Source organism: Oncorhynchus kisutch, unplaced genomic scaffold (genome assembly GCF_002021735.2).
Source record: "Oncorhynchus kisutch isolate 150728-3 unplaced genomic scaffold, Okis_V2 scaffold1047, whole genome shotgun sequence".
Classification (NCBI taxonomy): Eukaryota; Metazoa; Chordata; class Actinopteri; order Salmoniformes; family Salmonidae; genus Oncorhynchus; species Oncorhynchus kisutch.
Genome location: NW_022262992.1, coordinates 20001 through 75000, shown reverse-complemented (window position 1 = coordinate 75000; position 55000 = coordinate 20001). Strand labels below are relative to the sequence as shown.

The following is a 55000-nucleotide window of genomic DNA, read 5'->3' as shown; positions in this document are numbered from 1 at the left end:
TCTCTCTCTTCTCTCTCATTCTCTCTCTCTCCCTCCTCCTTCTCTCTTCATCTCTCCCTCTCTCTCCCTCTCTCTCCTCTCTCTCTTTCTCCTCTCCCTCTCTCCTCTCCTCTCCTCTCTCGTCTCTCTCTCCTTCTCTCTCTCTCCCTCCCTCCTCCTCATTCTCTCTCCTCTCTCTCCCTCTCTTGCTTTCTCTCTCCTCTCTCCCTCTCTCCTCTCGTCGCTTTCTCTCTCTCCTCTCCTCTCTCTCGCTTTCTCTCCTCTCTCTCCCCCTCTCTCTCCTCTCTCCTCTCTCCTCCCCTTCTCTCTCTCTCTCTCCTCCCTCTTTCTCTCTATTTATTCTGCCTTCCTCCTTCCATCCTTCCCTTTTTCTCTCTGACTCACTTTTAGGCCCTGTAAAAAGAGAGATTAACTAAAGCTGACAGATCTCTAGCCCCACACAACTGACAGTCACACACACACACACACACACACACACACTCACACACACACACACCACACACACACACACACACACACACCCACACACACACACACACACACACACACACACACCACACCACACACACACACACACACACACACTATTTATATGGTATATTATTATGGAGGATTCTACATGAAGAGAGACACAACACCGTTCTATCTACATATCCACGTCTTCTATTAGGATCATTCTACACTTGTGAAACTTCTCAACTTCAATCTGTCACTCAATGTAACATTTCTCATCAATATTGTGGTTTTGTTTACATTGATAACAGATGTACGTCACGTCCTCCTGGCCTTTAACATCGCCCACCCATCTGTTATGCACCAGTTAACATGAGTCATATTAACAGCAACGCACGCACNCTTCTCTCTCCTCTCTCTCTCCCTCTCTCTCCCTCTCTCTCCTCTCTCTCCCCTCTCTTCTCTCTCCATTTCTCTCTCCTCTCTCTCCTCTCTCTCCTCTCCTCTCTCCCTCTCTCTCTTCTCTCTCATTCTCTCACCCTCCTTCTCTCTCATTCTCTCTCCTCTCTCTCCCCTCTTCTCTCTCTTCTTTCTCTCTCCCTCTCTCTCCTCTCTCATTCTCTCTCCTTCTCTCTCTCTCCCTCCCTCTCTCTCATTCTCTCTCCTCTCTCTCCCTCTCTTGCTTTCTCTCTCTCTCCCTCTCTCGCTTTCTCTCTCTCCCCCTCTCTCGCTTTCTCTCTCTCCCCCTCTCTCTCCTCTCTCCTCTCTCTCCCCTTCTCCTCTCTCTCTCTCCCTCTTTCTCTCTATTTATTTCTGTCACTCCTTCCATCCTTCCCTTTTTCTCTCTGACTCACTTTTAGGCCCTGTAAAAAGAGAGAGATTAACTAAAGCTGACAGATCTCTAGCCCCACACAACTGACAGTCACACACACACACACACACACACACACACACACACACACACACACACACACACACACACACACACACACACACACACACACACACACACACACCACACACACACACACACACACACACACACACACACACACACACTATTTATATGGATATTTATTATGGAGGATTCTACATGAAGGAGAGACACAACACAGTTCTATCTACATATCCACGTCTTCTATTAGGATCATTCTACACTTGTGAAACTTCTCAACTTCAATCTGTCACTCAATGTAACATTTCTCATCAATATTGTGGTTTGTTTTTACATTGATAACAGATGTACGTCACGTCCTCCTGGCCTTTAACATCGCCCACCCATCTGTTATTGCAACAGTTTAACATGAGTCATATTAACAGCAACGCACGCACACGCGCACACACACACACACACACACACACACACACACACACACACACACACACACACACACACACACACACACACACACACACACACACACACACACACACACACACACACACACACACACACACACACACACACACACACACACACACACACACACACACACACACAGCAACACGATGGCCCCGTCGTCCATAGCCTTCAGTGCCAGGTCTGTTTGTGGATCTGTTATTAGTTATGACACCTATAACACTTTTCAATCAGGCATCCCACAAACATCCCTCAGTCACTCCCATGGATTTACATAATAAACCTCATGAAGGGACTGGGTTAGACACATATGCAAAATAATACCTCCCTGATATGGACATTTAGTTGAGCATACAGTTTGCACAGTGTGCACTCACTGCAAGACGGAACAGGAGAGAGAGAGATGAGGGAAAGAGAGTGAGGAGAGAGAAAGAGAGGAGGGAAGGAGAGCGAGAAGAAGAGAGAGATTGAGATCAGAAAAAAGAAGAAGGAGAAGAGAGAGGCTCTATGCTCAGCTCTGTAAACCCAGGTGTTGAATGCTGTGGAATTAGCCTGGAGGGGGAACCTGCAGCAGACAACAAGGGGGGAGAGAGAGACAGACAGACAGACAGACAGAGTGTGAGAGAGACAGACGGACAGACAGTGAGAGAGACAGACGGACAGACAGTGAGAGAGACAGACGGACAGACAGACAGTGTGAGAGAGACAGACGGACAGACAGACAGACAGTGTGAGAGAGACAGACGGACAGACAGACAGAGAGAGAGAGAGAAAGAGATCCTCTGTACAGAATGAGTGTAGACTGCAGATAGAGAGGCTAATTAAAATGGGGAGATGAGTTGTAGCAGAGCAGGCAGATTGAGATTACACAGACAGAGAGAGAAAGAGAGCGAGGGGGGAGATGAGTTGTAGCAGAGCAGGCAGATTGAGATTACACAGACAGAGAGAGAAAGAGAGCGAGGGGGGGAGATGAGTTGTAGCAGAGCAGGCAGATTGAGATTACACAGACAGAGAGAGAAAGAGAGCGAGGGGGGGAGATGAGTTGTAGCAGAGCAGGCAGATTGAGATTACACAGACAGAGAGAGAAAGAGAGCGAGGGGGGGAGATGAGTTGTAGCAGAGCAGGCAGATTGAGATTACACAGACAGAGAGAGAAAGAGAGCGAGGGGGGGAGATGAGTTGTAGCAGAGCAGGCAGATTGAGATTACACAGACAGAGAGAGAAAGAGAGCGAGGGGGGGAGATGAGTTGTAGCAGAGCAGGCAGATTGAGATTACACAGACAGAGAGAGAAAGAGAGCGGGGGGGGGAGATGGGCTCGGTGCCCAATACAGCCTGTACATCTCAATCAGCTTCACCACACCATGATGGGAGCATGCAGGCTCCAACCTACAGTATGTTCACAACAACATCATTATTATTATTCACTCAATCATTTGACGGACTTGTTTTAGGCTACAGCATTAAAACTATGAGTTACTGTTACTCCTTAACTTTCAATCCCAAAATCTCTGCATAGGTCCTTAAATATTTCCTCCAGGAGCCACAGGACTAAAGTTGTTTTTCATGTAAAATGGCCGCCTTGATATCATAACATTCCTAGGTACCAAATTGCACCCTATTTCCTATATAGGGCCCATGGGGCTCTGTTCAAAAGTGCACTATATAGGGAATAGGGTGCCTGTTTAGGACTCACACTTTGTGGTTTTGGTCTAGCCTGGTCCCCGCCTTTGTCCACAGTGCCAAACCTTACTGGACACAGTCCTGAAGCCAGGGACAGTTATATAGCAACTCCTGGTCTAGCCTGGTTCCCTGCCTTTGTCCACAGGGCCAAACCTTACTGGACACAGTCCTGAAGCCAGGGACAGTTATATAGCAACTCCTGGTCTAGCCTGGTTCCCTGCCTTTGTCCACAGTGCCAAACCTTACCGGACACAGTCCTGAAGATATTGTTATCCACGTCGGCACCAACGATGTTAGGATGAAACAGTCAGAGATCACTAAGCGCAACATAGCTTCTGCGTGCATATCAGCTAGAAAGATGTGTCGGCATCGAGTAATTGTCTCTGGCCCCCTCCCAGTTAGGGGGAGTGATGAGCTCTACAGCAGAGTCTCACAACTCAATCGCTGGTTGAAAACTGTTTTCTGCCCCTCCCAAAAGTTAGAATTTGTAGATAATTGGCCCTCTTTCTGGGACTCACCCACAAACAGGACCAAGCCTGACCTGCTGAGGAGTCACGGACTCCATCCTAGCTGGAGGGGTGCTCTCATCTTATCTACCAACATAGACAGGGCTCTAACTCCTCTAGCTCCACAATGAAATAGGGTGCAGGCCAGGCAGCAGGCTGTTAGCCAGCCTGCCAGCATAGTGGAGTCTGCCACTAGCACAGTCAGTGTAGTCAGCTCAGCTATCACCATTGAGACCGTGTCTGTGCCTCGACCTAGGTTGGGCAAAACTAAACATGGCGGTGTTCGCCTTAGCAATCTCACTAGGATAAAGACCACCTCCATTCCTGTCATTACTGAAAGAGATCATGATACCTCACATCTCAAAATAGGGCTACGTAATGTTAGATCCCTTACTTCAAAGGCAATTATAGTCAATGAACTAATCACTGATCATAATCTTGATGTGATTGGCCTGACTGAAACATGGCTTAAGCCTGATGAATTTACTGTTTTAAATGAGGCCTCACCTCCTGGCTACACTAGTGACCATATCCCCCGTGCATCCCGCAAAGGCGGAGGTGTTGCTAACATTTACGATAGCAAATTTCAATTTACAAAAAAAAAAATGACGTTTTCGTCTTTTGAACTTCTAGTCATGAAATCTATGCAGCCTACTCAATAACTTTTTATAGCTACTGTTTACAGGCCTCCTGGGCCATATACAGCGTTTCTCACTGAGTTCCCTGAATTCCTATCGGACCTTGTAGTCATAGCAGATAATATTATAATCTTTGGTGACTTTAATATTCACATGGAAAAGTCCACAGACCCACTCCAAAAGGCTTTCGGAGCCATCATCGACTCAGTGGGTTTTGTCCAACATGTCTCTGGACCCACTCACTGTCACAGTCATACGCTGGACCTAGTTTTGTCCCATGGAATAAATGTGGTGGATCTTAATGTTTTCCTCATAATCCTGGACTATCGCAACAAATAATCTGCTCAGACCCCAACCAAGGAACATCAAAAGTCGTGCTATAAATTCACAGACAACACAAAGATTCCTTGATGCCCTTCCAGACTCCCTCTGCCTACCCAAGGACGCCAGAGGACAAAAATCAGTTAACCACCTAACTGAGGATCTCAATTTAACCTTGCGCAATACCCTAGATGCAGTTGCACCCCTAAAAACAAAACAAAAATCTCATAAGAAACTAGCTCCCTGGTACACAGAAAATACCCGAGCTCTGAAGCAAGCTTCCAGAAAATTGGAACGGAAATGGCGCCACACCAAACTGGAAGTCTTCCGACTAGCTTGGAAGGACGGTACCGTGCAGTACCGTAGAGCCCTTACTGCTGCTCGATCATCCTATTTTTCTAACTTAATTGAGGAAAATAAGAACAATCCGAAATTCCTTTTTGATACTGTCGCAAAGCTAACTAAAAAGCAGCATTCCCCAAGAGAGGATGACTTTCACTTTAGCAGTGATAAATTCATGAACTTCTTTGAGGAAAATATTATGATTATTAGAAAGCAAATTACGGACTCCTCTTTAAACCTGCGTATTCCTCCAAACCTCAGTTGTCCTGAGTCTGCACAACTCTCCCAGGACGTAGGATCAAGAGAGACGCTCAAGTGTTTTAGTACTATATCTCTTGACACAATGATGAAAATAATCATGGCCTCTAAACCTTCAAGCTGCATACTGGACCCTATTCCAACTAAACTACTGAAAGAGCTGCTTCCTGTGCTTGGCCCTCCTATGTTGAACATAATAAACGGCTCTCTATCCACTGGATGTGTACCAAACTCACTAAAAGTGGCAGTAATAAAGCCTCTCTTGAAAAAGCCAAACCTTGACCCAGAAAATATAAAAAACTATCGGCCTATATCGAATCTTTTAGAGAAGGCTGTTGCGCAGCAACTCACTGCCTTCCTGAAGACAAACAATGTATATGAAATGCTTCAGTCTGGTTTTAGACCCCATCATAGCACTGAGACGGCACTTGTGAAGGTGGTAAATGAAATTTTAATGGCATCGGACCGAGGCTCTGCATCTGTCCTCGTGCTCCTAGACCTTAGTGCTGCTTTTGATACCATCGATCTCCACATTCTTTTGGAGAGATTGGAAACCCAAATTGGTCTACACGGACATGTTCTGGCCTGGTTTAGATCTTATCTGTCGGAAAGATATCAGTTTGTCTCTGTGAATGGTTTGTCCTCTGACAAATCAACTGTACATTTCGGTGTTCCTCAAGGTTCCGTTTTAGGACCACTATTGTTTTCACTATATATTTTACCTCTTGGGGATGTTATTCGAAAACATAATGTAAACTTTCACTGCTATGCGGATGACACACAGCTGTACATTTCAATGAAACATGGTGAAGCCCCAAAATTGCCCTCGCTAGAAGCATGTGTTTCAGACATAAGGAAGTGGATGGCTGCAAACTTTCTACTATTAAACTCGGACAAAACAGAGATGCTTGTTCTAGGTCCCAAGAAACAAAGAGATCTTCTGTTGAATCTGACAATTAATCTTAATGGTTGGACAGTCGTCTCAAATAAAACTGTGAAGGACCTCGGCATTACTCTGGACCCTGATCTCTCGTTTGAAGAACATATCAAGACCATTTCGAGGACAGCTATTTTCCATCCACGTAACATTGCAAAAATCAGAAACTTTCTGTCCAAAAATGATGCAGAAAAATTAATCCATGCTTTTGTCACTTCTAGGTTAGACTACTGCAATGCTCTATTTTCCGGCTACCTGGATAAAGCACTAAATAAACTTCAGTTAGTGCTAAATACGGCTGCTAGAATCCTGACTAGAACCCAAAAAAAAATATCATATTACTCCAGTGCTAGCCTCTCCACACTGGCTTCCTGTCAAAGCAAGGGCTGATTTCAAGGTTTTACTGCTAACCTACAAAGCATTACATGGGCTTGCTCCTACCTATCTCTCTGATTTGGTCCTGCCGTACATACCTACACGTACGCTACGGTCACAAGACGCAGGCCTCCTAATTGTCCCTAGAATTTCTAAGCAAACAGCTGGAGGCAGGGCTTTCTCCTATAGAGCTCCATTTTTATGGAACGGTCTGCCTACCCATGTCAGAGACGCAAACTCGGTCTCAACCTTTAAGTCTTTACTGAAGACTCATCTCTTCAGTGGGTCATATGATTGAGTGTAGTCTGGCCCAGGAGTGGGAAGGTGAACGGAAAGGCTCTGGAGCAACGAACCGCCCTTGCTGTCTCTGCCTGGCCGGTTCCCCTCTTTCCACTGGGATTCTCTGCCTCTAAGTCACCTCTAAGTCTCTGCCTCTAGTCACTGGCTTGCTGGGGCTCTCTCATGCCGTCCCTGGAGGGGGTGCGTCACCTGAGTGGGTTGATTCACTGTTGTGGTCATCCTGTCTGGGTTGGCGCCCCCCCTTGGGTTGTGCCGTGGCGGAGATCTTTGTGGGCTATACTCAGCCTTGTCTCAGGATGGTAAGTTGGTGGTTGAAGATATCCCTCTAGTGGTGTGGGGGCTGTGCTTTGGCAAAGTGGGTGGGGTTATATCCTTCCTGTTTGGCTCTGTCCGGGGGTGTCCTCGGATGGGGCCACAGTGTCTCCTGACCCCTCCTGTCTCAGCCTCCAGTATTTATGCTGCAGTAGTTTATGTGTCGGGGGGCTGGGGTCAGTTTGTTATATCTGGAGTACTTCTCCTGTCCTATTCGGTGTCCTGTGTGAATCTAAGTGTGCTCTAATTCTCTCCTTCTCTCTTTCTTTCTCTCTCTCGGAGGACCTGAGCCCTAGGACCATGCCCCAGGACTACCTGACATGATGACTCCTTGCTGTCCCCAGTCCACCTGGCCATTCTGCTGTTCCAGTTTCAACTGACCTGAGCCCTAGGACCATGCCCCAGGACTACCTGACATGATGACTCCTTGCTGTCCCCAGTCCACCTGGCCATGCTGCTGCTCCAGTTTCAACTTCCACCTGACTGTGCTGCTGCTCCAGTTTCAACTGTTCTGCCTTATTATTATTCGACCATGCTGGTCATTTATGAACATTTGAACATCTTGGCCATGTTCTGTTATAATCTCCACCCGGCACAGCCAGAAGAGGACTGGCCACCCCACATAGCCTGGTTCCTCTCTAGGTTTCTTCCTAGGTATTGGCCTTTCTAGGGAGTTTTTCCTAGCCACCGTGCTTCTACACCTGCATTGCTTGCTGTTTGGGGTTTTAGGCTGGGTTTCTGTACAGCACTTTGAGATATCAGCTGATGTACGAAGGGCTATATAAATAAATTTGATTTGATTTGAAGCCAGGGACAGTTATATAGCAACTCCTGGTCTAGCCTGGTTCCCTGCCTTTGTCCACAGTGCCAAACCTTACCGGACACAGTCCTGAAGCCAGGGACAGTTATATAGCAACTCCTGGTCTAGCCTGGTTCCCTGCCTTTGTCCATAGTGCCAAACCTTACCGGACACAGTCCTGAAGCCAGGGACAGTTATATAGCAACTCCTGGTCTAGCCTGGTTCCCTGCCTTTGTCCACAGTGCCAAACCTTACCGGACACAGTCCTGAAGCCAGGGACAGTTATATAGCAACTCCTGGTCTAGCCTGGTTCCCTGCCTTTGTCCACAGTGCCAAACCTTACCGGACACAGTCCTGAAGCCAGGGACAGTTATATAGCAACTCCTGGTCTAGCCTGGTTCCCTGCCTTTGTCCACAGTGCCAAACCTTACCGGACACAGTCCTGAAGCCAGGGACAGTTATATAGCAACTCCTGGTCTAGCCTGGTTCCCTGCCTTTGTCCACAGTGCCAAACCTTACCGGACACAGTCCTGAAGCCAGGGACAGTTATATAGCAACTCCTTACCGCTGAAAGTCCTTTACAAAAGTGTTGTGGTCCAAACTGTCACACCAACATATTTGGTTACCCAACTCTTTAACAGCAATACCACACAGCCCTGCTCTAACTAGGTCAGTCAACGGGTCAGCTTCAATCAGATGTGTGTTAGAGCTGGGCTGGAACAAAGCCCTGCACATCTGATTGGAGTTGACTGATCTAACATGTGTTTGTCAGGTTTTCCAGTTTCGTGTAGAAATATTTACCCACAGACATTTCAACAGCAGTATTTGACATGATTGACAGCGGAGCTACTGGCTGTGCAGGATTTTGTTCCAGCTCAGCTCTAACACACCTGATTCAACTAATCATGGTCCACACCGAAGATCCTGATAAGTTGATTATTTGAATCAGGCTTGTTAGTGCTGGGCTGGAACAATAGCTTGCACCACCTGCAGCTTTCCAGCACCAGGGTTAGTGTGGTCACGGGTAGAAGGGTTCCGATTTTTGTCAAATGAATGTCAAATGTTCTGCTAACCTGCTAACCTGCTGCGAAACGTCAAGTCTGACGTTTATTTGACAAAAGCTGCATCCCTTCTAGCCATGACCGGTTAGCATGGCCACTGCTGCAACAACGTCATATCATATGATCTTTGTTCCATCACTGCCCTCTAGTGAAATACATGAACATATATGAATGTAGGAGTAGGGTGAAGTGGCACCTAGATGCTGATCTTGGGTCAGTTTTGAATTTCCCCCACTAATGGTTAAGGGCAGGGTTGGGGGAGAGGAAGCTGATCCTGGATATGTACCTAGTGGAAACATTAGCCCAGAGCGTGAATATATGACCTTCTGACTAGGCCGATGCAAAGTACTGTAAAAATGCAACAACATACAGCCATTAAGAGACATAAAGTGATAAAAATGTTAAATTAATTTATTATATTTCTTTGTCATAGAATTCATTACTTTTAGTTCAAGGTTAACATACAGCCATTCATTTACAGAAGAACAAACGTTTTATTTTTCAAAAATTAACTTAGAAATGTACACTCCTCTTTGTAATAAGACCCCACGGAGGAGAAGAAAAATATCACTTTTTAAAAATGAAGATATTTTCTATTCTTCATTCCATCTTCTTTTCACCCTGTTAAGCTGCTGAGCAGAGGGAGGTCTGGGTCATGTTCATTACGATCCTCAACAGGAAATGTTTGAAAACATTGAGTAACGGAGAATGAAAATAAAAGTTTCTGATTGGACCAGGTCCAAGATTTCCCTCCCTGTTTCAGTCAGTTTTCATACGTTTTGTGCCTAATGAACACAACCCTGAACACAGTTAACAGACACAGTACACACAGGCTGCTTGGACTGATGACGATTGGTTTAGCAGAACACCGAGCCACTGAACGCCACGCGCACACACACACACACACACACACACACACACACAGCCAGTGTCACTGAGAGGCTGTTCAGATGACAGGAACATCCAACCCTCTTCCATGATTAATAAAACGACAAACAGAACACATAATAATAAACTAGATATAAATCTGAAGAAATCCCCAAACTGATATAAAAACAGAAATGAACTCAGTGCAAGGGGATGTAGATGTGGTTACTGTACAACATGTCATCATCTTTCTTTGTCCCTCAAGGATGTGTGTGTGTGGGGCGGAGGGCAAATTCCACCGCTTTAGGAGTAGACTGGGAATACAGTTTAAATACCCACATGTAACATTGGTTTCTCATTAGGATCATTTCATTAGCTTGGATGCCTTAAATCATTTAAACTAACAATCCATTCCAACAATCAGAAGCTAAACTTTTCCCACCACAGAGTAGTTACAGCCAATCAGAAGCACCTTGTCCCACCACAGAGTAGTTACAGCCATTCAGAAGCACCATGTCCCACCACAGAGTAGTTACAGCCAATCAGAAGCACCTTGTCCCACCACAGAGTAGTTACAGCCAATCAGAAGCACCATGTCCCACCACAGAGTAGTTACAGCCAATCAGAAGCACCTTGTCCCACCACAGAGTAGTTACCGCCATTCAGAAGCACCTTGTCCCACCACAGAGTAGTTACAGCCATTCAGAAGCACCTTGTCCCACCACAGAGTAGTTACAGCCATTCAGAAGCACCTTGTCCCACCACAGAGTAGTTACAGCCAATCGGTGACCTTATATTAAAAGACAGAAAAGGCAGACCAGCAAAGATAAAAGCCTGAAATCTGACAACCCAGACGGGATGTGTGTGATTAGTCGAATCTGGCAAACACACACACACACACACACACACACACACACACACACACACACACACACACACACACACACACACACACACACACTCACACTCACACTCACACTCACACACACACTCACACACACACACACACACACACACACACACACACACACACACACACACACACACACACACACACACACACACACACACACACACACTAGAGTCCTCCTGGGACCCAGTAGGGATCGGGTGGCATCAGCATGGCGGTCTGGTGCCAGGGTGGCGGAACAGTGTGTGTGAGAGAGTGTGTTTGTGTGCGTGTGTGTGGCTCCACCCCTATCTCTTGTCCCCCAGTAGGGTTTGGCCTTGACTCTCTCAAGGGCAAGATGGACGGAACTGGACAGATCAAGTGTGTTTGTGTGTGTGTGCACATACACTTGTGATTGTGTGTGTGTGTGTGTGTGTGTGTGTGTGTTTGTATAGGCAACATCCCTCCCTCTTTCTAAACCAGTCAGTGGGGATTAGACAAGCAGTTGATGGGACAACAATTGAGCTTCTGTAAAGAAAGTATTCCCTGTCTGTCTATGTGTGTGTGTGTGTGTGTGTGTGTGTGTGTGTGTGTGTGTGTGTGTGTGTGGTGTGTGTGTGTGTGTGTGTGTGTCTCTCACTAGAGCTTCTGTTCACAGAGGGAGCGTATGCCACCTAGTGGTTCCTGTGTGACATCACATCACAGCATGGCTGTAAAGCAGGTGACAGGGGATTCCATCCCATCATGCTAGTAGACAATGCAGCTCTTAATGTTTTAAAGGCAATGCTACCGTAAAGGCAGCATTCCAGTCGTCGGCTCAATCAGAAATGACTTTTAAATGTCCATCGTACTACAGCGTGGTTTCTGATTGAATCCCTGCCTTAATCCATCTCCCTGTACACATCTCCCTGTAATTTGGCTAGCCAAATTAGCCTAGCCATTGCTAATTTCTATACCATTATCAAGGCAACAATGGCTAGCCAAATTAGCCTAGCCATCGCTAACTTCTATACCATTATCAAGGCAACAATGGCTAGCCAAATTAGCCTAGCCATCGCTAACTTCTATACCATCACCAAAACAAACAAACACAGTATAACTGTAACAGCCATACAAAACAAACCACATGCCCCAGTAACATGAATCAAGTGTTTCATTGATTCACAGACAGAAACCAACCATCTGATCTGTAATTCAGCGAAAAAAACAGAAACATCTATTTTATTATTTGACATCTTTGACCATCTTATGCAAAGAGAAAGGAAGGAAGTAAGTAAGTAAGTAAGGAAGGAAGGAAGGAAGGAAGGAAGGAAGGAAGGAAGGAAGGAGAAGGAAGGAAAGAAAGGACATCATATAAATAGAAGACAGGGAAAAAACAAAGAAAGGTGTGTGTGTGTGTGTGTGTGTGTGTGTGTGTGTGTGTGTGTGTGTGTGTGTGTGTGTGTGTGTGTGTGTGTGTGTGTGTGTGTGTGTGTGTGTGTGTGTGTGTGTGTGTGTGTGTGTGTGTGTGTGTGTGTGTGTGTGTGTGTGTGTGTGTGTGTGTGTGTATTTCTGTGTGTGGGTGTGTATGGGTTCGTGGGCATGTGTGGTGTACAGTATGTCTATATAGATCCATCTCCTTGCTTCTGGGCCCAGAAAGACCCAAACTGGTTCAGAGTGGTTGAGACTCAGGCAGAGAGTGACTGAGAAATGGCTTCTGTGTACAATGGAGAGCCTTCAAGGCCAAACAGAGGATAGAGAGGACAGTCTGTGTGTGTGTGTGTGTGTGTGTGTGTGTGTGTGTGTGTGTGTGTGTGTGTGTGTGTGTGTGTGTGTGTGTGTGTGTGTGTGTGTGTGAATGTGTGTGTGTGTGTGTATAGAGAGGATAGAGAGTACACTAGACAAAGTAGCTAGTCAGACAGGCAATTTAACTGACAAAGACACAGCCACCATAATCGTCCCCAGTCCAGTCCACAGCCCAAAACAGAGGCCACAGTGTGTATGTCTGCGTGTGTGTGTGTCCATGCGCGAGCCTGTGTGTGTGGATGTGGTCCAAACCAGAAAGCATGTCAAACTTGACTACCAACAGACCAACTGAATAACATCATAAAAAGCTGACCTGTCAGTCAGAATAGCACAACAGGGCATCTGTTGTTAAGGTTACTGAGAATGAAGACAAACAGCATTCAAATAATTGCCAACTGAGTTGTTTGGACCCAAAATGGCGGAAATGAACTGTCCATTTTGAAGGTGTAGGTAGGAAACTGTAAGTGGAAGGACACCTTTAAAAAACATTAAACCACAAGCTGCCAAGTGTGAGGTAAAAGAAGAACCAAAAGAAAGGAAGTAGAATAGCAGAGCAGAGACAAAGGAACACAACACCGCCCTCTCAGCCTTCTCTCAGCTCAATGAACAACAAGATGACTGAGTTTCACTTGAAAGTAAGTGCATAAAAAAATAGAATACAAAAATCACGTCTTGAGTTGCACACAGTGTGTCAATAGAACAATGTCCATGTTTGTTATGACCAAGTTTCTTCTCTTTCCACCTGTTTCTCTCTCTCACTTAAATCCCTGTTTCTCTCTCTCACTTAAATCCCTGTTTGTCTCTCTCACTTATATCCCTGTTTCTCTCTCTCACTTAAATCCCTGTTTCTCTCTCTCACTTATATACCTGTTTCTCTCTCTCACTTATATCCCTGTTTCTCTCTCTCACTTAAATCCCTGTTTCTTTCTCTCACTTAAATCCCTGTATCTCTCTCACTTAAATCCCTGTTTCTCTCTCTCACTTAAAGCCCTGTTTCTCTCTCTCTCACTTAAATCCATGTTTCTCTCTCTCACTTAAATCCCTGTTTCTCTCTCTCACTTAAATCCATGTTTCTCTCTCTCACTTAAATCCCTGTTTCTCTCTCTCACTTAAATCCCTGTATCTCTCTCACTTATATCCCTGTTTTTCTCTCTCACTTAAATCCCTGTTTCTCTCTCTCACTTATATCCCTGTTTCTCACTCACTTATATCCCTGTTTCTCTCTTATATCCCTGTTTTCTCTCTCACTTATATCCCTGTTTCTCTCTCTCACTTATCCCTGTTTCTCTCTCACTTAAATCCCTGTTTCTCACTTATATCCCTGTTTCTCTCTTATATCCCTGTTTCTCTCTCACTTATATCACTGTTTCTCTCTTATATCCCTGTTTCTCTCTCTCTCTTTTCACTCTGTTTTCGGATGTGGTGACCCTTACTGCTTAGACTGTAAACTCTCTTTCCAGACTCACATCAAACATCTCCAATCCAAAGTTAAATCTAGAATTGGCTTCCTATTTCACAAAAAAGCATCCTTCACTCATGTTGCCAAACATACCCTTGTAAAACTGTCCATCCTACCGATCCTCGACTTCGGCGATGTCATTTACAAAATAGCCTCCAACACTCTACTCAATAAATTAGATTTAGTCTATCACAGTGCCATCTGTTTTGTCACCAAAGCCCCATATACAGTGTACTGCCCACCACTGCGACCTGTACACTCTCGTTGGCTGGCCCTCGCTTCATACTCGTCGCCAAACCCACTGGCTCCAGGTCATCTACAAGACCCTGCTAGGTAAAGTCCCCCCTTATCTCAGCTCGCTGGTCACCATAGCAGCACCCACCTGTAGCACGCGCTCCAGCAGGTATATCTCTCTGGTCACCCCCAAAACCAATTATTCCTTTGGCCGCCTCTCCTTCCAGTTCTCTGCTGCCAATGACTGGAACGAAATACAAAAATCTCTGAAACTGGAAACACTTATCTCCCTCACTAGCTTTAAGTACCAGCTGTCAGAGCAGCTCACAGATTACTGCACCTGTACAGAGCCCATCTATAATTTAGCCCAAACAACTACCTCTCCCCCTACTGTATATATTTATTTATTGTGCTCCTTTGCACCCCATTATTTCTATCTCTACTTTGCACATTTTTCCATTGCAAATCAACCATTCCAGTGTTTTACTTGCTATATTGTATTTACTTCGCCACCATGGCCTTTTTTTGCCTTTACCTCCCTTATCTCACCTCATTTGCTCACATTGTATATAGACTTGTTTATACTGTATTATTGACTGTATGTTTGTTTTACTCCATGTGTAACTCTGTGTCGTTTTATCTGTCGAACTGCTTTGCTTTATCTTGGCCAGGTTGCAGTTGTAAATGAGAATTTGTTCTCAACTAGCCGACCTGGTTAAATAAAGGTGAAATAAAAAAAAATACAAAAATAAAAACTGCCTGGAGACTCGCTCTCTCCTCCTCTTTCTCCCCTCTCTCCTCCTCTTTCTCCCCTCTCTCCTCCTCTTTCTCCCCTCTCTCCTCTCTCCTCCTCTTTCTCCCCTCTCTCCTCTCTCCTCCTCTTTCTCCCCTCTCTCTCTCCTCCTCTTCTCCTCTCTCTCTCTCCTCTTCTCCCCTCTCTCCTCTCTCCTCCTCTTTCTCCCCTCTCTCCTCTCTCCTCCTCTTTCTCCCCTCTCTCCTCTCTCCTCCTCTTTCTCCCCTCTCTCCTCTCTCCTCCTCTTTCTCCCCTCTCTCCTCTCTCCTCCTCTTTTCTCCCCTCTCTCCTCTCTCCTCCTCTTTCTCCCCTCTCTCCTCTCTCCTCCTCTTTCTCCCCTCTCTCCTCTCTCCTCCTCTTTCCCCCTCTCTCCTCTCTCCTCCTCTTTCTCCCTCTCTCCTCTCTCCTCCTCTTTCTCTCCTCTCTCCTCCTCTTTCTCCCCTCTCTCCTCCTCTCCTCCTCTTTCTCCCCTCTCTCCTCTCTCCTCCTCTTTCTCCCCTCTCTCCTCTCTCCTCCTCTTTCTCCCCTCTCTCCACCCCCCTTTTCTCTCCTCCACCTTCTCCCCTCTCTCCACCCCTTCTCTCTCCTCTCTCTCCACCCCCCTTCTCTCTCCTCCTCTCTCTCCTCTCTCTCCACCCCTTCTCTCTCCTCCTCTTTCTCCTCTCTCTCCTCCTCTTTCTCCCCTCTCTCCACCCCCCTTCTCTCTCCTCCTCATTCCCCCCTCTCTCCTCTCTCTCCAACCCCTTCTCTCTCCTCCTCTCTCTCTCCTCTCTCCACCCCCCTTCTCTCTCCTCCTCTTTCTCCTCTCTCTCAACCCCCCTTCTCTCTCCTCCTCTTTCTCCTCTCTCTCCACCCCCCTTCTCTCTCCTCCTCTTTCTCCTCTCTCTCCACCCCTTCTCTCTCCTCCTCTTTCTCCTCTCTCTCCACCCCCCTTCTCTCTTCTCCTCTTTCTCCTCTCTCTCCACCCCCCTTCTCTCTCCTCCTCTTTCCCCTCTCTCTCCTCCCCCCTTCTCTCTCCTCCTCTTTCTCCTCTCTCTCCACCCCCCTTCTCTCTCCTCCTCTTTCTCCTCTCTCTCCACCCCCCCTTCTCTCTCCTCCTCTTTCTCCTCTCTCTCCACCCCCCTTCTCTCTCCTCCTCTTTCCCCTCTCTCTCCTCACTCTCCACCCCCCTTCTCTCTCCTCCTCTTTCTCCTCTCTCTCCACCCCCCTTCTCTCTCCTCCTCTTTCTCCTCTCTCTCCACCCCCCTTCTATCTCCTTCATCTCTCTCTCCATTCCTCCCTCAATCTCTGTCTCTCTCTGTCTCAGTCCAGCAGCTCTGGCACTAAGGACTCTGTGTCTAAGGGACGGTTGGGTGAGTGAGCAGCCAAGCACAGGTGGAATTAAGGTTATAGGGTTAAACACACACACACACACACTATACTCCAGCTCATGTGATCAACGGCCAGGTGGTGTGTGTGTGTGTGTGTGTATGCGTGCATGTGTTTTTATGTGTGTGACTGAGAGTCCATCTGCCGCTCTGATTCTCCAATGTCGACACTCTTTGATCTGTGGTGACACAGCATATGGCCTCCTGGTTCTACCCTTCCCTCTCTCTCTCGCTCTCCTTCCTTCTCTTCCTCTCCTCCTTCAAGCCAACAGTCTGTCCTGATATAAACCGTCTGTGATATGAATGTGAGCTCCAGAGACAGCACGAGTGTTCCAAATGACACCCTATTCCCTTCAAAGGGCACTACTTCTGACCAGGGTATACAGGGGACTAGGGTGCTACTTGGGACGCAGACAGACACACGGCTGATATTCCTCAAAGATTTTGGGCCATTACTCAAACCCTGTCATCGGAGAGATATGAAATCATATATTTCATTGAAGGATAGGCACCCATTACATCTCCAGTCATCCCAAACCAGATATGATCTCTGAGTCCCAAACGGTGCATTATTTATGACCATGGCGAGTAGGGCTCTGGTCAAAAGTAGTACACGGCGTAGGGAATAGGGTGCCATTTGAGGTGTGGACAATATGCCTGATGCACTAATCTGCTGTTTAAACCACTAGTCCATTAAATGGTGGAAAATACATGAACAACATTAGGCTCAGGTCAATGTTTGAATAGGATTAGGTAGCTAGGTAGTTCATGTTTTTATGTCTGCATCCTATCCTATTCCCTACGGGCCCTGGTGAAAAGAAGTGCCCTAAATAGGGAATAGGGTGCCATTTGGGCTGAAGGTTATAGCCTAGCAGCGTAGTACACACGTACCGGTGATGACGCAGGCTTAGACGCAGGGACCATAGTATGATACTATAGCCATTTTCCAATGCATCATATGAAGCACACGTACTCACGCACGCACACACAAGCAAACACACTCTTGGACTCATACCTTAGATTTAACTGCATGGTCGCACGCCTATCTCTCCTCAGAGCCCAAATATTCTCTCTTTCTCTCTCCCGCTCTCTTCTCTGTTTACATAAGACAACAGAGGAGTAATCGGATGGATTTTCGCCTTAGCACAAACAGCAACAATGGCTGCCACCACAGAGACCACACCATCACTATGACAAGAACCAGGGACAGGAGAGAGGGAGAGGGAGGAAGGGGGGATTGGGGGAGAGGGAGAGAGTGTAAGGGTGGGAAGGAGAGAGAGAGAGGGCGGGAAGGAGGGGGGAGGGAGAGAGAGGGGACATTCCGCATGAAGCTGAAACAAAAAAAAGACCATGACTTTTTGGAAAGAGAGGGAAGGAAGAAAGAAATAAAGAACCATTGTGACTGACCCCCTGTAGCCCAAACCTCTCCCCCTCCATTCCTCCCTCCACCCCCCCCCCCTCCATTCCTCCCTCATTCTCTCCTTCATCTGACTCCCACCTGACTAGATGTGTATCCCAAATAGCACCCTCTGACCTAAACAGTCCACTACTGTTGACATGGGCAGACTCCGGCAGAATGCTATCTCAGAAAACCCAGGGATTTGAATTTCTGGATTTCTGAGGACAACCTTCAACATGACGATACAGGGTATAATAAAATTCCTATGAAGTAACATAGTCCAGACCGACACCTTATCTGGCAATGACTCATTCACACACATGTACACGCTCGCACAGACACACACACACACACACACACACACACACACACACACACACACACACACACACACACACACACACACACACACACACACACACACACACACACACACACACACACACACACAACACACACACACAAACACACACACACAACACACACACACACACACACACACACACACACACACACACACACACACACACACACACACACACACACACACACACACACACACACACACTTGAAACCAGATGTGCAGAACCAGCCCCAGACAGGGAGCCTGAGGGCTGAGCGAACCCAAGTGTATCACGACGGGGACTAAACACACAACACCCCCACCTGGAAGTCCCAGATCAAGTTGCATTAATCATTCTATGTAATGATTCAACAACGAATGGAGTGAAAAGAGAATTAATATATAGAGAGTCACACTTTCCTTCTGCACTAGTGGCTAAACACCCCACCACACACACTACACTAGACCAGTTAGATAGAGGTGGTGTTATCATCCCACACTACACTAGACCAGTTAGGTAGAGGTGGTGTTATCATCCCCCATTACACTCAACCAGTTAGATAGAGGTGGTGTTATCATCCCCCACTACACTAGACCAGTTCGATAGAGGTGGTGTTATCATCCCCCACTACACTAGACCAGTTTGATAGAGGTGGTGTTATCATCCCCCACTACACTAGACCAATTCGATAGAGGTGGTGTTATCATCCCCCACTGCACTAGACCAGTTTGATAGAGGTGGTGTTATCATCCCCCACTAGACCAGTTAGATAGAGGTGGTGTTATCATCCCACACTACACTAGACCAGTTAGATAGAGGTGGTGCTATCATCCCACACTAGACCAGTTAGGTAGAGGTGGTGTTATCATCCCCCACTACACTAGACCAGTTAGGTAGAGGTGGTGTTATCATCCCCCCACTACACTAGACCAGTTAGATAGAGGTGGTGTTATCATCCCACACTACACTAGACCAGTTAGATAGAGGTGGTGTTATCATCCCACACTACACCAGTTAGGTAGAGGTGGTGATATCATCTCCCACTAGACCAGTTAGATAGAGGTGGTGTTATCATCCCACATCACACTAGACCAGTTAGATAGAGGTGGTGTTATCATCCCACACTACACTAGACCAGTTAGGTAGAGGTGGTGTTATCATCCCACACTAGACCAGTTAGATAGAGGTGGTGTTATCATCCCCCCACTACACCAGACCAGTTAGATAGAGGCGGTGTTATCATCCCCCACTAGACCAGTTAGATAGAGGTGGTGTTATCATCCCACACTAGACCAGTCAGATAGAGGTGGTGTTATCATCCCACACTAGACCAGTTAGATATAGGTGGTGTTATCATCCCACACTCGACCAGTTAGATAGAGGTGGTGTTATCATCCCCCACTACACTAGACCAGTTAGATAGAAGTGGTGTTATCATCCCACACTACACCAGACCAGTTAGATAGAGGTGGTGTTATCATCCCACACTACACTAGACCAGTTAGGTAGAGGTGGTGTTATCATCCCCCACCAGACCAGTTAGATAGAGGTGGTGTTATCATCCCCCACCAGACCAGTTAGGTAGAGGTGGTGTTATCATCCCACAACAGACCAGCTCGATAGAGGTGGTGCTATCATCCCACACTAGACCAGTTAGATAGAGGTGGTGTTATCATCCCACACTACACCAGACCAGTTCGGTAGAGGTGGTGTTATCATCCCACACTACACCAGACCAGTTTGGTAGAGGTGGTGTTATCATGCCACACTACACCAGACCAGTTCGGTAGAGGTGGTGATATCACCCCACACTACACCAGACCAGTTCGGTAGAGGTGGTGTGTTAGTTTGGTCACAGCTGGGCTGTTATGTCCATCTCTTTATTCTTGATTTATTTATAGTCAAGTTGACTGTAAACACTTTCTAATTTACAGAAACGACCTGGGGAATAGTTACAGGGGATAGGAGAGGGGAGAAATGAGCCAATTGGAAGCTGGGGATGATTAGGTGACCATGACGGTACGAGGGCCAGATTGGAACAGAGCCTGCAGTAAAATGGCCATTCTCATTCTACTTCCCCTTGATGACCTAAGAGAATTTGGGAGATATGGAAAACCGACAGGATCCAGATTCAGGGTTAAAATCAATGTCGTTCTATTCCCTGTACAGTAGATATTGTATTATCTTTGTTCATTTATTTGTTTGAATCTGAGGTTGTAACCAAACTCACAGTTTATTTCACGGAATGTATGTCTGCGTTCCAAATGGGGGGGTGGGGTCTCGAGTGGCACAGCAGTCTAAGGCACTGCATCTCAGTGCTAGAGGCATCACTGCAGACCCTGGTTTGATCCCGGGCTGTATCACACCCGGATGTGATCGGGAGTCCCATAGGGTGGTGCAGCGTCGTCCTGGTTTTGGGAGGCCGGGGTAGGCCGGGGGAGGCCAGGGGAGGCCGTCATTGTACATAAGAATTAGTTCTTAACTGACTTTCCTAGTTAAATTAAGGTACAAAATAATAATAATCCTATACAGTTGAAGTCTGAAGTTTACACCTTTGCCAAATACATTTCAACTCTGTTTTTCACAATTCCTGACATTTAAATCCTAGTTAAAATTCCCTGCCTTAGGTCAGTTAGGATCACTACTTTTTAAAAATGTTATGTGAAATGTCAGAATAATAGTAGAGAGAATGATTTATTTCAGCTTTTATTTCTTTCATCATATTCCCAGTGGGTCAGAAGTTTACATACACTCAATTAGTATTTGGTAGCATTGCCTTTAAATTGTTTAACTTGGGTCAAACGTTTCGGGTAGCCTTCCACAAGCTTCCCACAATAAGTTGGGCGAATTTTTTTTCCAGCAACAACCTGGGGAATAGTTACAGGGAAGGGAAGGGGGATGAATGAGCCAATTGTAAACTGGGGATAATTAGGTGACCGTGATGGTTTGAGGGCCAGATTGGGAATTTAGCCAGGACACCGGGGTTAACACCCCTACTCTTACGATAAATGCCATGGGATCTTTAATGATCTGAGAGTCAGGACACCCATTTAACGTCCCATCTGAAAGACGACACCCTACACAGGGCAGTGTCCCCAATCACTGCCCTGGGGCATTGGGATATTTTTTTAGACTAGAGGAAAGAGTGCCTCCTACTGGCCCAACACCACTTCCAGCAGCATCTGGTCTCCCATCCAGGAACTGACCAGGACCAACTCTGCTTAGCTTCAGAAATAAGCCAGCAGTGGTATGCAGGGTGGTATGCTGCTGGCCCATTTGGAAGACCCATTTGTGTCCAAACTTTAACTTCCTGACTGATGTTTTGAGATGTTGCTTCAATATATCCACATAATTTTCTTTCCTCATGATGCCATCTGCCACCCCCGTGCTTCACGGTTGGGACGGTGTTCTCCAAACATGACGATGGTCATTATGGCCAAACAGTTCTATTTTTGTTTCATCAGACCAGAGGACATTTCTCCAAAAAGTACAATCTTTGTCCCCATGTGTAGTTGCAAACCGTGGTCTGTCTTTTTTATGGCGGTTTTGGAGCAGTGGCTTCTTCCTTGCTAAGCGGCCTTTCGGGTTATGTCGATATAGGCCTCGTTTTACTGTGGATATAGATACCTGTACCTGTTTCCTCCAGCATCTACACAAGGTCCTTTTGCTGTTGTTCTGGGATTGGTTTGTACTTTTCGCACCAAAGTATGTTCATCTCTAGGAGACAGAACGCGTCTCCTTCCTGAGCGGTATGACGGATGCGTGGTCCCATGGTATTTATACTTGAATACTATTGTTTGTACAGATGAACGTGGTACCTTCAGGTATTTGGAAATGGCTCCCAAGGATGAACCAGACTTGTGAAGGTCTACAATTATTTTTTCTGAGGTCTTGGCTGATTTCTTTAGATTTTCCCATGATGTCAAGCAAAGAGGCACTGAGTTTGAAGGTAGGCCTTGAAATACATCCACAGGTACACCTCCAATTGACTCAAATGATGTCAAATTGCTTCTAAAGCTATGACCTTATTTTCTGGAATTTTCCATGCTGTTTAAAGGCACAGTCAACTTAGTGTATGTAAACTTCTGACCCACTGGAATTGTGATGCAGGGAATTATAAGTGAAATAATCTGTCTGTAAACAGTCGTTGGAAAAATGACTTGTGTCATGTCCTAGCTGACTTGCCTTAACTATAGTTTGTTAACAAGAAATTTGTGGAGTGGTTGAAAAACAAGTTTTAATGACTCCAACCTAAGTGTATGTCAACTTTTGACTTCAACTGTATATATATGTGTATATAGTGCACTACCTTTGACCAGGTCCCATAGTGCACTATGTAGGGAATAGGATGCTATTTGAGACACATCCTATTTCACTAAAATCAATCATTCTTTATCTCTGTCTCGGACTAGGATATGACATCGTCAAAATGCCTCAGTGTTTTGTTTACCACCACAAGGGTTCCGTCTATTGCAGAGGCAGGGCATCACCACGGTAACATCACAGAGAGCTAGGGCTGGGCTCTAGTCAGCCTAGTCAAGAGTCTGCATGATCAAGCACTATGATCTGTCTATGCAATCGGGACTGTAGGGAGAGATGGAGAGATAGGAGGATGCAGGGGAAAGAGAGAGAGAGAGAAGGAAGCGGGAGAGGGAGTAAGAGAGAGGATGAATGAGATACAGAGAGACACACAGAAAGAGGAAGAAGAGAGAGAGAGGGAGAGAGAAGGAAGAGGGGAGGGAGAGTGAAAGAGAGGAGGGAGAGTGAAAGAGAGGGAGAAGGAAAGGAGATGGAGAGAGAAGGAAGAGGGGAGGGAGAGTGAGAGGAGGGAGAGTGAAAGAGAGGGAGAAGGAAAGGAGATGGAGAGAGAAGGAAGAGGGGAGGGAGAGTGAGAGGAGGGAGAGTGAAAGAGAGGGAGAAGGAAAGGAGATGGAGAGAGAAGGAAGAGGGGAGGGAGAGTGAAAGAGAGAGAGAAGGACAGGAGATGGAGAGAGAAGGAAGAGGGGAGGGAGAGTGAAAGAGAGAGAGAAGGACAGGAGATGGAGAGAGAAGGAAGAGGGGAGGGAGAGTGAAAGAGAGAGAGAAGGACAGGAGATGGAGAGAGAGAGCCAGAGAGAGAAAGAAGGGAGATAAATGAGCCAGGGGAGTAAAGTACATTTAGTTAAGTTACATTCTCCTGAGGTTAGAAAAGGGAACATACACACACAGTGTTGCTGTAGATTCCCTTCTCTTTATCTCTAAAGACTCAGTGACCTAACTTGAATGCAGCTCCCCCTCCTCCCTCATCGCCCCCTTTCTCTCTTCCCTCTCCTCCCTTTCCTCCACCACTTCCTCCCCCCTCTCTCGTTACCATGGCAACGTGGGCGGCACATTTCTGCTCGAGCAATCAAGTGACCTTTTTTTACCAGACCTTAGCAAGAGAGAGAAAGAGAGAGGGACAGAGGGGAGGGTGACGGAGAGAGAAGGATGCAGTAGAGAAGGCAAGGAGAAGGTAAGGGAGAGAAACCGAAAGAGAGAGGGGACAGAGGGGAGGGAGACGGAGAGAGAAGGATGCAGTAGAGAAGGCAAGGAGAAGGTAAGGGAGAGAAACCGAAAGAGAGAGGGACAGAGGGGAGGGAGACGGAGAGAGAAGGATGCAGTAGAGAAAGCAAGGAGAAGGTAAGGGAGAGAAACCGAAAGAGAGGAAGAGAGAGAGAGGGACAGATGGGACGGAGAGAGAAGGATGCAGTAGAGAAGGCAAGGAGAAGGCAAGGGAGAGAAACCGAAAGAGAGGAAGAGAGAGAGAGAGGGACAGATGGGACGGAGAGAGAAGGATGCAGTAGAGAAGGCAAGGAGAAGGCAAGGGAGAGAAACTGAAAGAGAGGAAGAGAGAGAGAGAGGGACAGATGGGACGGAGAGAGAAGGATGCAGTAGAGAAGGCAAGGAGAAGGTAAGGGAGAGAAACTGAAAGAGAGGAAGAGAGAGAGAGAGGGACAGATGGGACGGAGAGAGAAGGATGCAGTAGAGAAGGCAAGGAGAAGGCAAGGGAGAGAAACTGAAAGAGAGAGGGACAGATGGGACGGAGAGAGAAGGATGCAGTAGAGAAGGCAAGGAGAAGGTAAGGGAGAGAAACTGAAAGAGAGGAAGAGAGAGAGAGAGGGACAGATAGGACGGAGAGAGAAGGATGCAGTAGAGAAGGCAAGGAGAAGGCAAGGGAGAGAAACTGAAAGAGAGAGGGACAGATGGGACGGAGAGAGAAGGATGCAGTAGAGAAGGCAAGGAGAAGGTAAGGGAGAGAAACTGAAAGAGAGGAAGAGAGAGAGAGAGGGACAGATGGGACGGAGAGAGAAGGATGCAGTAGAGAAGGCAAGGAGAAGGCAAGGGAGAGAAACTGAAAGAGAGAGGGACAGATGGGACGGAGAGAGAAGGATGCAGTAGAGAAGGCAAGGAGAAGGTAAGGGAGAGAAACTGAAAGAGAGGAAGAGAGAGAGAGAGGGACAGATGGGACGGAGAGAGAAGGATGCAGTAGAGAAGGCAAGGAGAAGGCAAGGGAGAGAAACTGAAAGAGAGAGGGACAGATGGGACGGAGAGAGAAGGATGCAGTAGAGAAGGCAAGGAGAAGGTAAGGGAGAGAAACTGAAAGAGAGGAAGAGAGAGAGAGAGGGACAGATAGGACGGAGAGAGAAGGATGCAGTAGAGAAGGCAAGGAGAAGGCAAGGGAGAGAAACTGAAAGAGAGAGGGACAGATGGGACGGAGAGAGAAGGATGCAGTAGAGAAGGCAAGGAGAAGGTAAGGGAGAGAAACTGAAAGAGAGGAAGAGAGAGAGAGAGGGACAGATGGGACGGAGAGAGAAGGATGCAGTAGAGAAGGCAAGGAGAAGGCAAGGGAGAGAAACTGAAAGAGAGAGGGACAGATGGGACGGAGAGAGAAGGATGCAGTAGAGAAGGCAAGGAGAAGGCAAGGGAGAGAAACTGAAAGAGAGGAAGAGAGAGAGAGAGGGACAGATGGGACGGAGAGAGAAGGATGCAGTAGAGAAGGCAAGGAGAAGGTAAGGGAGAGAAACTGAAAGAGAGGAAGAGAGAGAGTCAACCAGTATTTTGTGTTTAAATCTTTGTCTTTATAGGCCACATAGAACAACAATACACCCTCTGCTGTGCTGTACAAAAGGCTATGAAGACGACATCACTTCATCATTCATTCAGAGCTGTCTGTCTGTCTGTCACCCAGTTATACACACACACATATTGTGTTCTGACCTTTCAGGATAGCACACCCCAGTGCACATGTGCGCGCATGCACACAGATTAACACCTAAACACACACACACACACACACACACACACACACACACACACACACACACACACACACACACACACACACACACACACACACACACACACACACACACACACACACACACACACACACACACAGAGTGTTAGTGGTTTGCAGCAACAGATGCAGAAGTCCCATTCCATGTGTGTAAAGTTAACTGAGAGTTTCTACAACGATTCAGCCTTTTTTTCTTGTCAGTTCATTTGCAAGCAAGAATATTAACCATAGGAAAGCAATACACTGTAGACTGCACTATATCTAACTCACATATGATGAGAGGAGAACGTGTGTGTGTGTGTGTGTGTGTGTGTTAGCAGGGGGTCACTAAAAACACAACAGGAAGGTATCCAACAGTGAGTGAGAATTCCGCGACGGGATGAGGGAGTGTCTGTGTCGCTATGACGATATGATGAAGTAAACATCAACAGAAACAAAAATGTCATCTTTTGCTTCCTTTTTCCACAGGTTTGCGATTCGCCTGTTTTGTCCCTCTGCCCCCACCGTACCAACCCAGCATAAAGGCCTGTCTGTCAGTCAGAACTAGGAAAGTAGTAGGTGAGGCTCAGAGGTTGATATAGAGAGTGTTTCTAGGGAGGACTATTTTGTCAGTAGTCAGTGGTCATTTCCCCCCAAAGCTGTTCCAATGTTCCCTTTTACCCAAAAATAAGGACTTTTTGGAGCTTGTGTTAGGTATCCTTCCAACGTCAGTGTTTTCCTTCCGTCTGTATCCTTCCCCATCAGTGCTAAGGCTTTTTTTCCTTCTGTATCCTTCACCCATGAAGAGTGCTAATTTTGTTTCCATGTCCCCCCCTTGTGAGTCCCAGGGGCCCTCCTTCCTTACCCATTCACTTCCTTCAATTCTCCACCCCTCCCGAATTCGTTACCCCTCAATCATTTTATCATGTTTGACATACGGGTTCTCCAGAAGGTACAGGTACTTCTCATAATTCTCCAACATATACTTTGGGGCGTACATGTGCTCTTTGGGGTCCGAGGGGGGGTACTCCTGCACCGATCCATCGAACCAACCCCCCGTCCGGATCAGGTCCCGGATATAATTCAGATCCCGTTTGTCCTCGTAGTCGCCCCAACGCGGGAAGTCCCCGTTCTGGGCCGAGATCAGCTTAAAATAGATGCCCTCAGGGCTAAAGCACCAAGAACAGTGCCACCCAGCAAAGTGGAAGGGGCTTCCAACAGCCCACTGGACCAGGATGTGACCCGTGTCGTTCTCGTACTTCCTGAAACCGGGCATGGTGTAGTATTCCCGGCGCCGGAGACGTATCCCATCGGCATCATAGACGTCTCGGAGCATTCCGACCGTGCACCCCGACACGACCTCCAACGACCCCAGCTAGAACAAGAAGGTGACACTTTATTGAGATGGAATCTATCAAATCAAATCACATTTTATTGGTCACATTCACGTGGTTATCAGATGTTAATGCGAGTGTAGTGAAATGCTTGTGCTTCTAGTTCCGACCATGCAGTAATATCTAACAAGTAATCTAACAATTTCACAACAACTACCTTATACACACAAGTGTAAAGGAATGAATAAGAATATGTACATATAAATATATGGATGTGTGCACCCAACCCCTCACATTAACACAAACCCAACCCCTCACATTAACACAAACCCAACCCCTCACATTAACACAAACCCAACCCCTCACATTAACACAGACCCAACCCCTCACATTAACACAAACCCAACCCCTCACATTAACACAAACCCAACCCCTCACATTAACACAAACCCAACCCCTCACATGAACACAAACCCAACCCCTCACATTAACACAAACCCAACCCCTCACATGAACACAAACCCAACCCCTCACATGAACACAAACCCAACCCCTCACATTAACACAAACCCAACCCCTCACATGAACACAAACCCAACCCCTCACATGAACACAAACCCAACCCCTCACATGAACACAAACCCAACCCCTCACATGAACACAAACCCAACCCCTCACATGAACACAAACCCAACCCCTCACATGAACACAAACCCAACCCCTCACATTAACACAAACCCAACCCCTCACATTAACACAAACCCAACCCCTCACATGAACACAAACCCAACCCCTCACATGAACACAAACCCAACCCCTCACATGAACACAAACCCAACCCCTCACATTAACACACACACATTCACACAAATACACCCAACCCCTCACATTAACACACACCCAACACCACACATTAAAGAGCGGCAGGTAGCCTAGTGGTTAGAGCATTGGAATAGTAACCGAAAGGTTGCAAGTTTGAATCCCCAAGCTGACAAGGTACAAATCTGTCGTTCTGCCCCTGAACAAGGCAGTTAACCCACTGTTCCTAGGCCGTCATTGAAAATAAGAATTTATTATTAACTGACTTGCCTAGTTAAATAAAGGTCAAATTAAATTAAGACACATCTCCTCCAATACATGCACACACATACATTTGGAAAGTATTCAGACCCCTTCACTTTTTCCACATTTTGTTACATTACAGCCTTATTCTAAAATGGATTAAATAAAAAATGTTCCTCATCAATCTACACACAAAACCCCATAATGACAAAGCGAAAACAAGTTAATAGAAGTACCTTATTTACCTTAGTATTCAGACCCTTTGCTATGAGACTCTACATTGAGCTCATGTGCATCCTGTTTCCATTGATCATCCTTGAGATGTTTCTACAACTTCATTGTTTTAAATGTATAGATGTTTTATTTTACCTTTATTTAACTTGGCAAGTCAGTTAAGAACAAACTCTTATTTTCACTGACAGCCTAGGAACAGTGTGTTAACTGCCTTGTTCAGGGGCATAACGACAGATTTGTACCTTGTCAGCTCAGGGGTTTTGAACTTGCAACCTTCCGGTTACTAACACTCTAACACTCTAACCACTAGGCTACCCTGCCACCCCATTGGAGTTCACCTGGGGTAAATTCGATTGATTGGACATGATTTAGAAAGGCACACACCTGTCTATTTAAGGTCCCACAGTCGACAGTGCATGTCAGAGCATAAACCAAGCCATGAGGTCGAAGGAATTGTCTGTAGAGCTCCGAGACAGGATTCTGTTGTTACACAGATCTGGGGAAGTGTACCAAAATTCTGCAGTATTGAAGATCCCCAAGAATATAGTGGCCTCCATCATTCTTAAATTGAAGAAGTTTGGAACCACAAGACTCTTACTAGATCTGGCCGCCCAGCCAAACTGTTCAATCGGGGGAGAAGATCCTTGGTCTGAGAGGTGACCAAGAACCCGATGGTCACTCAGATAGAGCTGCAGAGTTCCTGGAGCTCCTTCCTTAAGGACAACCATTTCTGCAGCACTCCACCAATCAGGCCTTTATGGTAGATTGGCCAGACAGAAGCCACTTCTCAGTAAAAGGCACATGACAGCCTGCTTGGAGTTTGCCAAAAGGCACCTAAAGGACTCTCAGACCATGCGAAACAAGATTCTCTGGTCTGATGAGACCAAGATTGAACTTTCTGGCCTGAATGCCAAGCGTCACATCTGGAGGAAACCTGGCACCATCCCTACGGTGAAGCATAGTGGTGGCAGCATCATGCTGTGGGGATGTTTTTCAGAGGCAGGGACTGGGATACTAGTCAGGATAGAGAGAAAGATGAACAGAGAAAAGTACAGAGAGACCCTTGATGAAACCTTGGTTCAGAGTGCTCATGACCTCAGACTGGGACGAAGGTTCACCTTCCAACATGGCAACGACCCTAAGCACAGAGCCAAGACAACGCAGGAGTCTCTGAATGTCCATGAGTGGCTCAGCCAGAGTCCAGACTTGAACCCGATGGAACATCTCTGGAGAGACCTGAAAATAGCTGTGCAGTGACGCTCCCCATCCAACCTGACAGAGCTTGAGAGGATCTGCAGAGAAGAATGGGAGAAACACCCCAAATACAGGTGTGCCAAGCTTGTAGCATCATACCCAAGAAGACTCAAGGCTGTAATCGCTGCCAAAGGTGCTATAGCAAAGTACTGATTAAAGGGTATGAATACTTGTGTAAATGTCACATTTCAGTTTATTTTATTTGATAGATTAGCTAAAATAAAAATAAAATCAGTTTTTGCTTGGTCATTATGTGGTATTGTGTGTAGATTGACAAGGAACATTATAGAATAAGGCTGTAGCGTGGAAAAGGTTAAGGAGTCAATATACTTTCTGAATGCACGGTACACACAACCCCTCCGATACATACACACATACACACAACCCCTCCGATACATACACACATACACACAACCCCTCCAGTACATACACACATACACACAACCCCCTCCGATACATACACACATACACACAACCCCTCCGATACATACACACATACACACAACCCCTCCGATACATACACACATACACACAACCCCTCCGATACATACACACATACACACAACCCCTCCGATACATACACACATACACACAACCCCTCCGGTACATACACACATACACACAACCCCTCCGATACCTACACACATACACACAACCCCTCCGATACATACACACATACACACAACCCCTCCGATACATACACACATACACACAACCCCTCCGATACATACACACATACACACAACCCCTCCGATACCTACACACATACACACAACCCCTCCGATACATACACACATACACACAACCCCTCCGATACCTACACACATACACACAACCCCTCCGATACATACACACATACACACACCAGTAAGCAGTTTTAGTGGGTTAAGTGATCCTAATAGCCAACCATAGCACTTAACAGGCACTGTATATCGTTTGAGTGGAATCCAATAGAGATCTTATCTTTCTAGAATCTGTCACTAATAATCCTCTAATCGTCGGCTCAAATCCTGTTCGAAAAGATAAGATAAAAAACTTGATTGCCCATCAAGTTTACACAGGATAGATTTTTTTCACGTCTGATTTGGGATTCGAACCAGCAACCTTCTGTTAACAAGCCCGTCCCTGTAATCTCTAACCCCCTAGGCTACCTGCTTCCAGAAGAACCCGTAGAGCGACTTCCTCATGTGGATGGCGAACGGTTCCGTCCACCCGTCGAACAGCTTGAGGAAAAGAAGTCCCTCGCGGGCCGGGATCTCGTCGGCATCGTTGATGACGAAGACGTCGTCGGGGCGTGATCCGGTCACCCTGGCCATGCCGTCGCGGGTCAGGTAGGTACGGAGGTAGTCATCTGCGATCCAGCCGTCCTGGCGCCCGCCGTCGGGAAAGTGGTCTAGGAAAACGTAGAGGATTTTGTGGCGCACGTAGTCGTAGGTTCCGTTCAGGAGGAGACGCAGGAACCTGGAGGGAGGGACAGATACAGACAGTGTGTCAACAGATACGCTTAAACGAGTCTTTCAGGAGAGAGAGACGAAGAGAAGACAGACACACAGACACCCAGAAGGCAAGCCAGCCAGATGGACAGCTAGCCAGCCAGCCAGATGGAAAGCCAGCCAGATGGACAGCCAGCAAGATGGACAGCCAGCCATCACATCATCCAGTCCACTCGTCAAAGTGGTCGTCTCTCTCTGTTGGAGGTGAAGTTGGAGGCAAACAGACACAAAGTCAGCAAGACAGACAGACGCATATACATCTATGTCCACTCACCGTAGTGGTCGTCTCTCTCCGTAGGCGGTGAAGTTAGACTCACACACCAGGAACAGATCCACAGCCTGGGCCAACTCGTGGAACCTCACGTGGAGAAGATCAAACTCATGGTTCACGTTGATGGCATTGATCACCCTCCTGGGTCTCTCTCTGGGCGTCAGTCTCTCCTTAGTGGGCAGGTTAGAGTGGTAGACCATGGTAGGTACCCCACAGTAGGGCCCGTGCCACCCCGGCCGACACACACATTTTACCAGTCGTTTGCCTCCTCGTCCTCTTGATTTGGCCTTGGGAGGCATGGAGGTGCCGGAGGACGACGGATGGAGTGGTTGTTGGTGGGATTGGTTCAGGACCACCAGGGGCTTACGTTGCCCAGGGGAGCCTGCTCGAGATCCTACCCCAGTACCAGTCACAGTAGGCCCCCCGGGTCGTGCCGCGTCATCCCTGGGGGTGGTGACCTCCGTCCCCTGGCGGAAGCAGAGGGCTCCGGCTTTAGTGCGGACGAAGTAGGAGGTGGGGTCGTCCTGGAGCTGGTGGGTGCGGGTGTGGATGTCGCCCAGGGTTTCTAAGGGGTCCGGGGATGGAGCCTTGGAGGGCACCACCTGGTCATCGATCCCAGCCGAGGCCCTTTCCTCTGGGGCGTAAGGTCTGACAGGGTGGGCTGGGTGGCTGGGGTACCAGGGCTTGAAGTGGAGGTCCTCACCTTCACGCTCCTGAGGAAGACAAGACAAAGAGGAGACTGTTTAGCACTTTACTCGTCCTCACAGATCAATCTAGAGAAACTGTTTTAGGGCTCTTTACATTCTACATCGCTGAAAGGTTACAGATAGAAATGTCATTTCCGATTGGGCCGGCATATGCAGCATTTACCATGAATACAGTCTGCTCTATTGCGGGAACATTGCCTTTAATTCTTAGGGATAGGCGTCCCGTCAACAGGGAAATCATGCTAGGACTTAATCAAATCAAATGTAATTTGTCACAAGCACCGAATATGACAGGTGTAGACCTTACTGTGAAATACTTACTTACAAGCCCTTAACCAACAATACAGTTTTAAGAAAATGATTTGCTAAATAAACTAAAAAGTTACACAATAAATTAACAATAACGAGGCTATATACAGGGGGTACCGGTACTGAGTCAATGTGCGTGGGTACAGGTTAGTTGAGGTAATTTGTAGGTAGGGGTAAATTGAATATGTATAGATAATAAACACTGAGTACCAGCAGTGTAAAAACAAAGGGGTGGGGGGTTCAATGTAAATTGTCCGGGTGGCCATTTGATGAATTGTTCAGCAGTCTTATGGTTGGGGGTAGATGCTGTTAAAAAGCCCTTTGGACCTAGACTTGACGCTCCGGTACCGCTTGCCGTATGGTAGCAGAGAGAACAGTCTATGACAGGGGTGGCTGCAGTCTGACAATTTTTGGGGCCTTCCTCTGACACTGCCTAGTATATAGGTCCTGGATGGCAGGAAGTTTGGCCCCAGTGATGTACTGAGCCATATGCACTACCCTCTGTAGCGCCTTATGGTCAGATGCCGAGCAGTTGTCAAACCAGGTGGTGATGCAACCTGTCTGGATGCTCTCGGTGGTGCAACTGTAGACTTTCTTGGTGTGTTTGGCCCTGTCGATGTGAATGGGGGCGTGTTCAGCCCTCTTATTCCTGTAGTCCACGATCATCTCCTTTGTCTTGGTCACGTTGAGGGAGAGGTTGTTGTCCTGGCACCACACTGTCAGGTCTCTGACCTCCTCCCTATAGGCTGTCTCATCGTTGAGGGAGAGGTTGTTGTCCTGGCACCACACTGTCAGGTCTCTGACCTCCTCCCTATAGGCTGTCTCATCGTTGAGGGAGAGGTTGTTGTCCTGGCACCACACTGTCAGGTCTCTGACCTCCTCCCTATAGGCTGTCTCATCGTTGAGGGAGAGGTTGTTGTCCTGGCACCACACTGTCAGGTCTCTGACCTCCTCCCTATAGGCTGTCTCATCGTTGAGGGAGAGGTTGTTGTCCTGGCACCACACTGTCAGGTCTCTGACCTCCTCCCTATAGGCTGTCTCATCGTCGTCAGTGATCAGGCCACCGTTGTGTCGTCAGCAAACTTAATGATGGTGTTGGAGTCGTGCTTGGCCACGCAGTCGTGGGTGAACAAGGAGTACAGGAGGGGACTAAGCACCCACCCCTGGGGGCGGCCCGTCAGGAAGTCTAGGATCCAGTTGCAGAGGGAGGTGTTTAGTCCCAGAGTCCTTAGCTTGGTGATGAGCTTTGTGAACACTCTAGTGTTAAACGCTGAGCTGTACTTACGCAATACGGATTGAATAGAGCTTAGTGTTAACTGCTACTTTGTTGACATGCAATGACTCAGATTCCATTCAACTTTGCTCCTGACATGTAAAAGGAAGAGCCTTAATGTTTGGACTGGAGGTAGACTACTGATGATAATGGTGTGTTGACTGGAGGTAGACTACTGATGATAATGGTGTGCTGACTGGAGGTAGACTACTGATGATAATGGTGTGTTGACTGGAGGTAGACTACTGATGATAATGGTGTGTTGACTGGAGGTAGACTACTGATGATAATGGTGTGTTGACTGGAGGTAGACTACTGATGATAATGGTGTGTTGACTGGAGGTAGACTACTGATGATAATGGTGTGTTGACTGGAGGTAGACTACTGATGATAATGGTGTGTTGACTGGAGGTACACCACTGATGATAATGGTGTGTTGACTGGAGGTAGACTACTGATGATAATGGTGTGTTGACTGGAGGTAGACTACTGATGATAATGGTGTGTTGACTGGAGGTAGACTACTGATGATAATGGTGTGTTGACTGGAGGTAGACTACTGATGATAATGGTGTGTTGACTGGATGTAGACTACTGAAGATAATGGTGTGTTGACTAGAGGTAGACTACTGATGATAATGGTGTGTTGACTGGAGGTAGACTACTGATGATAATGGTGTGTTGACTGGAAGTAGACTACTGATGATAATGGTGTATTGACTGAAGATAGACTACCGATGATAATGGCCTTGAGAACCGTTTCCAAAGACATTCTTTCTTATCACAGTTTCCGAAGCACTTTTATGCCCAGGGCCTGTATTCAGAAAGCGTCTCTTTCTGTGCTGATCTAGGATCAGTTTAGCCTTTAATATCATAATGAATATGATTATATGGACAGGTGGGGACCTGATCCAATATCATCACTACTACTCTGAGACGCTTTGTAGATACAGGCCCAGGCCTGATCATTGCCTTGAGGAGGGTTTCTAATACACAGCTAACATTTAGCCAACACCTTCGTTTAAGAACCTCAAACACATCCCAGCAGGGAGTAGTCAACACATCTGGCAGGAGATATCCCAGGCTCCCTAGCACTTCCATGACCAGGCATGATCACTGACTCGAGAACAGTTTCTAAGATCAACAGTTTGTAGCTCATACGCATGGCAGTATAGTCAACACAGTGTAGAGATTAGCCAAACTGTCAAACCTCCTAAGTCACAGTGAAGACATGTAAAACAACCGACAGTAGGAGGATGGACAGTTTGGTTAAAAAACTGTCCATCCTCCTAAGTCACAGTGAAGACATGTAAAACAACCGACAGTTCAACCAAACTGTCTCACCTCGTTGTGATCCGTGTCCCTGTGTCTGGGCTCCTCCTCTGGTTGACCCCATGGTTGGGGCGCAGCAGGTTCCTCTCTCAGCCTCATCTCCACCCCACCTCCTCCTCCACCCCCAGGGCCAATAGCCCCTACTATACGGGGCTTGGTGTCCGAGGGCCTGTAGGAACAAACAGAAATGTCATCTTGGTCAGAAAGGTCATGTTGTCATCAATCAATCAAAAGTATTTACAAAGCCCTACTTCATCAGCAGTTCCCATGTCTGTCATGGAAAAACATCAATACACACACACACACACACACTCCCCCCCACCCCTCCGACGCACACACACCTGAGGGCGGGCGGGGGTCCTTCCTCCTGCGAGGCGGCGAAGTCAGACGACGAGGCAGCCGACGTTAACGGTGTGGCCCCCCCCTCCCTCCAGAAGAAGCCTGTCACCATGATGAAGGACTTGATGTTGGGGTACGGGGCTGACAGCTCCTTGAGCAGGGATACGTAGTGTAGGGCCTGGAACAAATAGAATAGAATGACTTTATCAACAACAATAAAATTATCACTTTTTCCCCAGCATTAACTTACATTTTGGCATTGTGAATGAATGAATACATTTTATTTGACAAATGTTTTAAAAAAACATACAGAATAGCCTCAACTATTTCCAACTATACACACAGTAAAATGATTGAGAAAACACAACGTCAGATGACTTATTTCAACTGTCAGCCTTGTTATTACATGAGCAACAATAGACAGCTTGGGCAAGACTGTCGGTACATTGGCACCTCACATACAATTTCCTTCCAAATACATTGAATATATACAATATAAAGATCTTAATTTGACCTGTATTGTCACAGCAAAAATAATCCTGAAGCAACAGGAGACAGGAAAAATTCTCAGCAGCAAAAGAGTGATCAAATTAAGGTCCTACATCTGTAGGCTATACATATAACAATATATTTTACCTTGTAATAGTGGAGGAAGGAGATGACACACAGGCCCACTGTGCACAGCAAGAACACTCTGTGACGTCGCATTTTCATCCTATAGGAAGAGGGGGAGAGAGAGAATTGACCAATGGGAGATGACACACAGGCCATAAACATATCAACATGAACTGTGCACGGCAAGAATGTTGCTTTCTTTTCTTGTAGAGAAGGGGAGAGGAGGGGGGAGAGAGAGGAATGGAAGGGGGAGAGACAGAGAGTCAAAGGTGAAAGGGATGGAAAGGGAGAAAGGGGGAGAAAGGAGAGGGAGAGAGAGAATGTGGGGAGGTAGCAAGAGAGAAGAGGGTGAGTTCCTTTCATTATTCACTCATCCCTCTTCCCCCTGGAGGATTTCTGCAGACCATAATCTTCCTGAGTCTAAAGCAATGACATCATCAACCAGTCAGCGAACTGTACATTTAATCTAATCAAATTTCTTCCTTGATTGGTTTATATAAAATATGTGGCCAAAACCTTGATCAAATCATTCAAATTCCTAAAAAACATCCCAGAATGTAAATGCGTCCCTTTCTAAAAACGTCAGAAAGTACATCAACTTTCATATCCTCCGAAAAAATAGGATTGTATCTTAAAACAGTTCAGTTCATATTCAGTTCATATTCAGTTCATATTCAGTTCATATTCAGTTCATTCAGGGCAGTCAGTGCTGACGGTGCAACATCTATTCTTACATTTAATCCATCTTAATGTTTTGTTTTAATACGTCTCTCGCAGCCCACTTTAACCACACAATGGAAGGGGGAGGAAAGAGAGGTAGAATGGGAGAGAGAAAGAGAGAGGTAGAATGGGAGAGAGAAAGAGAGATAGATTGAAAGAGGGAGGCTGGGAGAGGGAGAAGAGAGAAAGAGAGAGAGAGAGCAAGAGAGAGAGAGAGAGAGTGAAAGAGTGTGTGAGAGAGAGAGAGGCAATCTGGCAGTTGTAACACACAATACCTAGTATGAATCTAAAGTAGCCTAGAAGCCTGTACAGGGCAACCTCAGGGATTTCACTGCTTTATCAAACTATGAACAGAACAGAGGAGAGAGAGGGAGAGAGTCGAGATGAGAATGAGAGGGGAAAATCAGGCGGAGGAAAGGGAGATCGGGAGAGGAGGAGGGATGGAGAGATGTGGTCCAGTGGAGGGAGGAAAAGTATGAACAAGTGATCAGCCAGAGGGAGGGAGGGAAAATATGAACAAGGGATCAGCCAGAGGGAGGGAGGGAAAGTATGAACAAGGGATCAGCCAGAGGGAGGGAGGGAAAATATGAACAAGGGATCAGCCAGAGGGAGGGAGGGAAAGTATGAACAAGGGATCAGCCAGAGGGAGGGAGGGAAAGTATGAACAAGGGATCAGCCAGAGGGAGGGAGGGAGGGAGGGACAGAATGCCAAAAAAAAGCAAAATTCAGTAAACCTCTCTGAGAAATGTCAGCGTTTTGCATTCCTGCTAAGACCAGGGAGATATATGCTGCTGACCCTTTATACGCTGACTTAAGAACAGTTTAGTGTTCTCCCTAAGGGTTGAGGATAGGATATGAGGGAGGGAAAGCTGATACTAGATCTGTGCCTATGGGCCAGAAATCTATACAGGCTATCTCTGAGGTCACGCACACACACACACACACAATTCCATTCCACAAGGCTAATGCTACACTTGGCAGGACTACAAGCAACAACTGAGAGAGGAAGGGAGGGAGAGAGGAGGGGAGAATTGGTACGGTGCAAGGGAGCGAGGTAGGGAGGGAGAGAGGGTGCGAGGGAGGAGAGAGAGATGAAGGGAGCAAGGGTGGTATTGAATCAGTGTGGTGCTAGGGTGTGAGGTAGAGAGGGAGCGAGGGAGAGAGAGAGATGGAGGTATAGTATTGAATGGTTGCGGTGCTAGAGAGAGTGGAAGGAGGGAGGGAAAGAGGGAGGGAGGAGAGGAGGGGTGGTTGAATCTGTGTGGTGCAAGGTAGTGAGGGAGTAGAGAAGGGGTGACTCGGTACATTGCTAGACAGAATGGAAGCAGGGAGCGAGCGAGGAAGGATAAGAGAGGAGGAGAGCAGGGCTTGGTTTCCCCCTCCAGTCATTTCCTCTCTGTCTACCTTATTATCTCTCATCTCCAATTCTCCTTCATTTTCTCTCCTTCTCTAGTTCGCTCCCACTCTCCTCCATCTCCCTTTCTCCCCATCTCCATTACATATTTCCTGTCCACACACAGTATAGGCAAGATGGCGTGAAAGAAAGAGTGAAAAGTGAAGGATGAAGAATGACAAGAAAAGCTAGGATGTCTTTTTGTCTTTTTCCTCTCCTTCTTCTACTGTATAATAAAGGTGCTAGCTCAATGATGAAAACCTCTCTCTCTATTCATCTCCATCTCTATCAACTGTATCTCTCTCTCTGCCTCTCTCTCCTTACATCTCTCTCTGTCTCCTTACATCTCTCTCTCCTTACATCTCTCTCTCTGCCTCTCTCTCCTTACATCTCTCTCTCTGTAGGCTAGAAGACAGCATGAAATGACAAGTGAGACGGGATGTCTAAGAAAGAGTGAAGGAATGGATGTCTCTCTCTCCTTCTTCTATAACAAAAGGTGCTAGGTCAATAATACACCCATGATGAAAACCTTGTCTTGCTCTGAACAGTACACACAAACCCACTCTGTCAATGCTCAGCGTTTTACAACAACACAAAAGGCAGAAAACAGTTGCGGGGGAAAAACCGTTCAGGTGGGCCTGTAACACAAAGGACCATGGCTGTGGTGCCGGATGCTGTTCTTCCATCCCTACCGTAGAGGGGAATCCCAACAACCATCTGGAAATGTTGCCATCTCAACTAGAGAACAGACAGTCTTTTCTACCCAGGAACTAACAGTACAGTATAGATCAGGGTTGCTCAACTCTTACCCTATGAGGTCCAAAGCCTGTAGGTTTTCTGTTCTACCTGATTATTAATTGCACACACCTGGTGCCCAAGGTCTAAATCAGTCCCTGATTAAAGGGGAACAATGAAAGAACGCAGTGGAACTGGCTTCGAGGTCCAGAGTTGAGTGTGAGGGGTACAGATTATGGTGCCAGCCAGCCAGCCAGCCAGCCAGGTGCACATTTCTACATGAAAGAAGAAAATGTTGACAACAGATCAGGAACAGATTGGCTTCTCTGAATGTGAACCAATAACTGTAATATCTATGTACTATGGTGCCAGGTACCAATGATGCACATCTTTAATAGTCAAGACAGGAAACGTTGGAAACTGACAGATATAGAACCAATAGAAAACAGAAGGCTTTTCAACTGACAGATATAGAACCAATAGAAAACAGAAGGCTTTTCAACTGACTGATATAGAACCAATAGAAACCAAGCTTTTCAACTGACTGATATAGAACCAATAGAAAACAAGCTTTTCAACTGACTGATATAGAACCAATAGAAAACAGGCTTTTCAACTGACAGATATAGAACCAATAGAAAACAAGCTTTTCAACTGACTGATATAGAACCAATAGAAACCAGGCTTTTCAACTGACAGATATAGAACCAATAGAAAACAGGCTTTTCAACTGACTGATATAGAACCAATAGAAAACAAGCTTTTCAACTGACAGATATAGAACCAATAGAAAACAGAAGGCTTTTCAACTGACAGATATAGAACCAATAGAAAACAGAAGGCTTTTCAACTGACAGATATAGAACCAATAGAAAACAGAAGGCTTTTCAACTGACAGATATAGAACCAATAGAAAACAGAAGGCTTTTCAACTGACAGATATAGAACCAATAGAAAACAGAAGGCTTTTCAACTGACAGATATAGAACCAATAGAAAACAGAAGGCTTTTCAACTGACAGATATAGAACCAATAGAAAACAGAAGGCTTTTCAACTGACAGATATAGAACCAATAGAAAACAGAAGGCTTTTCAACTGACAGATATAGAACCAATAGAAAACAGGCTTTTCAACTGATAGATATAGAACCAATAGAAAACAGGCTTTTCAACTGACAGATATAGAACCAATAGAAAACAGAAGGCTTTTCAACCGACAGATATAGAACCAATAGAAAACAAGCTTTTCAACTGACAGATATAGAACCAATAGAAAACAGAATGCTTTTCAACTGACTGATAAAGAACCAATAGAAAACAGAATGCTTTTCAACTGACTGATATAGAACCAATAGAAAACAGAATGCTTTTCAACTGACTGATATAGAACCAATAGAAAACAGGCTTTTCAACTGACAGATATAGAACCAATAGAAAACAGGCTTTTCAACTGACTGATATAGAAACAATTGAAAACAAGCTTTTCAACTGACAGATATAGAACCAATAGAAAACAGAAGGCTTTTCAACTGACAGATATAGAACCAATAGAAAACAGAAGGCTTTTCAACTGACTGATATAGAACCAATAGAAAACAGAAGGCTTTTCAACTGACAGATATAGAACCAATAGAAAACAGGCTTTTCAACTGACAGATATAGAACCAATAGAAAACAGGCTTTTCAACTGACAGAAATAGAACCAATAGAAAACAAGCTTTTCAACTGACAGATATAGAACCAATAGAAAACAGAATGCTTTTCAACTGACTGATATAGAACCAATAGAAAACAGGCTTTTCAACTGACAGATATAGAACCAATAGAAAACAGGCTTTTCAACTGACTGATATGGAACCAATTGAAAACAAGCTTTTCAACTGACAGATATAGAACCAATAGAAAACAGAAGGCTTTTCAACTGACAGATATAGAACCAATAGAAAACAGAAGGCTTTTCAACTGACAGCTATAGAACCAATAGAAAACAGAAGGCTTTTCAACTGACAGATATAGAACCAATAGAAAACAGGCTTTTCAACTGACAGATATAGAACCAATAGAAAACAGGCTTTTCAACTGACAGATATAGAACCAATAGAAAACAAGCTTTTCAACTGACAGATATAGAACCAATAGAAAACAGAAGGCTTTTCAACTGACTGATATAGAACCAATAGAAAACAGAAAGCTTTTCAACTGACAGATATAGAACCAATAGAAAATAGGCTTTTCAACTGACAGCTATAGAACCAATAGAAAACAGGCTTTTCAACTGACAGCTATAGAACCAATAGAAACCAGAAGGCTTTTCTGAACGTGTACCACTTTATACTGTATCTACAGCCTAGTGCCAGGTACCAAAGGTGCATATCAGAGGGCAGGAAATGTTGCTGTTAGAGAGGAAATGTTGCTGTGAGAGAGGAAATGATGCTGTTAGAGAGGAAATGTTGCTGTTAGAGAGGAAATGTTGCTGTAGAGAGGAGATGTTGCAGTTAGAGAGGAAATGTTGCTGTTAGAGTGGAAATGTTGCTGTTAGAGTGGAAATGTTGCTGTTAGAGCGGAAATGTTGTAGTTAGAGAGGAATTGTTGTAGTTAGAGAGGAAATGTTGCTGTTAGAGAGGAAATGTTGTAGTCGGAGAGGAAATGTTGCTGTTAGAGAGGAAATGTTGCTGCTAGAGAGGAAATGTTGCTGTTAGAGAGGAAATGTTGCAGTTAGAGAGGAAATGTTGCTGTTAGAGAGGAAATGTTGCAGTTAGAGAGGAAATGTTGCTGTTAGAGAGGAAATGTTGCTGTTAGAGAGGAAATGTTGCTGTTAGAGAGGAAATGTTGCTGTTAGAGAGGAAATGTTGCTGTTAGAGAGGAAATGTTGCAGACTCATAGAGAACCGATGGAGAACAGATTGCCTTCTCTGAACGTGACCCGATAACTCAATACTATATACAGTACAGTATAACTACGGTACCAGGTAGTAAAGATGGAAGCTGAATGTCCCTAAACTAGAGGGTAAATGACATACAAACTGACATACAGTAGAGAACAGATAGGAAACAGATTGTTTTCTCTGAACGTGACCCAATACCTCTGTATATCTATGACTGTGGTGCCAGCTACCAAAGGTGTACAGATCACACTACCTACAGAGAAGAGGAAATGTTGCAGACACACAACACACTCGCTGAGAACAGATAGATGACTGATAAACAGACAGAGAACAGACTGCCTCTTCTGAATGTGAACCAAATGAACCAATGACCCGCTGGTATCCCAGTGACCATCACCACGGCGACAAGGCCAGCCAGCCAATCAAACTGGGCAGAGGTTCTGTACACAGAGTAGTAGAAATTGACAGTGTCATTATTTGTCGAATAGCGGATATCAAATGAGGAAGAGGGGAAGGATGTTATTTCCAGCAGTTGGTTTGTTCATCTAAAAACACATTCAGAGATTACAGTGAACACACACATGCACGCAGGCACACACAGACACACACACACGCACACACACACAGTCCCACACAGCATCCCTGGGGTGGGAAAAAGACCTATTGGAATGCAGCCTTAAGATATTTGAAATGCTCTACGGGCCGTACCAGAAGGAAACACAAACATTTGGTTTGGAATCTCTTAGAGGCCTGCAGACTGGTAAACAACCAGTGGGGCACTGCTACAGCCTGCAATGTGGTGGCACACTGATCACTCTCTCAGATTAGCTGGAACCACACACACACACACACTCGGTGGCACAGACACCAGCCACTATTATTGCTGAGGAGGGCAGTGCAGAAATCAACAGAAAAGCTCATTGTTGGTTGTCATAGCAACAGAGGGGGTGGGGGCAAATAGAATACAGACAGGGAGGGAAATTGAGTTTGAGACAATATTATCCACAGTCAACAAGCCAACTTAGCGCTGTCCTGGGAGACCTCACACACACACACACATGCATGCACACACATTGGACACTCATGCAAACGCACACACACAGGATGTGGGCCTGTATACAGACGAGACATTCTGTCGACTTGGTCTTAACCAGAAGCCCAAGGGGACAATGGCTGCTTACTAAGCAATAAACACAAAGCCTGAACTGTTCGGACTCCTGTCCTAAGTGTGTGTGTTCCTCTGTTCTCCAATATCAACGACCACGCAGATGTCCCCAGTCCCATTGTATCAAATAGTGGTCAATAACCCAAAGGGCCAACTAGGCGGCCATTTTGTGCCGACACAGCATCAGCAATAGATTTGGCTCCTATTGTCTTTGCGGCTCCACAGCTCCACATTTTCTCATCACATTAGGGTCTGCTAATATACCACGTGGCTACTGTGCCCCAGCTGGCCTTCTTCCCTAGAGGAGGAATATGTCAAGGACATTGGGACGGGGAAACTAATACAAAAATGGATGGATGGAGGAGGGGGGGGGGTCCAATCAGATATGTGAAGTCCATTGTCTTAATTGGTTGGCCTATCAAATCAAAAGGGGGAGGTTTTACATCCCATGACTACACACACACACCACACACCATACACACACACTCACACACTTATGCTGCTTTCACATAGGAATTACGGTACTTTGCCCACCCCCCCAGAAAGTTTTTTGGCCAATGTTTATATGACCCCCTTACAAACAGGCCCATTTTTTTGCAGATTCTTTCCTAAATACACCTTTTATATCTTCCATGCCGGCATGCGGGTGATGAGTGGTAGCACTGGTGTGCAGATGTGGGTGGGCCGTCTATTTTTATAAATCCATTGAAAATAAACCCTTTGTTAATTGGTTTAAGCAGGTCCTAATAAACATTATAAGACTAATACAATGTATTTTCAAAAGAATGGAATAGCATATTTTGAGTTTAATCAGGCCTATCTTATCTCTGTGCAGCCATTATGTTCTTTAAACAGACAAGACACACCTACCCGATCACAGTCAACACACATATTTCAAAAATGAAGAGACCACTGCTAAATGATCAGGAGTCTCTGGTTTTACTATTTATAGGTATGTGTTTGGGTAAAATTAACATTTTAGTTTTATTCTATAAACTACTGACAACATTTCTCCCAAATTCCAAATATAAATATAGTCATTTAGAGCATTTATTTGCAGAAACTGACAACTGGTCAAAATATAAAAAAGATGCAGTGTTGTCAGACCTCGAATAATGCAAAGTTCCTATTCATTTTAAACAACACAATACTAATGTTTTAACTTAGTAAGAGTTCAGAAATCAATATTTGGTGGAATAACCCTGATTTTATATGTGCCTTGGCCTGCTTTCCACCAGTCTTTCACATTGATGTTAGGCTACATTGTTGCATGCTAAATGTCTCTGATCAGTGATAGATGAGCTATACCACCTCCACTTATTGGCCCAGCTGAAACCAAATCACCAAATAGGCCTAGCCTACAGTATAGAGACGGAGATTCAGTGAAACCAAATCACCAAATAGGCCTAGCCTACAGTATAGAGACGGAGATTCAGTGAAACCAAATCACCAAATAGGCCTAGCCTACAGTATAGAGACGGAGATTCAGTGAAACCCAATCACCAAATAGGCCTAGCCTACAGTATAGAGACGGAGATTCAGTGATACCAAATCACCAAATAGGCCTAGCCTACAGTATAGAGACGGAGATTCAGTGAAACCAAATCACCAAATAGGCCTAGCCTACAGTATAGAGATGGAGATTCAGTGATACCAAATCACCAAATAGGCCTAGTCTACAGTATAGAGACGGAGATTCAGTGAAACCAAATCACCAAATAGGCCTAGCCTACAGTATAGAGACGGAGATTCAGTGAAACCAAATCACCAAATAGGCCTAGCCTACAGTATAGAGACGGAGATTCAGTGAAACCAAATCACCAAATAGGCCTAGCCTACAGTATAGAGACGGAGATTCAGTGATACCAAATCACCAAATAGGCCTAGCCTACAGTATAGAGACGGAGATTCAGTGAAACCAAATCACCAAATAGGCCTAGCCTACAGTATAGAGACGGAGATTCAGTGAAACCAAATCACCAAATAGGCCTAGCCTACAGTATAGAGACGGAGATTCAGTGAAACCCAATCACCAAATAGGCCTAGCCTACAGTATAGAGACGGAGATTCAGTGATACCAAATCACCAAATAGGCCTAGCCTACAGTATAGAGACGGAGATTCAGTGAAACCAAATCACCAAATAGGCCTAGCCTACAGTATAGAGATGGAGATTCAGTGATACCAAATCACCAAATAGGCCTAGTCTACAGTATAGAGACGGAGATTCAGTGAAACCAAATCACCAAATAGGCCTAGCCTACAGTATAGAGACGGAGATTCAGTGAAACCAAATCACCAAATAGGCCTAGCCTACAGTATAGAGACGGAGATTCAGTGAAACCAAATCACCAAATAGGCCTAGCCTACAGTATAGAGACGGAGATTCAGTGATACCAAATCACCAAATAGGCCTAGCCTACAGTATAGAGACGGAGATTCAGTGAAACCAAATCACCAAATAGGCCTAGCCTACAGTATAGAGACGGAGATTCAGTGAAACCAAATCACCAAATAGGCCTAGCCTACAGTATAGAGATGGAGATTCAGTGATACCAAATCACCAAATAGGCCTAGTCTACAGTATAGAGACGGAGATTCAGTGAAACCAAATCACCAAATAGGCCTAGCCTACAGTATAGAGACGGAGATTCAGCGAAACCAAATCACCAAATAGGCCTAGCCTACAGTATAGAGACGGAGATTCAGTGAAACCAAATCACCAAATAGGCCTAGCCTACAGTATAGAGATGGAGATTCAGTGATACCAAATCACCAAATAGGCCTAGTCTACAGTATAGAGACGGAGATTCAGTGAAACCAAATCACCAAATAGGCCTAGCCTACAGTATAGAGACGGAGATTCAGTGAAACCAAATCACCAAATAGGCCTAGCCTACAGTATAGAGATGGAGATTCAGTGAAACCAAATCACCAAATAGGCCTAGCCTACAGTATAGAGATGGAGATTCAGTGAAACCAAATCACATTGACAGATTATCAGGCAAGTCAGTGAAGTCACATGCTTTTGGTTGGGAAGCAGGACTGGGCTACTAAACAGCTGGCAGTGAAGAGCAAAACATACCACTTGTTAAACTACATAACCTGAACTAACTGATCACGGGCAGTATGCACTCAACTTAGCTAACATTTTCCCCGACCTAATTATAGCCTAAGCAATATCCAAATGGAAATCTAACATTTATTCATTTATCAAGACGAGTCCCCACTCAATGGCGCTGTCCTAATCAAAACAGTGCTGAAATGATAATCTAGTTGACCACATGTTGGTATTGCTTCAAATCTACTGTTTTACAACAGTGAGCAACAATTTGATACATGACTTAAATTGCATTAGCCAATCATTTCCTCATCCTGTGATATTCATTCCCACAGTAATTCTTTATGGATCCATCCAGTAGGGCATTTGACCTTTTTTGACTGGTTGAGTACCCGCATGAGAGTACTTGCATGATTTGTTTTCCAGTACTCGAATGAAGAAAAATGAAAGAATGTTTTTTAACAAAGGCAGCACTGTAAAAAACTATGTGGGCATTTATCTACAGTGCTTTCTGAAAGTATTCAGAGCCCTTCTCTTTTTTGTTACGCCTTATTCTGAATAAGTATTCAGACATTCTGCTATGAGACTCGCCTCCCTGACCAAGGCCCTTCTTCCCTGATTGCTTAGTTTGGCTGGAGGCCAGCTCTAGGAACAGTGTTGGTGGTTCTAAACTTCTTCCATTTAAGAATGATGGAGGCCACTGTGTTCTTGGGGACCTTCAATGCTGCAGAAATGGTTTGATTCCCTTTTCCACAGATCCTGTCCAATCAATTACATTAACCACAGGTGGCCTCCAATCAAGTTGTAGAAACATCTCAAGGGTGATCAATGGAAACAGGATGCACCTGAGCTCAATTTCGAGTATCATAAATGAGCTAAAATTTCAACAAAACAGTTTTTGCTTTGTCATTACGGGGTATTGTGTGAAGATTGATGAGGGGATTTTTTCCCCAGTCCATTTTAGAACAAGGCTGTAATGTAACAACAAGTGGAAAAAGTCAAGGGGTCTGAATATTTTCCTAATGCACTGTATAAAAACTTTGTGATGCTTGGCTTGGTTCATTTTTTGTTGTGTCCTGCAAATGCACATGTGCAAATGGAACACTAGAGTCAAAGCAAATTAATGTTGTCTTCAAGACAAAAATTTAGACCAAATAGTTTTTACAGTTTTTCAAAATGTTTTTATCCCTGGTTAAAGATGGAGTTTTGACGTCAGTTGGGGTACTCATGTAGCATCCCGTTGTTGTGAAGAAAACCGTGCACTGCTTAGCGGTGGGCTATGCCAAGAGATTGGTGAAGTGACATGCCTTGCAAAGTTTAGAACTGCAAGGAGGACGGTTAATGGGCGTTGCCTAACAACTATTAAGAGTTTAAGAGCATAGTGGTGCCTCAGGGCTACGTTTCATACTAAGCCGTAGGCAGAACTTTACAGAAATTATTAGGATTCTAGGTTGTTTGATGGAAATAAAAGTTTATATTTTGATGCCAGAAACATATTTTCAGAGTTTGGAATAGTCTGAAAAAAGTTGGCGGTATGAAAGGGATAACACACACACATGCTAACACACATGGAAGCACGCTAACACACACACGCATGCACGCACAAACACACGCACACACAACACACACATTATATGATAGCATGTCATTTATGGGTGGTTTCAATAGTCTGAGGAAGCATCCTCTCCTGCAGATGAAGGAAAGGAAACAAGGAAGGGACAAGGGAGCCTCTTTAGACAGTTGAGATGCAGCCCAGCCTCTGTCACCTCATTTAAACTGCAGATCAGACAGGCCCTGTTCTGCCCAGAACACCCATAGATTTCCATTGCTGACCCCACAGTGTCCGCCTGACTGACCTGTTTCAATAACTTCCTCTGGTCCTGTTTCTCTGAGTCACAGGCTTTACAGAGACCAATGGAAACTAATAAGGTTGTGGCCCAAATGCCACCCGATTCCATATACTGTGCACAACCATTGACCAGCCCTCTATGGCAGAGGTGCCCAACCTTTTTCCCACAGGGCCCCTTTTTCACATTAGAAAACTAGAACATAGAAATAGAAGAGTTGGCTACAGCGTGGGACATACAGTAAGGCTCTCTTGCTCTCTCACCCGTTCTCCCTTTATGCCCTTCTCTCTCTCTTTCTCTCTCTGTCCTCTCAGAACATCCCTGACCGTGCCTTGCTCTGTTTCATCGGTGTTATTCTTCTATTAGCTACTGCTAAGCTAGCTCTATAGTGACTCATCATTAGAACATCACCCAACAAGAGTCTCCCATTAGCCAACGCTAAGCTAGCTCTATAGTGACTCATCATTAGAACATCACCCAACAAGAGACTGACATTAGCCAACGCTAAGCTAGCTCTATAGTGACTCATCATTAGAACATCACCCAACAAGAGACTGACATTAGCCAACGCTAAGCTAGCTCTATAGTGACTCATCATTAGAACATCACCCAACAAGAGTCTCCCATTAGCCAACGTTAAGCTAGCTCTATAGTGACTCATCATTAGAACATCACCCAACAAGAGACTGACATTAGCCAACGCTAAGCTAGCTCTATAGTGACTCATCATTAGAACATCACCCAACAAGAGACTGACATTAGCCACCGCTAAGCTAGCTCTATAGTGACTAATCCATAGGACATCACCCAACAAGAGACTGACATTAGCCAACGCTAAGCTAGCTCTACAGTGACTCATCCATAGGACATCACCCAACAAGAGACTGACATTAGCCGACGCTAAGCTAGCTCTACAGTGACTCATCCATAGGACATCACCCAACAAGAGACTGACATTATCCAACGCTAAGCTAGCTCTATAGTGACTCATCCATAGGACATCACCCAACAAGAGACTGACATTAGCCAACGCTAAGCTAGCTCTACAGTGACTCATCCATAGGACATCACCCAACAAGAGACTGACATTAGCCAACGCTAAGCTAGCTCTACAGTGACTCATCCATAGGACATCACCCAACAAGAGACTGACATTAGCCAACGCTAAGCTAGCTCTATAGTAACTCGTCCATAGGACATCACCCAACAAGAGACTGACATTAGCCAACGCTAAGCTAGCTCTACAGTGACTCATCCATAGGACATCACCCAAAAAGAGACTGACATTAGCCACTGCTAAGCTAGCTCTACAGTGACTCATCATTAGGACATCACCCAACAAGAGACTGACATTAGCCACTGCTAAGCTAGCTCTACAGTGACTCATCATTAGAACATCACCCAACAAGAGACTGACATTAGCCACTGCTAAGCTAGCTCTACAGTGACTCATCATTAGAACATCACCCAACAAGAGACTGACATTAGCCACTGCTAAGCTAGCTCTACAGTGACTCATCATTAGAACATCACCCAACAAGAGACTGACATTAGCCACTGCTAAGCTAGCTCTACAGTGACTCATCATTAGAACATCACCCAACAAGAGACTGACATTAGCCACCGCTAAGCTAGCTCCACAGTGACTCATCCATAGGACATCACCCAACAAGAGACTGACATTAGCCAACGCTAAGCTAGCTCTGCAGTGACTCATCCATAGGACATCACCCAACAAGAGACTGACATTAGCCAACGCTAAGCTAGCTCTACAGTGACTCATCCATAGGACATCACCCAACAAGAGACTGACATTAGCCAACGCTAAGCTAGCTCTACAGTGACTCATCCATAGGACATCACCCAACAAGAGACTGACATTAGCCAACGCTAAGCTAGCTCTACAGTGACTCATCCATAGGACATCACCCAACAAGAGACTGACATTAGCCAAAGCTAAACTAGCTCTACAGTGACTCATCCATAGGACATCACCCAACAAGAGACTGACATTAGCCAACGCTAAGCTAGCTCTACAGTGACTCATCCATAGAACATCACCCAACAAGAGACTGACATTAGCCAACGCTAAGCTAGCTCTACAGTGACTCATCATTAGAACATCACCCAACAAGAGTGTTTCTCTGATTTTCTATAAGAAAGCTGATATCTAACTGACTGATTCAGAGGGGTTGGGTTAAATGCGGAAGACACATTTCAGTTGAAGGCATTCAGTTGTACAACTGACTAGGTATCCCCCCCTTTCCCCAAGAACACACTGACACACTCAAATACATGCACGAAAGCACTTCATAGTGGACTTCCTGGTTGTTGTGTGTGTGTATGGTTCAATGGTGCTCAGTGTGTGTGTATGGTTCAATGGTGCTCAGTGTGTGTGTATGGTTCAGTGGTGCTCAGTGCTCAATGTGTGTGTATGGTTCAGTGGTGCTCAGTGCTTAGTGCTCAGTGTGTGTGTATGGTTCAGTGGTGCTCAGTGTGTGTGTATGGTTCAGTGGTGCTCAGTGCTTAGTGTGTGTGTGTATGGTTCAGTGGTACTCAGTGCCCTGTGTGTGTGTGTGTGTGTGTGTGTGTGTGTGTGTGTGTGTGTGTGTGTGTGTGTGTGTGTGTGTGTGTGTGTGTGTGTGTGTGTGTGTGTGTGTGTGTGTGTGTGTGTGTGTGTGTGTGTGTGTGTGGTTCAGTGGGCAGGTGAGACAGATCTCAGGAGAAGGCCGGGTGCTAAGAGAGAGAGAGGTCTGGGTTAGATGAGAGTGCGTGTTTGTATGGATGGAAAAGGGGTTTTAGTGCAATGGCGTGTGTGTAGGGGTGTAGGTTGTGATTGGGGAGTGTGTGTAGGGGTGTAGGTAGTGATTGGGGAGTGTGTGTAGGGGTGTAGGTTGTGATTGGGGAGTGTGTGTAGGGGTGTAAGTTGTGATTGGGGAGTGTGTGTAGGGGTGTAGGTTGTGATTGGGGAGTGTGTGTAGGGGTGTAGGTTGTGATTGGGGAGTGTGTGTAGGGGTGTAGGTTGTGATTGGGGAGTGTGTGTAGGGGTGTAGGTTGTGATTGGGGAGTGTGTGTAGGGGTGTAGGTTGTGATTGGGGAGTGTGTGAAGGGGTGTAGGTTGTGATTGGGGAGTGTGTGTAGGGGTGTAGGTTGTGATTGGGGAGTGTGTGAAGGGGTGTAGGTTGTGATTGGGGAGTGTGTGTGTGTGTGGGAAAGTCATTGGAATGCACACACTCCTCTACTCTCATCCATAATGTAACTGTACCAGTCAGTAAGGCCTCAACCCCTCCCTCTCTTTTCTATCATTCCCTCTCTTTCTCTCCATCTCTCTTCCTAGACTGATGAACAGAGTAGTGTCACTCTTCCTTCTCCCTCCCCTACATTTTATCTCTCACTCCATCCTCTCCCTCTCCTCCCTACACTCCATCCCTCTCTTGTCATCCTCTCCCCCTCCCTACCTCCCTCCTTACCTCCATCCTTACCTCCCTCTCTTCACTCCATCCCACTCTCTCCATCCTCTCCCTCTCCTTACCTCCCTCCCTCCCTCCCTATCCTCTCCCTCTCCTTACCTCACTCGCCCCCTCCCTCTCTCCATCCTCTCCCTCTCCCTCCTTCCCTCTCTCCCCCTCTCCTTTCTTCTCTCTCTCTCCTGATATCTCTGTCTCCAGTTCTATCTGACATCATCATTGCCATAGGGATGGGAATGCTGGACAATCCATTTTCCCATAACCCTCCAGTGTCTTGGTCCCTAGAACAACTTACTGGATGACTAAGACATCGTCGTATCATCTTTAATAGTAAATGGATTCACAGTTTCCCACACATCATCACTTTCTTCTTCTCCTCCTTCAACACTAGCCATCCAGCCCTCCTTTCATCCTCCCTTTCTTCATTCAATCCTCTCAATTGCCTTCTCATTACAGCTGAAAAGGAGGAGAAGGAATCAGTAGAACTGTCTGGCTGCTTTACTGCATATCTTGCTGATTTTTGCCCGTTAGCGTATTAGCACTCTGCATTGGGGTTGTGTGTTTTTTTTAGCTGAGTCATGCTAGCCAGGGGTTAAATATTAGCGGTAGGGATAATGACTGGGTTTGGAGACAAAGACAGGTGAGGCAGCACAGTGTGTGTGTGTGGTGTTTTGACTTATCATCTGTCCAGAGGTGTGTCATTATATTCCAGACAAACACTAATACTGTCTAGATCCTTCCCTCTCTCCCTCCCTCCTTCCTTCCCGAGTGGTGCAGTGGTCTAAGGCACTGCATCTCAGTGCAAGAGGAGTAACTACAGTCCCTGGTTCAAATCCAGGCTGAATCACATCTGGCTGTGGTTGGGAGCCCCATAGGGTGGTGCACAATTGGCTCGGGGTAGGCTGTCATTGTAAATAAAAATGTGTTCTTAACTGACTTGCCTAGTTTAATAACATATATATTTTTTAATCTAATGCTCTACATCTCTCTCTCTCTTTCTCAATATCTCTCACCACCTGCTGAGCAGTGAATGGGTGTTAGAGTGCTGTGTGAGGCCTCCGACCACAAGGCATTACAGAGGGTAGTGTGTAAAAGAGGGCTTCGAAACAGCTTCTACCCCCAAGCCATAAGTCTCCTGAACAGCTAATCAAAGGGCTACCCAGACCCATCTTTTACATTGCTGCTACTCTCTGTTTATGATCTATGCATAGTCACTTTAATTCTACCTACATGTACATATTACCTCAATTACCCCGACTAACCAGTGCCCCCGCACATTGACTCTGTACCGGTACCCCCTGTATATAGCCTTGTTGTTATTTTACTGCTATTATTTGTTACTTTTATTTTCTATTTAAAAAGTTTTACTTATCTATTTTTTATTTAACACTTCTTATTTATTTTTTCTTAACCTCTTAAAGCATTGATGGTTAAAGGGTTTGTAAGTAAGCATTTCACTGTAAGGTTGTAAGGTTGTACCTGTTGTATTCAGCATTTCACTGTAAGGTTGTAAGGTTGTACCTGTTGTATTCAGCATTTCACTGTAAGGTTGTAAGGTTGTACCTGTTGTATTCAGCATTTCACTGTAAGGTTGTAAGGTTGTACCTGTTGTATTCAGCATTTCACTGTAAGGTTGTAAGGTTGTACCTGTTGTATTCAGCATTTCACTGTAAGGTTGTAAGGTTGTACCTGTTGTATTCGGCATTTCACTGTAAGGTTGTAAGGTTGTACCTGTTGTATTCGGCATTTCACTGTAAGGTTGTAAGGTTGTACCTGTTGTATTCGGAGCATGTGACAAATAACATTCCCTTTAATTCTCTCTCCCTCTACTTCTTTCTCTCATTCTCTCATTCCCTTTAATTCTCTCTTCCTAGTTATTTTTAAATAAAAAATGGCTGCGTGAAATTGATGGATATTGGCGGGAAATGGAGCATGCTGTTGATCCAAGGCATCCCAAAAATGCCGGCGTGTGACATGTCTGGTGACTATGCAGGCCAGGGAAGAACTGAGACATTTTCAGATTCCAGGAATTGTGTACAGATTCTTGCATCATGGGGCCGTGCATTATCATGCTGAAACATGTGGTTACGGCGGCAGATGAATGGCACGACAATGGGCCTCAGGATCTTGTCCCGGTATCTCTGTTCATTCAAATTGCCATTGATAAAATGCAGTTGTGTTCATTGTCCATAGATTGTCATACACATCAATCCAGAGCATCCCAGCGCGCTCAATGGATGACATGTCTGGTGAGTATGCAGGCAATGGAAGAACTGGGACATTTTCAGCTTTGTTTCAGAACATTAAATTCTCTGGCAACAGCTCTGGTGGACATTCCTGCAGTCAGCATGTCAACTGCACGCTCCCTCAAAACTTGAGACATCTGTGGCATTGTGTTGTGTGACAAAACTGCACATTTTAGAGTGGCCTTTTATTGTCCACAGCACAAGGTGCACCTGTGTAATGATCATGCTGTTTAATCAGTTTCTTGATATGCCACACCTGTCAGGTGGATGGATTATCTTGGCACAGGAGAAATGCTCACTAACAGGGATGTAAAACATGTGCACAACATCTGAGAGAAATAAGCTTTTAGTGTGTATGGACATTTCTGGGATCCTTTATTTCAGCTCATGAAATATGGAACCAACACTTTACATGCTGTGTTTATCTATGTTTTCAGTGTAGCTTACGTTGATTGGACGACATTGTTTTTGGTATCTTTTAGCTGTCACTGTATTAGATGAAGCAGAGGTGATTTGATGATGTTGAAATGTTGAAGTTGAAATGGTGCTGGAATAGTGGAGGCAGGTCCTGTTGTCCTTGCGACTTGCGGTGCCTCTCTGTGGTTCTAAATCAATAGTTGTTTAGTGGTCTGAAAATGTGGGGAACATTATCCTACTTGACCCTGCTGTAGGTCGTGTTACTGTTTGTTACAGGCAAAATGCTTGGTGGACTTCACCAGACAGATGTTGCTCTACGGTTTTGTGATGAAACAAAAGGTGTGGTTGAATTTATTCTGCCACTGTGTCTTCTTATCATCTCGTCCTTTAGGCCCATATATCACGATGTCAAGGCATATAAACTAACAGGCTATAGAGCAAACAACACAATGATCACAACACATAGATTGTAATATGTCTTTGTTTTCTGGCTTGGCTTCCCCAGTGGTTTTACCCATGTACCTCTACTGCGTTCAGATGTAATTACCCCTAGTCAGACAGACAGACAAAGACAGTCAAGGACGAGTGTGTGTGTGTGTGTGTGTGTGTGTGTGTGTGTGTGTGTGTGTGTGTGTGTGTGTGTGTGTGTGTGTGTGTGTGTGTGTGTGTGTGTGTGTGTGTGTGTGTGTGTGTGTGTGTGTGTGTGTGAGCACACTGTAACGGTATGTGTGCAACAATCAATAAGATCACCAACAACACAATACTTATTTCCAAACCCATCACATCAACCATTTTTTCCCACTTGCGTCACAGCAATCACCACTGATGGCTCTCGTGTCAATCAGCAAGGTCATGCAACTAATCTCCTTGTGGCTCCATCACAATAGCTTATGTAAGGTGAGTCCTACTGTACGGACCAAAATGGCCGCCGAGCTTCACCACCCAGGTGGCTTTTACACTTCTACACATTAAGAGAGGATTAGATCAGGTACGTCAATCCAAAACACTGTAAAGAGCCTAACCTGATCTGATCTGAAGCCTGTACAGATGCCCCATAATCCACTGGTAA

At 45.6% G+C, this 55000-nt stretch overlaps 1 protein-coding gene across 2 annotated transcripts; it reads right to left on the bottom strand.

The window, feature by feature from the left end:
• Positions 1–25554: 25554 nt before the first annotated feature.
• LOC109885480 (beta-1,4-mannosyl-glycoprotein 4-beta-N-acetylglucosaminyltransferase) lies at positions 25555–38957 on the bottom strand. Of its 2 annotated transcripts, none has more exons than XM_031817488.1 (7): positions 38920–38957; positions 36019–36097; positions 35385–35560; positions 35056–35212; positions 31425–32134; positions 30809–31118; positions 25555–27148 (listed from the first exon to the last, which is right to left on the bottom strand). In XM_031817488.1, exons 2-7 carry the CDS (start codon positions 36094–36096, stop codon positions 26678–26680), a joined length of 1902 nt encoding a protein of 633 aa, XP_031673348.1. In that variant the 5' UTR covers position 36097; positions 38920–38957; the 3' UTR covers positions 25555–26677. The 2 variants fall into 2 exon arrangements, with proteins under 2 accessions (XP_031673348.1, XP_031673347.1); XM_031817487.1 differs by lacking the exon at positions 38920–38957 and adding an exon at positions 38803–38903.
• Between the last annotated feature and the right edge of the window lie 16043 nt (positions 38958–55000).

What these genes read in the sequence shown, in the direction of transcription:
- LOC109885480 (XM_031817487.1), bottom strand. Translation starts at nt 38,843, where the DNA reads ATGGCAACATTTCCAGATGGTTGTTGGGATTCCCCTCTACG. An exon ending in CCTTCCTCCACTATTACAAG is followed by an intron (nt 35,561 to 36,018) that starts GTAAAATATATT and finishes TATTTGTTCCAG; the next exon opens with GCCCTACACTACGTATCCCT. An exon ending in GGGACACGGATCACAACGAG is followed by an intron (nt 32,135 to 35,055) that starts GTGAGACAGTTT and finishes TGTCTTCCTCAG; the next exon opens with GAGCGTGAAGGTGAGGACCT.